The 71690-nt window shown below is 40.0% G+C and overlaps 3 protein-coding genes across 3 annotated transcripts; 1 reads left to right on the top strand and 2 right to left on the bottom strand.

The window, feature by feature from the left end:
* Positions 1-27657: 27657 nt before the first annotated feature.
* Positions 27658-34905, top strand: TOR1B (torsin family 1 member B). The gene is given in 5 exon segments (XM_044661330.1): positions 27658-27985; positions 29114-29379; positions 31948-32123; positions 33578-33705; positions 34662-34905. Coding segments are annotated over 5 exon segments (1140 nt in total). The 3' UTR covers positions 34904-34905.
* A 3751-nt stretch (positions 34906-38656) lies between these two features.
* TOR1A (torsin family 1 member A) lies at positions 38657-46165 on the bottom strand. Its single transcript, XM_044661329.1, has 5 exons — positions 45871-46165; positions 42863-43128; positions 41457-41632; positions 41241-41368; positions 38657-40061 (listed from the first exon to the last, which is right to left on the bottom strand). Exons 1-5 carry the CDS (start codon positions 46049-46051, stop codon positions 39805-39807), a joined length of 1008 nt encoding a protein of 335 aa, XP_044517264.1. The 5' UTR covers positions 46052-46165; the 3' UTR covers positions 38657-39804.
* Positions 46166-53915: 7750 nt separating this feature from the next.
* C2H9orf78 (chromosome 2 C9orf78 homolog) lies at positions 53916-60363 on the bottom strand. Its single transcript, XM_044661328.1, has 9 exons — positions 60219-60363; positions 58717-58776; positions 57856-57907; positions 57414-57484; positions 57101-57178; positions 56629-56826; positions 55624-55760; positions 55349-55447; positions 53916-54207 (listed from the first exon to the last, which is right to left on the bottom strand). Exons 1-9 carry the CDS (start codon positions 60296-60298, stop codon positions 54116-54118), a joined length of 867 nt encoding a protein of 288 aa, XP_044517263.1. The 5' UTR covers positions 60299-60363; the 3' UTR covers positions 53916-54115.
* Between the last annotated feature and the right edge of the window lie 11327 nt (positions 60364-71690).

The raw sequence follows: 71690 nt of genomic DNA, 5'->3' as shown, positions 1-71690 counted from the left end.
ACAACTACAAAACACTTTACTAGATCTAAACAATTGGAAAAACATTGATTGCTCATGGGTATGATGAGCTAACATAATAAAAATGACCATTCTATCCAAATTAATTTACCTATTTAGTGCCATACCTATCAAACTACCAAAAAAAATTTTCACTGAATTAGGAAAAACTATAACAAAGTTCATTTGGAATAACAAAAGATCAAGAATATCAAGGGAAATAATGAAAAAAAATGTGAAGGAAGGGGGCCTAGCAGTACCAGATATTAAACTGTACTATAAAGCAGCAGTCATCAAAATGGTATGGTACTGGCTAAGAGACAGAAGGGAGGATCAGTGGAATAGACTTGGGGTAAATGACATCAGCAAGACAGTATATGATAAACCCAAAGAGCCCAATTTTGGGGACAAAAATCCACTATTTGACAAAAACTGTTGGGAAATTTGGAAAACAATATGGGAGAGATTAGGTTTAGATCAACATCTCACACCCTACACCAAGGTAAATTCAGAGTGGGGGAATGACTTGAATATAAAGAGGGAAACTATAAATAAGTTAAGTGAACACAGAATAGTATACTTGTCAGATCTCTGGGAAAGGAAAGATTTTAAAACCAAGCAAGAGTTAGAGAAAATTACAAAATGTAAATTAAATGGTTTTGATTATATTAAACTAAAAAGTTTTTGTACAAACCAAAACAATGTAGCCAAGATCAGAAGGGAAACAACAAACTGGGAAAAAATCTTTATAACAAAAAACTCTGACAAGGGTCTAATTACTCAAATATATAAGGAGTTAAATCAATTGTATAAAAAATCAAGCCATTCCCCAATTGATAAATGGGCAAGAGACATGAATAGGCAATTTTCAGGTAAAGAAATCAAAAGTATCAAAAAGCACATGAGAAAGTGTTCTAAATCTCTAATAATTAGAAAAATGCAAATCATAACAACTCTGAGGTATCACCTCACACCTAGCAGAATGGCTAAAATGAAAGAAGGGGAGAGTAATGAATGTTGGAGGGGATGTGGCAAAATTGGGACATTAATGCATTGCTGGTGGAGCTGTGAACTGATCCAACCATTCTGGATGGCAATTTGGATCTATGCTCAAAGGGCTATAAAAGAATGCCTACCCTTTGATCCAGCCATACCATTGTTGGGATTGTAACCCAAAGAGATCATAGATAAACAGACTTGTATGAAAATATTTATAGCCGCACTTTTTGTGGTGGCAAAAAACTGGAAAATGAGGGCATGCCCTTCAATTGGGGAATGGCTGAACAAATTGTGGTATATGCTGGTGATGGAATACTATTGTGCTCAAAGGAATAATAAACTGGAGGAATTCCATGTGAATTGGAAAGACCTCCAGGAACTGATGCAGAGTGAAAGGAGCAGAGCCAGAAGAACACTACTCAGAGACTGATATATTGTGGTAAAATCAAATATAATGGACTTCTGTACCAGCAGCAATGCAATGACCCAGGACAATTCTGAGGGATTTATGGAAAAGAACGCTACCCACATTCAGAGGAAGAACAGCAAGAGAGGAAACACAAAAGAAAATCAACTGCTTGAATACATGGGTTGATGAGGACATGAATGGGGATTGAAAGTACCACACCAATGCAACTATCAACAATTTGGAAATAGGTCTTGATTAATGACACATGTTAAAACCAGTGGAAATGCATATCAGCCAGGGGAGGGGGGAGGTCGGGGGGGGTGAACGGGAAAGTAAGAGCATAAATCATGTAACCATGTTAACTTTTCTAAAATATAAATATTAATAAATGTTTAAAATAAAAAAAAAAAGACTGGATTGACCAGACTTGGAGATTGTTTGGATATGACAATAAGGGAGAGCAATATTTGATTTTGATATCTGATTAATTTCACAAGCCCCACCACAGCAATTCTATTTCTCTTCTCATCGAACATAATCCAAGATCCCTCCACTCTGAAGTGACAGCGGAGTTTCCACTTGCTTCTTTTCTGTTTCTTGTCAGTGTAAGAATAAAGAGAGCCAATAACCAATGTTTGATAGAGGGGAGAAGAGAGAGAGAGCCTGTGGTTAGTCTCTCTTCCAGCACTCCCCTTTGGCTGAATATTCACTGGGAGACTTTAAGGGGGTGTCACCCTGAAACTGAGTGACCTTTATGGTCGTGCTGCCCCATGGGAGTTGGGGGCGAGGCTTCCCTATAAGATGAGGTATGTGGTACCCCAATCCGATTCAGAATAAGGTCGGGGTTCACAGAAACCTCCCCCCAATCAGTCTGCCTCACAGCGGGTGGTCTGGCTTCAAGATGGAGGCAGCAAGACCAAGCTATGGTTCCCCTCTCCTTCATTGTCTCACAGGCACTCTGGAACGCTATATGACTGATGAATGGCTTTTTATTATTTGCAATTCAGGGATTGGGGAAAAGGGTGAAGGGCAGAGGGATTTTGGAGTGCCCTCTTTGCTATTGCTATGGGATCCGTCACTTGGGTGAGAAACTCAATGGTTCCCACTTCTAAGCTTCTCCCTCCGCCCCTTCTCCTTCTGTTTCTATTTCTATTTCTCTGTTTCTATCCTTTTCTAGAATTGTAAGTTAGACCAGAAAGGGTCTTTCAGCAAGGTTGGGAATGGGTGAAGGAGAGTAAGAGATCACTCCCAAAATGGAGTACAAACTTAGCTGACTCAACTGATGAAGTCTTGATGGGTGAGATGCAATAGAATGGCTTTGATCAGGGAGTCAAGATTTCAGTTTCCAAAGAAAGATCCTCAGGACTGGATCTGACCTGGGATGTCCTCGTCCTCCCTCTTTCAGTCCTCTGCCAGAAGCCCCCTCCTCTCCTTCTTCTTCCGGAGAATCCTCCCCCGAATCCTCTCTGGTCTCAACTGTCAGTAACTGTCACCAACTGCCTTCTTCTCACTCCTTTTGTCCCATCCCCCTTGCATAAATCCCATCCTTACATCAGCCATGTTAATTTGATTGGCCATTGAGCCTTACTGTCTCTCATCCTGTAGCACATCCCTGTACCTCACATGGACTGTAAAAGGTTCCATTTTGTACTGATAATTTCAGCCTCAACATAGTTCTAGGAATTGTCCACTTTAGGACATGTTAAGTGAGTGAGATTAGCTCCTGAAAGGAAACAGTGTTGAAAAGGAGGAAGCCTATGTGTAAAAGGATTGTCAGGAGGATATAAGTTAAACAGGACAGGACCTGATTTTCTGGGGGCATCAAACCATTGCCGATTGCAAGATCCTGTTGACTCAATATTTAGCTTTGGTTAAAGTCTCTTTTTCCACAGTCAGATTAACTCTCTGTTAATCTGTTTTTGAGGTATGAAGCATATAATATTTAAGGCCTCCCTTGTGTTATAACAATTAAACAAAATAAAGGCAACATCCTGGTCTAAAGCCTTTTTTTTCTAAACAACATGAATCAAAGCCCTAATCAGTCTTTCTTGAATAAAAATCTTACTTTCAAGAAGGGATCTTAATTCCTTCAGACTAAATTTCTACACTTAGACAAGAGTAGAAATATCTTTTGGTTTAACCCAATCCATATAGATATCTCTTTGTTCAACTTTGACCAAATTGAAAGGGAAATCTTAAGAGGGAGCAGTTAATTTCCAGCAGTTATTTTCTTCCACAGTATCACTCTTGTTCTGTTTGATAAGTCAAAAACCCAACTTTCCTTATGTATCTTTGTTTAACTTTATTCTGGAACTTTGTCTTTTGGTTCATGACTACTATAAAATATGTTGAAAGTTGCTTAGGCAAAGAAGGAATTCTGATTATCAGGGTGAATTCTGCCAGTCTAAACCTATCTTCAAGCAAAAATGCTTGTTGACAGACTTTGACTAAATTATAGTGTATAGAATTTTTCTTCTGTAGGAGAGAGTTCACTATTATTTAATCCCTGTGGCAGGGAGGAAGGGGAGAAATCCTGTGTCAAACAAACAACCTCTCTCTAAGCACCACCACACCTTTTACTTAATTTCTGGCTGTTTTTTTGAAACTAAGACTAGGTTTCCTTCTCTCACCCAGGCTGGAAGTATAGCAGCCACTCACAGCCTGACTCTACTCTCAGATCAGCATGGAAGCTTTGCCTTCCTACATTTTTTCTTTCTTTCTTTCTTTCTTTTTTAATTCTTACCTTCTACTTTATACATTCTGAGGTGAAAGAATCGTAAGGGCTAAGCAATCAGGATTAAGTGATTTGGGATTAAGTCATACAACTAGGAAGTGTCTGAGATCAGACTTGAACCCAGGATCTCCCATCTCCTAGCCTGGCTCTCTATCCACTGAGCTAACCAGCTGGCCTTGCTCTACTACATTTCTAATTTAGGCTAGTTTGCTTCTCCTTTGGCAGCCCAACAGTTCCCCAATATCGGGTGCCCATCATATTACTTTTGGACTTAGCATGATACCCAATCAGTTTAGCCTACTGTGACTCAGAATTCCTGAACTCAAGTAATTCACCAGCCTTGGCTGCCCCAGTAGGAAGGATTAGAGGAATGGATCACAAATGTAGTGAACTCATCCCATTTTGGAAATTTTTGTATAAATGGCACCCAGAAAACATCCTAAATGCTGTGAAAGGGATTTAGAATTACCCCTAGACCATGACATATCCTAAATGTTAAAGAAAAATCCATTTCTAGCTACCCATTTGGAAAGAAAAATCTAGGAGGAGGAAAGTAAAGGCAACTACTTTACTAAAAGGAAGGAACTTTTCCCATATTAAATTATTTTTCTGTATTAGATTAGATTTCCTATATTATATAAAATATTAGAGCTGGAAAAAACTTGGCAAGCATCCATTCTGATGCTCTCATGTTACAGAAAGGGGAATTGAGGCCCGAATATTCCTCCTCAGATCACATGCTATCATCCAGTTGATAGCTTTCCCTCCCTGCAAGATTCCACTTGCCAACCAAATGCATCCCTCTAGGTTTGAAGCATATCAATTGGTCTTAGAACTAGACTTTGATATTATATGCCAGCAAACATCAGATTTGAATATTATAATATGCAACTAAAAATTAGAAACCAGGATGGAGCTGTGATTTACTTGATGATCCTTTCTAGAATTTATTTAAAGGTCTAATCAGTTAATCAACAAGCATTTATTAAACGCCTACCATGTGCAGGGTGCTAGGGAAACAAAGAAAAAAACAAACAAAATAAAACATTCTCTGCTCTCAAAGAACTTAAATTATACCTTGAGGAGTCTTCAAAACCTTGACATGATTTTTTATCAACCCTTCTGCATAAATAATTCTGCCTAAATAAATGGATCAGTTCATCAGACTACTAATGCTTACTCTTCTTTCCTTTTTTCTTGCCTTCTCTCCTTTCTTCCTTCTTCCTTCTCTCTTTTCCTCCTCCCTCTTTCTCTTTTTTTTCTTCCTTCCTTCCTACTTTCCTCTCTTTGTCTCTCTCTCTCTGTCTCTATCTCTGTCTATCCCTCTCCCAATCTGGGGATTTTATTCTCTTTAATATTTTAGCAACTTAGAGTAGTGCATACAAGCCAATGGGTCAGAAAAACCTATTCAAATACTGTCTCTGGCACATCCTGTCCATGGAACCCAGGCAAATCACTTCACCTTTTATTCCCCCTGGAAACTCTTAAGTTGCAGAGCAGTTTTCAAACTTACATTGGTAGAAAGCATTTCTTCAACAGGAGGCTCCTTTAAACAGTTCATTGGACTACATGAAGGAGGCAAGAGCTTAAGTTCTCTCTGATCTGTCAGAGCCAATTTTTAAGCAAGGCTGCTCTATCAGGATGGCTGATTTGGGAGAAAGGAAATGCCAGTTTCTCCTCTCTCCTCACTTCTTTTCAAAATGTTGATTGCAGTGATGGCCCCAGGAACTGATTCAAGCTAAGAAAGGCCAGGATCTGGCAATGTGGCCAAGTGAAGACTGAATAAAGGGCCTGGGAGAGTCAGAGCAAGAACCACAAGTCAAGACCTAGACCCTTAGGATCAAAGGCCAGGGTAATAGAAGTTGTAAGAAATTGTGGTGGCAGAGACAGAGATGGCAGCAGTAGCCAAGAAGGGTTCAGATACATGGGATTCATCTTGGCAGCCTTCTGGTTTTCCTCCCCACTTTCCTTCAAGGGCATGGAGAAGGATGGTAGTAAGAGGCAGAGCTGAAGAAAGGAGACCGCATTTGGGAGCAGTAAGACCAAGAGTCTAGGGCCATGGTAGTCAATTGACCAATAACTGTTTACCAATGCCACAAACTGTACTAAGTGTTAGGGATTAAAAAACCAAAAACCAAAGTAGAAGTCAAGATCATAGGACTCTTCCCTCATTGAGCTTTCAGTCTAGCCAGTAGAGAAAACATATATACACATAGGTATATACCAAATGGTTACAAAATAGATTCAAAATAATCATCAGGGAAATGCACTAGCTGCTAGCCAGATCTGGAAAGCTTCATCACATTTTTCTCATTTAAAAAAATTAATAATGGTTTTGGTGAGAATAAAAAAGGTTTTTTATATAAAGTGGTAGGCAGCAGCATGGTATAGTAAACAAGACACCTAGCCTAGGAGTCCAGAAGACCTGAGTTCCAGTCCTATCTCTGATAAATATTGGCTTTGTGACCCTGGGAAAATCACTTAGCTTTTTAGGGCCTCAGGCAACTCTTTGGGAGAGTTGTTGTTTTTATGTTTATTTTATTTTGTTTCTTTTTAATTTTAATAACAAATTTCCACATAAGTTTTCCAAAGTTATATGATCCAAACTATCTCCTTCCTTTCTTCCCTCTCCCCTCCCAGAGCTGACAGAGACTTTTTTTTCTCCAAGACCTTTTTTTAAATTATTTTTTTATTGCTTAAGAAAATTTTTCCATGGTTACATGATTCATGTTCCTTCCCTCCCCTCCTCCTCCCATTGCAGATGTGCAATTCTACTAGGTTTTACATGCGTTACTGATCAAGACCTATTTCCATATTATTGATATTTGCACCAAGGTGATGATCACTTAGAGCAGTGGTTCCCAAATTTTTTTGGCCTACCACCCCCTTTCCAGAAAAAATATTACTTAGTACCCCTGGAAATTAATTTTTTAAATTTTAATAGCAATTAATAGGAAAGATAAATGCACCTGTGGCCATCACCACCCCCTAGATCACTGCAGCACCCACCAGGGGCAGTGGCACCCACTTTGGGAATCACTGGCTTAGAGTCTACATCTTCAATCATATCCTCATCAAACCATGTGATCAAGCAGTTGTCTTTCTTCTATGTTTCTGCTCCCACATTTCTTTCTCTAGATGTGGATAGTGTTCTTTCTCACAAGTCCCTCAGAATTGTCCTGGATCACCACATTGCTGCTAGTAGAGAAACCTTACATTTGATTGCACCACAGTGTATCTGTCTCTGTGTATAATGTTCTCCTGGTTCTGCTCCTTTCACTCTGCATCAGTCCCGGAGGTCATTCCAGTTCACATGGAATTCCTCCAGTTCATTATTCCTTTGAGCACAATAGTATTCCATTACCAACCAATACCACAATTTGTTCAGCCATCCCCCAATTGAAGGGCATCCCCTGGTTTTCCAATTTTTTGCCACCACAAAGAGCATGGCTATAAATATTTTTGTACAAGACTTGTTGTTTTTGACAGTTATATCTGACTCTTTTTGAATCCATTTGGGGTTTTCTTGGCAAAGATATGATTTGCCATTTCCTTCTCTAGCTCATTTTACAGATGAGAAAACTAAGGCAAATGGAGCTAAGTGACTTGCTCAGGGTCACATAGCTAATAAGTGTCTGAGGCTAGATCTGAATTCAGACAGATTCTAGGCCTGGTGCTCTATCCACTGCACCACTGAGCACATTGGTGAGCTAGCTATGAAGTAGGTGTCAGTTTATGTTGGCAAATGGGGTTCCTTACCAGGAGCTTCCTGGATAAAATATTAGATTACAGTTTTAACTATTATTTTTAAAAAGTATTAATAATTCTTTTTCAAAAATTATTTCATCTTTATCATCTCCCTTTATAATTACATTTAAATATGTATTACGATGCACATAATGTATTAAAATAGTATTACATGTATGTTAATTTTTAAGTAAACAAATATGCCTATATTGAGATTACATGCTCACGTTTTTTTTAACTGGTTTATCAAAAAAGTTTGGAAGCTTGAAAATTTGGAAATCACTGCCCTCTAGCAATAAAATCATGAATCCTGGGGAAGAAAAATTAGCTTCATCCTTAAGATATCAGCACCATCTAGTGATAGAAAAGTATATCACATGCTCATGCTAAAAGTTCTTGAAAAGCACAAAAAATTTTCCTTTCAGTAGTTTTCTTGGCAGCTTCCTCAGTATTGAAAGCATTTTTTAAAAAAAAGAATCTTGCCTTCTATCTCAGAATCAAACTATCAGCAAGAAAGAGGTAAGGGTTAGGCAACGAGGGTTAAGTGATTTGCCCAGGGTCACAAAGCTAGACTGAAGATATTTCTAAACCGCAAGATACATTTTTTCAGGGCTCTAGCTGCTTCTGTCTCTAAATTAGATACCTTTGAAAATTGCATTAGATCTTTTTATTAAATGGCTTATTAAAAACAACACTGAATAGCAGTACAACTCTCATTCTAAACTTATTTTGTCTAGTGGTGTACTGGTAAATAATTAACAACTGCTTCTCTCTCAAAAAAAATATATGCATGACATACGTTTAAGTTGAATTTGCATTACTAGCATTTTGTCATTGACTTAAGTTTAGATCAGTGATTCCCAAAGTGGGCGCCACCACCCACTGGTGGGTGCTACAGTGATCCAGAGGAGCGGGAATGGTCGCAGGTACATTTATCTTTCCTATTAATTGCTATTAAAATTTTTTAAAAAATAATTTCCAGGGGCTCTAAGTAATATTTTTTTCTGGAAAGGGGGCAGTAGTCCAAAAAAGTTTGGGAACCACTGGTTTAAATAATTCACCAAACAATAAATCAAATCCTGAGTTGTAGTCTTTACCAGTTTCTGAAATATAAATGCTCATGTTGAAAATGTATTGATCCGCTCTTGAGCTAGTTGTAGCAGACTCTAGTACACCTCTGTTGACAACTATTTAGATTTTAATTCATTTTTAAACCTAATTATCAATCATAACTTTTCCGTTATTCCCTCCAGGCCCCCATCTTGATTTTTTATTGTCTATTCTTTCACTTGTTTTCTTATACAGTCTCAATTAGTATATATATATAAACTCTGTTCTTCTGTCATTATTATTTCATGAAGGTCTTTACAGATTTCTTTTTTATTTCTCAAATTTGTCAGCCTAAATATTATATTCATGTGCTTTAGTTAACCTCTTTCTGGTTGTGAGACATTTATCTTGCTTCCAAATTTTGTTTTGTTTCATTTTTTTGGTCATTTTGTTTTTTGGAATGACACATAATGCTCCTGTGAAAATCTTTGTGTGGGTAGCTATTTTTTGTCTTGTCTTTGATAACACTTTCAGGGCATATTCTCAGCCATGGAATGATCAGATCAGAAGGTCCAGTGATATTTACAACTTTTATGGCCTCCTGCCAGTGGATCTACATTAGCACTTTAATTTCTACTGCAGGATACCAACTTGTGGAATGTCCTTTTAGTAAAAATGCAACGTGGTTACTCACCCATCAAATGGAGCCTCAAGGAAAGGTGGTATATGATTTTGATTCTGGCAAATACGCTTTACAATGGACACAAAAGGGAAAGAAAGGGGCTTCTAGATTCCACTTGGACAGGTCTTTTCCACCTCTAAAACTAAGGTCCTATGATAGGCCCATAATTAGACAGTTTAAGGATCAGAGGAATCAAACAGGCAGAATGTCCCAAACCAGATTAAAATAAAATCAGGAAATATTTCACAAAATAAAAATATAATAAAATGTATTAATATACATATGCCAACGTGGAATCTAGAAGCCCCCAAACTTGTAGCCTAGTAAGATCCAATGAACCCCAGTTTACTTAGCTCGAAGGTGAAGGTCCCTGGTTTGACCTTGTTGTGTGATGGTTCTTCCCTGAGGAAAAGTCCAACTTTAGGAGTCTCAGACTAGCAAAGCCCCTCACTGTTATCCCTGTCTGGGACCCCTCATTTTCCTTTGTTACCATTGTAAAGCCAATCAACTGTCCCTCTCATTCTCAGTACCCTTGTTCCCCTAGAAAGGTATTTAAGCCTCCCAACTTAATGATTCTTTGAAGTCCTCATCTAGCAGGGTGGCACTCCCAGGGGTCAGGGACCAGAGCAACCAGAGTTCATTCCTCAGACTCTGCATAGTGTAGCTGTGCCATGCAGCTCTGTGTAAAGGCCTAACTTAGTCCTGTACCCCTTTCCTTAATTAAAGAGTGACTTTTCTGACAATTTAATAGTTCTGTGTTTTTTCCAAGTCAACACATATGAATATTAAAATATTAAAATCACATTGAAATAACTCATTTTAAAATGAATGTTAAAATTTGCTTTTATGTATAATTGGAAAAAATAAAATATTTTATGTAACTTTTTTAAAAAATGAAGCCAATAGGTGATGCATAAAGGTCCTTATATATCAGTGATTCCCAAACTTTTTTGGCCTACCGCCCCCTTTCCAGAAAAAAATATTACTTAGCGCCCCTGGAAATTAATTTTTTTTTAATTTTAATAGCAATTAATAGGAAAGATAAATGCACCTGTGGCCATCACTGCATTCCTGGATCGCTGCAGCACCCACAAGGGGCGGTGGTGCCCACCTTGGGAATCACTGTTATATATGGTTTAGTCACTAAACCACTAAACTTTAGTGGCTTCATTTTCTGTTTGAGTCTGACACCTCTGGGCTACATTAGGATTTGTTTGTTTGTTTGTTTTTCACTTATGACATCTCAAAAAGAGTATCTACTAAGTCTTCATCAGGGAAAGTAACATCCCCTTTTGGTAAGCTCAGATATCCTTAAAGAGTTCAATGACTGTTAACATTTCCAGGGGCAGCTGGATGGTCTAGTAGATGGAGAAATAGGCCTGGAATCCAGAGGTCCTAGGTTCATATCTGTCCTCAGACATTTCCTAGCTGTGTGACTGAGCAAGTCAATTGGCTAGTGTAGTGCAAAAGGGTGCATATTAACCCTGCAAAGCCTTACTGTAGAATTTCTGACAGTTGAAAAGGATTTAGAACCCTGACTAGTGGCAGTTGATCCTGGAGGCTCGATGAGAGTAGAAGGGTCAACTGAGCTCTATCTTTGGACTGAAACCGGGCCTGTATTCTGCAGCTTTTCTCTTAAGATTTGTTAGTTTAGCTATTCTCTTTGGATCTCCCTAATCTCCTCTATTCCCAATCATCATTTTCCCTTCCTGAATTTCTATGGGTTTTTGAAAGGAGGATGGATCTGGGTGGTAGCTTTCAAACTTTGTAGATTTAGTTTCCTCTTAGTCAAGTAGGGTTTCCCTTGATACAAATTATCTCTTGAATCATTATATGCAACTTTCCTACCCCTTTTGAGCAACAAAACCTCAGGGGCTGAGTTAGGCAGATCCTTTCTCAGTCTCACATTCCTGTGTCCCTCCCCAACCTGAAGCTTTCCCTAGGCAGCTGTTAGAGTTACCTTGTATCCCCCTGTCCTTTACAATCAACCCTGAAACTCAATAAACCCTATTTGTCCCTTAATCAAACCTTTGGCTAAATCAGTAGTTGATTGATAAGAGAGGGAGAAGGGGAGAAAGGAAAAATATTCTCTCTGGGTCCTGAAGGAGTTGGAGGCGTTCATTTTGAGAGGAAGTGGTAATCCCTTTACTTCCTCTGGACTCTTCCTTTGTGAACCGGCCATTTCTGGCTGGCCCTAACCTTTGTCTGTAGAAGTGCCCTTCCTACCTGAAGGGCTCAGTCTGTTTCCCTTCAGTGTTTCTGTCTCAAACCTGTGTACCCAGTCTGTCTCCCTTTGCTCCACTATTGTATCCTCCTTATCCACTTTAATGCCTTAGGGATCCACAAACCCCTATCCACAGTGCCTTATCCCCTATTACAACCTTACCTGCCTTAATTCCTGTTACAATTACCTTATCTCCCTACCTGCCTTTTAGTCCCTTATTACCTTACCTGCCTTTATCCCCTATTATTACCCTACTAGATTTATTCCCATATTATACTAGCCCTTACCACTCTTCTGCCTTGGAACCATTATTTAGTATTGATTATAAGACAGAAGGTAAGGGTTATTTTTTAAAAAGTTACTATTTCCAAAAAAAAAAAAAAAAAAGTTACTATTTCCAGAGGTATCTAATGTACAAGCAAAGCTAGTTAGGTCCTTAATACTTCCCATATCTCTCTAAAATCTCAAGGTATCATTATTGGGATTTGGACATATAATTTCCTTGCTCAGAAACTCTCTCCCTATTGTCTCTAGTATAAAATACAAATGGACATCAGCCTAATTTTCATATGGTGAAGATATTTTTTTTTATCAATTACATATAATAACAAATTAAGTTTTCTGAAGTTGTCTGTCTCCCTCCCTCCCATTGCTACCCCCTCCCAGATCAGCCTAGTTTAAAAAAAATTTTTTTTTAACCCTTACCTTCCATTTTAGAATTAATACTGTGTATTGGTTCCAAGGCTGAAGAGTAGTAAGGGCTAGGCAATGAGGGTTAAGTGACTTGCCCAGGGTCACACAGCTAGGAAGTATCTGAGGCCAGTTTTGAATCCAGGACCTCCTGTCTCTAGGCCTGGCTTTCAATCCACTGAGTCACCTAGCTACTCCCAGCCTAGCTTTTAAGGCAATTGATAGTATGGTTATAGCCCAGTTTTCTATACTAATTTTATATTCTTCTTCTTTATGCACTTTATTTTCTAACCAAATTATACTTCTAGCTATTTCTGAAATTAATATTCCATCTCCCACCTCCATGCATTTGTACTGTAGAACTGTAGTCCCCTGCCTTCAGTTCTATCACTCTCAATCCTTATCTTCCTCTATGTCTCTACGTGTTAAGTGTTATCTTCTCTGTGAAAACCTCCTTGACATCTCTCCTCATTTCACCCTGTGTTTAATGATGCAGTACCTTATAGCACTTAACAACTGACATGATGGAGCCCCTAAATTATATTACTCTTGGTTCAAGGACATTTAATCAGTTTTAGATTTAGGGTTGAAAGATAACTTAAAGACAGCCTAATCCAATCCCCTCATTTTATAAATGAGCAAATTGAGGTCCAAAGAATGTAAATAATTTGCCTAAGGTCAGATATGCAGTAACAAAGTCAGAATTTGAACTCAGGTCCTCTGTGCCTTCATCCCACCAAAACCTCATAAGCCGAGCCACTGACTTTCTTACTTTCACTAGTCAGTCAGAGAACACAATTCAAGACAAATGAAATAGCATCATTTTTTTAAAGTAGCAATAAAATATTTTCCTCACAAACCAGGGTATATTTTCTCCCCTCCCCAAGGGGAAAAAAGCCCCAAACGATCAATGGGAAGACTGAGTGTGAGTAGGTAACCCCTTTGGACAAGGCACCTGAATGAGAAGCGCATGCCTTTAATAGTGCACAGATGCTGTCCTCATCCTGCTCCTGCTAGGCTTGTCCTCCAGGGGTCTTTCAAAGCATCTGGTCTCTGCTGACCTTAGTCCCCTGCTCGCTCATCTCACAGGGCTGCTCCCAACATTGTTCCACTGGTCCTGTGGTTGTTCCTGATAGTTTCCAGGTCCACCTTCAAGGGTATATAGGGTCATGGAGCTTCTCCCTGCTTCCAGCTTTTGGCTTTTGCTAGAGTCCTCAGCAGAAGAGCTACTTTTTTCTTGGAAAAGGAGCAGGTCCTGCTGTCCCTATTTTAAGCCCAGAGGTTTGTCACTATATTACCTTCAAAAAAAGGTAGACTCAGGCTTGCCTGGATCTCCTCCCATAATAAGGTCTGCCTTCTTCTCCAAACCTCAACTGGAATAGGAGTTTCCTTCTTGTTCCCTACATGCCAATCTCCATCCTGTTCTGTTGTTAGAAATGTGACCCTTTGGCAATTTGAAACTTTGCCCAAAGGGCTTTAAAAGACTGTCTGCCTTTTGATCCAGCCATGCCACTGTTGGGTTTGTACCCCAAAGAGATAATAAGAAAAAAGACTTGTACAAAAATATTTATAGCTGCACTTTTTGTAGTGGCAAAAAATTGGAAAATGAGGGGATGCCCTTTGATTGGGGAATGGCTGAACAAATTGTGGTATCTGTTGGTGATGGAATACTATTGTGCTCAAAGGAATAATGAACTGGAGGAATTCCATGTGAACTGGAAAGACCTCCAAAAATTGATGCAGAGTGAAAGGAGCAGAACCAGGAGAACATTGTACACAGAGACAGATATGCTATGGCACAATCAAATGTAATGAACTTCTCTACTAGCAGCAATGCAATGACCCAGGACAATTCAGAGGGACTTATAAGAAAGAACGCTATCCACATCCAGAGAAAGAACTGTGGGAGCAGAAAAACAGAAGAAAGACAATTGCTTGATCACATGGTTTGATGGGGATATGATTGAGAATGTAGATTCTAAATGAGCACCCCAGTACAAATATCAATAATATGGAAATAGGTCTTGATCAATGACACATGTAAAACCCAATGGAATTGCGTGTTGGCTACAGGAGTAGGGTGGGAGGAGGGGAGAGAGAACATGAATCATGTAACCATGGAAAAATATTCTAAATTAATTAATTAAATGAAATTTTAAAAAAATGCAATCCTTAGTTGAGAGACAACATGGTATAATGGAAAGAATGACAGTTTTAAAGTCACCAAGCCCTGACTCTGACTCAAGTCCTGACTCTAACACATACTGGCTGTGTGGTCTTAGGTAAGTCTCTAAGACTATAAGCTGCTGATCAGGGGCTATTCTATATTACATTGTATTCCTTACCTAGAAATTAAGATCCCTGAAGATAGGCATATTTTGTTTTTTGTCATTTTGTCACCAGTGCTTAGCACAGTGATATATACATAGTAGCCATTTAAATACCTGTTAAATTGAATTACCATAACCTCTTAAATCCTTTATATTCATATATCCTGGTGATAACCTATTTCCATTTTCTAGCAGAGCTGGCCATATTTTGATCAATATACTTTTTGTTCAGCAAGGAAACAAAGTGATTTTTTCCAATTCTTGGATAAATTGTCCAAGGACAATTGGACAAATGTCTGCTAGCCTGGAAATCATATTTTCATTCATTAAGTGTCTATTGAGGACTCTGCTTCTTTCCATAAGAATTCTACTCTGATGCTTAATTATGGCAAGGAAGTGATCCTGGGTTTTCAAAAGTTATGTCATAAGAGTTGCAATTTCTGGGCTGGTCCTACCAAAATGGAATGATTTTTAATATAGATATAGTGACAGATTATATGCCTGTCATTTGAAATGTAGCCTAGCCAAGAACAGAGAGGCTCAGTTATCAGAAAGATGACCAGTAGGAGTTGGAATTCTTTGGCCAAACTGGACCGACCATAAACAGCATAAGAAGGAATGAATAGATTGTCATCAGTATTCCAGAAAGGAAAACTCACCATCAGGAAGTCTGAAGATTCATTGAAATGTCAAGTACTTAGAAGGATATTAAATAAATGTGAGGGACCCTCAAGAAACCCAAAATCTAGCTGATTTTAACTTAATGATTCAAGAAGAGCACACATGAAGGAATTAAGCCACAATGGAGAACAAAATGGTAAGAGTGGTCAGGGATGTCTTCATATGGAAAGTGAAATTTACCTGAGCCTTGAATGATCTGTAGGATTTGAATGGGTATTATGCTTTGTACACTGAACTATTTAACTTTTAAAATTATTTATTCAAATAAATAATAAATAAAATAATTATTAAAATAGTTATTTAAAAACAACTATTTGTTGGGACAGTAGGTGATTCAGTGGATAGAGAGCCAAATGCAGCCTCCGATACTTTCTAACTGTGTGACCCTGGGCGAGTCATTTAACCCCATTTGCCTGGAGCTTGCCCTTCTGTCTTAGGGTTTAAAAATAAATAAATGTTTGTTCAATTGAATTTATTGAATTGTTCAATTGAAAGGCAGGAGCCTCCTGGGAGTATTGGTGTGAGTAAAGGGTGAACCTAGACTAAGAATGGCATGATTTGATCAGAGAAGAGACTGCCTGGCTAAAGAGGGGAGTGTGGTTCATATTATGGAACAGTGGAAGATGAAATGGGTATTCATTATATCATGAACACTGAGAAAGTCCCTGTACTGTAGTTTTCTGGATGAGTTAGAAAGTATAGTCATTTCCTATTTAAAGTGATTCTGTCAGAGGGGGAATTGTGACTAGGATAATCTAATCAGATGACCCACTTTCATATTTGGTTTAGGAATGTATGATGTGATGTATTTGGGCATTACATTTCTTAATTACGTTTTGTTTATTAAATTAGTTTCTACTCCCTGAGCAAACACCCCAGCTGAAAGTTAAGTGAAGTGACCCAGATGGTAGGGGGAAGGAGCCAACCTGGCAGGGAAAGTGGATTGTAGGTAATTCATATGTACACAGTTGAGAGTTAATTTTATATTGAAATCTTGTTGCTGTTTCACCAGGAGTCCACATGCTAAAATCTGCCTCTTTTTCTGATTACTAAATAAGACAAAACAGCCTGTTTCTCTCTCTATGTTTATTTACATTCTATATTACAGCCTCTGTTAGAGGCTTGAGGGACATACCTCATATTTCAATTCATTAAGAAATCAAAACTGGGGTTTTTGTTTAAATTAAAATATAAAGTAAATAAGGAAAGTATTTTTAGAGTAACTTTCAATTATGTTCTTTTTCAAAGAAGACTCAATATAATACTTTAGAACAAAACATTCATTCAGGCCAAGGTGTTTGTGATTAGGAAAGATCAAGCACATCTGAAGTAATCTATTGATTCCTTCTTTCTTGGGTAAATCATGATACTTCATAAGAAAAAAAAAACATGGGCAGAGGTCAAAATACCCTTAATGAGATTGTTAAAAATTATTCCCAGGTTAAGGAGAGAGAATCTCTTCAGGCCTTTGAGAACAGGTAGTAGATCCATTCCAGAGAACAAAAAGATAGGGGAGAATTTTCCTCTCCAAACTCAGTAAAATTGAGGCAGCTGAAGATGCTTGACTTGAAACCTCACCATTCCAACTTAAAAGGAAAAAAACACAAAAATATAACTCTTGCAACCCATGAGTGAACCATACAATGGGACAGATCATCTAGTCCTAGAGGTCCTCAACTAAGAATACAAATGACATTATGCTAAACTAGTGATGGTCCAACTGTTGATTGAAGAACAGAAATGATGGAGAACATATTGCCTCCTAAAGCAGCCTTTTCTACTTTTACAAAACTCTAATTGCTTTGAAAATTGAGTCTAATTCTGCCTCTGCATCTCCTACAATTGCTCCGAAATTAATACAGAACAATGAAATGAACAATTTTACACTGTGGTCCTTCAGACATATGAAAGCAACTAGGCCTCCCTTTCATTTTCTCTTCTCTCTAAACTAAGCATCTCTAGTTCCTTCAATTTTTCCTCATATTCTCTGGGCCCTTTGCTACAGTGGCTGCCCACCTCTGGATGCACTCCATGGACCATACTTAGCCCAGATCGAAACTTTTCACATATCAATTCTGCTCTCAGCTCAAAAAAAGCTCACTCCTTTCCCTTTTTCTCCATACCCTAGAGCAGTAATGAGCAACCTTTTGAGCTTGGTGTGTCAAAATTCACCAAAAAAACAAGCATAACTCAGGTGGTGTGTTACTTAGAGAAAAAAACCCATAATTTTTCCATATTCATAGTTTAACAAAAATGTATAATTGTAATATATAACTGTATTTAATAAACCAAAATAGGTAAATTAATATAGGTAGAATTGTCATCTATAATGCACAGAGTGTCTACACTACACTACAGCAAATATTTCATCCTTAGCATGCAGCCCTATAGTTCTCTGTATGTGGCCGTGTGTCATCAAAAATGGCTATGTGTGTCAGCACTGACATGTGTGTCATAGGTTTGCCATCACTGCCCTAGAGCAAGGGGTCCTTTACCTGGAATCTATGAATTTGTGGGTTTTTTAAAATGTTTATATAACTGTATTTTAATATGATGGGTTTCCTTCAAAATAATGTGTATTTTATTTTGTACAATAAAAACCATTATTCTGAAAAGAGGTTAGTCCATAAGTTTTACTAGATTGCTAACGGTGTCTCTGTTAGAGAAAAAAAAAAAAGGTTAAGAACCCCAGTTCCAGAGAGAGAAATATAATCAGCATTTCCCTAAATCATCTTTTAAGACAGATGTTCAAATAAATAATCTATCACTATCACCGAGGTTCAATGATTATTAGATGAAGTCAGTACATAAAATGCCCACAAGGAGCTAAAACAAATCCTTGTGATTTTTCTTACATAATTCAAAACAAGTAGTAGAAAAGTCAAAGTGGAGGGCTCTTTCAAAAATTCATCTCTAGGGGGCGGCTGGGTAGCTCAGTGGATTGAGAGCCAGACCTAGAGATGGGAAGTCCTAGGTTCAAATCCGACCTCAGACACTTCCCAGCTGTGTGACCCTGGGCAAGTCACTTGACTCCCATTGCCTACCCTTACTACTCTTCCACCTATAAGTCAATACACAGAAGTTAAGGGTTTAAAATTAAAAAAGAAAAATTCATCTCTGCTTATATATACAATAGTTGTGAGATACTTCATGGAGATAAGAACCACATGCCATGTGGTTTTCTTTCTTTTTTTTTTCTTTGTAGAAGTATTCATTCTTTCTTTAATTTACCTTTCCTCAGGAAAAAGAAAATGATCCAAACATCCTTTGCCCCAAATTCTATCACGTTAGCACACTCAAAAGAAAAAAATTTTAAGCCCTTGTCTTCTGTCTTAGAATGGAGACTAAGTATCGGGTCCAAGGCAGAAGAGTGGTGAGAGCTAGGCAATAGAGATTAAGTGACTTGCCCAGAGTCACACAGCTAGGAAATGTCTCAGGTCATATTTGAATCTAGGGTCTCCTGTCTCTAGTCCTGGCTCTGTATCAATGAGCCACCTAGCAAATTCACCTTAAAATCAAACTTCACTTCTCCCAAAGTTGTAAAATGGATGAGAGCAGCACAGGTCACTACTCACAACATTCCATACCAGAGCCAAAGCAGAGGAAGCCCTTGTTGCCTTAATGCCTATAGTTGTGAGAATGGAGGAGAATGAAGTTATGAAAGATGCTCCTTCAATGAGACTCAAGAGAGTCGGGGAGCTCTCTGGTTCTGAAAAAAAATATGAACCCTGAAATCAATAACCCCATCCAAAGTGCTGAGAAGCACTTTGTATTTTCTATATCTATGTAGTTACAATAAGTAAAATTGGTGGCTATTATTTTTATACCATATAATTACATAATAACTGATTTGGTAAAACAAAGTCATAACAAAGAGAGTAGAGGAGAGTCTGCCATGGGCCAAAAGTCAGTTCCACAGACTAGCAGTAAATAGCAGTTAGTGAAATTACCTTTAGAACTCTTCAATGCCTAAGACTGTCTGTTTGATTGAAAAGCAGAGTGGTTCAGGAATTAGATAATGAAATCATGACAATTTTCAAAGTAATCCTGGATATGTGTACTTGGCCAATTCCCTTGTGGCCTTTATTTTCACAGTCCAATTGTTTCATTGATCACTTACCCATCACATAAAGCATATATACTCAGTATATTAACCAGAGTTTTGATTGCAGAGGCACTCAGAAGAAATTGCATCATCTTAAAATGTAGTGACTTAATCAAGGAATGAAGTTGAGGTTGAAGTAGAATGTGAGGGAAAACAAAGTGGGTTGTTGGGTTTTTGGGTTTTTTTTTTTTAAGCTATATTGGGAGGAAAGAAGAAAAAGAACCACTACTCAGAGTGAATGGAATGAGATAATGTTCAACAGATAAAAAGCAGAACCATTCAACTCTTGTTTCCCTGCTAAAATAGAATTTTCTTTAGTTTGGGAGAACTAACAAATGGCTAATAAGGAGTCAAAGGCTAGGATATGCAGCCTTAGCTTTTCTTGATGAATTCATGTCATTTGCCCCAGAAGAACTACAACCTAAGAGCTTTGGAAAAACTGGGAGATATGATTGCTGAGCCACTGTCCATGATCTTTGAAAGAATGAAGAGAATGGAAGAAATATTGCAAGTCCAAAGAATACAAATAGTCTGATTTCCCAAAAATAGAAGAGTAAACTAAAAAACTATAGGTTAATACTTTTTACTTTAAGTTCTAGCAAAATATTAGAAATACATTTTTAAAGAGAAGGTTTGTAAGGGGCAACTGGTTGGTCCAGTGGATAGCCAGGTCCTGGGTTCAAATGTGGCCTCAGACACTTCCCAGCTGTGTGACCCTGGACAAGTCACTTAACCCCCATTGCCTAGCCCTTACCACTCTTCTGCCTTGGAACCAATACACAGTATTGATTCTAAGGTGGAAGGTAAGGATTTAAAAAAGAGAAAGAGAGATGGTTAGTAAATATCTAAAATAAAGAATGAATTGGTCAAAGAGAATCTGCATATTTTTTTATTATCAACAGGTCATGTCAGGCTAAATTAATTTACTTTTTGGATAGGATTACTAAACTGTCAGTTTAGGGGATATACTATAGGTATTACAGGTGGATTTCAGCAAAGTATTTAAAGTATCTCATACTATTCTTTTCTTTTTTTTTTTTAACCCTTGCCTTCTATCTTAAAATCAATACAAAGTATAGTTTCCAAGGCAGAAGAGTGGTAAGGACTAGGCAATTGGAGTTGTGACTAGGGAAGTGTCTGAGGCCAAATTTGAACTCAGGACCTCCTATCTCCAAGTCTGGCTCTCTATCCACTGAACTGCCCTCTCTCATACTATTCTTATAGGCAAGATGGAGCTATGGGACTAAATGATAGTATAATTAGGTGGCCACAGAATTAAATAGATGGCTTGGCAAAAAGATTGATCATTAATGGTTCAATTCTTAGAGTTTTTCAGTCTTTAACTCTGAGTTTTTCAAAAAGTTTGTTATGATTTAGATAAAGGTATAGATGACATGTTTATCAAATCTGCATATGCCAGAGATGGAAGGGATAGCTAATTTACTGGATAACAGAATCAGGATCCAAAAAGATTGTGATGGGGCTAGAATATTGGACTGAGATAAAACATAATGGGAAAACGGAGAGTCGCATACATAGATTCCAAAACTTTACTTCACAAGCATGAGCTGGGTAAGGTGGGATTAAGCAACTAGGTGGCACAACGAATAGAGCACAAGGAGTCAGAAGAGTCAGAAAAGGTATGAGTTCAAATATAACCTCAAATATTTATTAGTTGTGTGGCTCTGGGTAATTCATTTAACCTTTGTCTGTCTTGGTTTCCTCATCCGTAAAATGGGGATAATAATAGTATAATACCTAACTCCCAAGGATGTTATGAGGATAGAATAAGATAACATTTGAAAAACACTATGCTAATCTTAAAGTATAAATACTAGCTATCAAGTTTCAGCTTGAGAAAAACCTGGAGATTTTATCAGTCTGACTTTGTGTCTACAATATGAGACTGTTGCAGGAAAAGGTATTGAAATCTTAGACTGCATTAAGATACATAATATCCAAGGGAGGTGATGGACCCACTGTCTTCCACTTTAGCCAGACTAAATCTAGAGTATTCTGTTCAGTTCTAGGTACCATATTTTAAGAACAGTATTCATAAACTGGGGACAGCTAGGTGGCTTAGTGAATAGACAGTCAGCCCTGGAATTGGGAGAACCTGGGTTCAAATTTGACCTCACATTTCCTAACTATGTGACCCTGGGCAAGTCACTTTACTCCAAATGCTGCTATTCTGCCTTGGAAACGATACTTAATATCAATTCTAAGAGAAAAGGTAAAGGTTATTAAAAAAAAAAAAAAAAAAACAAAAAAAAACAGAACTGCATTCATGAATTGGAAAATATCCAGAAGAGGGCAACCAGGGTGATGAAGGGTAAATTGATGAAATCTGAGATATTTAATCTGGAAAAAAGAAGGCATAAGAGAAGTCATAATAGCTTTATTCAAGTATCTGAAGGGCCATCAGGTGGAAGGGTAGTTCAATTAAACACACATTTATTAATATGTGCAATGCAAGTTGTTAGAGGCTTAATCATACAATGAAAATAGCCCCTTGCATTCACATTGTAATTGGTGGAAACAATACAAATATAAGTATATTTACAAAGTAAAATATAATTTTTGGGGAGGGGGCAATAAAGTGCTAACTTTCTACTGATTAGAGTTATTCAAAAGTGGAAAGGGCTGCCTTGAGAGTGTCAGAACAATTTGGTACCAGGTAGGAAACAGAGAGGTTACTTAGTGGAATGGATTAGACTTACAATATACAGAAGAAGCCATTGAACACAGTAACCTAGTGTTTGATAAACTCTACAATCCCAGTTTTGGGAGCAAGAAATTGATATTTAGCCAAAACTCCTGGAAAAACTAGAAAATAGTCTGACAGAAACTAGGTGTTGACAATTATCTCACTCTATTATCAAAATAAGCTTAAAATGGGTACATGATTTATAGACATAAAGGTGACATCATAAATAAATTAGTAGAGTATAGAAGAAATTTTCTGTAGAATCTATGAATGGGGAAAAAAATTCATGACCAAATGAAATGCAGAAGTTCACAGAAGGTAAAATGGATAATTTTGATTTTAAGGAAACATTTTCTTCTTTGAGGCTTTGTACTTTTTTTTTTTTTAAACCCTTACCTTCCATCTTAGAATCCATACTGTGTATTGGTTCCAAGGCAGAAGAGTGGTAAGGGCTAGGCAATAGGAGTTAAGTGACTTGCCCAGGGTCACATAGCTAGGAAGTATCTGAGGCCATATTTGAACCTAGGACATCCTGTCTTTAGGCCTGGCTCTCAATCCACTGAGCCACCCAGCTGCCCCCTGTACTTTCTTTTTAAGAGTTATTTTTCTGTTTGAGATCTTGTATTTCCTTTTTCAAGAATCTTGTTTTCTTCAGTGAGTTTTTGCTCTAATTTGTTGACTCTTTCTATCATTCTTTTCTAATTTTTTCTTCTAATTTTCTTATTCTTTGTTTTTTTTGTTTGTTTTTCTCTTTTGGAGGTCTTCCAGGAGTTCATTTTGGCCTGATATCCTTTATTTGTCTTTGAGGTTCACACATTTCCATTTTGTCATTGCTGTCCTCTTCTGAGCTTGCATTTTGGTCTTCCCTTTTGCTAAAATAGCTTTTTTTGGAATAAGGCCTTTTCTTTGTCTTTTACCCATTTTCAGGAATTTTTTTCGTGATTATACCTATATGTTGAGGCTCAGTTCCACTTCCAAGTTAGAGAGAATATTGTCCTTAGTTTCCCCCAAAGGCCACATGCAGTGGATTTAGCTGGATTCCACTCTTCATATGCTAGCTAGGTGACTGGGAGCACCTAGTATTGTAAGTGCTGGGGTTGTTCCTTCCACTGGGGTTCCCCCAGGTATGCTTGTGTTGACTTTAAAAACACAGAACTATTAAATAGTCATAAAGCCACTCTTTAATCAAGGGAAAGGGGGAACAGGGCTGATTAGGCCTCTTATGCAGAGCTTGGCTCCCTGATCCCCTGGGAGTGACACCAGGCTAGATGACCACTCTGAGGAACAAAAGAAATTGGGGAACATATACCATTTGGGAAGATCCATGGGCTGGGAAAGATGATCGACATTATACTGGTAAGGTTGGGATTTACAATCAAACTTGGGAAAGGAATCATAGCCAGAGGCTAGGATGTAAGGGAAGGGGCTGCTTACACTATGGATACTAAAGGGTGGTTCCTGCCCAGGTGTGTCTTCTGGGAAGGGTCTTTGTAACAACAAAGGGGGAGACTACCTAAGACAAAAGGGTATTTAGCATTTACTCTAAGGTCCATTTTTCAGTCTGCAACTGCTAGCCTGAGATTCCCATCTGGGTGGATTCTCAGGGGAACAGGGAAGCACAAGCTTTGGGTGTCTCCAGCCTACAAGCTTTTTCTAAAACTTGGGGTTCATCAGATCTCACTAAGCCACAAGTTTGGGGTGTCTAGATTCCACATCAACACTTGCACGGGGTCACTACTCAAGTTGCTGATTCCACTGCTCTCAGCTCCTTCCTCAGCAAGAAGGGTCCTTCCTACTGCCCCTCTACAATTTCTTTGGTTGAAACTGTTGTGGGAAAATACACCCAAGTTTATAGCAAGATTTTATCCCAAGAATGGGAGGCTCAAAACTCTATTTAATCCAGAAATATGAAAGAAGTTTATTTAAAGAAAAGGGTTAAAATAGTAACCTACTAAAATAAAATAAAATGGTAACCTACTAAATAGTTCAATAGTAACCTAGACTGATGAAAAAGCCTAATAACCTAAGGCAGTGATGGCTAACCTTTTAGAGGGCAAGTGGTGAGAAATGTCCCCATGCACACATGGAGAGAGGGAGGGGAGTGTAGTAATGAAACTGGTGAACTATATGATGGGGTTTGTGTGCCTTCAGAGAAGGCTCTAAGTGCTCCCTCTGGCACATGTGCTATAGGGTTGCCATCACAGGCCCAAGGGCTGATGGAGTAGCCCCAGGTGTGGATCAGGGGTTTATATATTTACTGAGAGTCTGAGGGTTTGTCACCTCTCATTCCAGGAAAATCTCCACCATTTCTCAAAATAACCTACCCCTGGACATTATGGAGTGTTACAGATTGAAAAACCTAGAAAGTGGGCATAGAGAAGTTGGTTCCAAATTCAGGTGGAGGTATAGTTTGGGGTCTGACATGTCATAGGTCAGTGATGACAAACCATTTAGAGACTGAGTGCTGGGCATGCCCTGCCTTTACCCCACAAAGGAGAGGGAGAAAGCACTCCCATTGGGTTGTTGGGAGGAGGGATGGGTGAAGTGAGGAATGACCTCAGCGAGTGTGTGTGTGGGGGAAGGGAGTGCTCTGCTCCCCTCCAGCTCTTTTGCCTGTGAGCCACCCGCCTTACCCCCTGTGTACTCCCATTGGCTGCTGGGCAGAGGGGCAGGGAATATGAAAAAACATGCAGTGGAAAGGGGGAGGGGAGCAGTTTTGCTGGAATCCCTCTGCCTTTCTAGTAACAAATTCTGAGGGGATGGGGGTGAACTGAGTGCCTACAGAGAGCATTCTGTGTACCATCTTTGGCACCCATGCCATAGGTTCGCCATCACTGTCATAGGTGATCTTGAAGACACCAGAAAGGAAATAAGGAGCATGTACAAGTTTGGGGGATTCCCCTGGATTACTAGAACACTTAGTACATATGTTCCATGTTTCCTTCCATTGTTCTACCTGCCATCATTTTTCAGTGTAGGAGAGGTCTTTCTATCTTTCTGGAATGCCTTCATTAAAAATGGGAACATAAGGAAGATATAATACAGTAGACAATGAGTGTAGGTAATTAATAAGGCCTAATAGTTCAGAACTAAGATAAATACAGAACAATATAAGTGATTAATAACACAGAACAGCACAAAGTTGGTGTACAAAACAGAACAGTACAGAATCATTACAAATGATTAATAATACAGAAGCTTAACTGATTAATAATACAGATTCTGCAATCTATGCTGGACTAAAGCTGAAACTAATGAGAAATACAAGGTTTCAGAACATGAGGATCCTGCTTCTTTCTCTACCTCAATTGCCCACCTTCACCACAAGCCTGCTTCAGGGAACAGCTGGGTAGCTCATTGGTTTGAGAGCCAGGGCTAGAGACAGGATGTCCTAGGTTCAAATACGGCTTCAGACACTTCCTAGCTGTGTGACCCTGGGCAAGTCACTTAACCCCCCATTGCCTAGCCATTACCACTCTTCTGCCTTGGAACCAATACACAGTATTGATTCTAAGGTGGAAGGTAAAGGTTTAAAAAACAAACAAACCCTGTTTCACTCTGTCTTATGTGGATTGTCTCACTCCAAAATTTGTTTTAGGGCATTTTTCCTTTTGTGATTGATTGGAGATGGGTTTGGGCAAGCTCAGAATATTCTTTACTGCTTACTCTGTCATTTTAGCTGCTGGAAACAGAAGTCTGATGGTTGTGAATAGCATTTTTCATCATGACTCCCTTTCACGTGGGCTGAAATGTCCCACAAAACCTGCCAAGTAGCTATAAACAATCAAAAGAACATGGCAACAATAACTAGTTGATTAGCAAGGGGCCACCTTCCAGATAAGACATATGGATTAAGAGAAATCTCCTCACATGCTATCTAGGTTCTTGGTTGGGGGTTCCCTGTAGTTTCCCAGTCACAGAGAGTCCTCAAGGTTCAAGCAATGCTCATTTTCTACAATCACTTCCTTCCTTAGAGACTTGGCAGAATTAGGCAAAAGTAACCTGAAATTCCCTTAGGGCAGTGTTGACAAATGTTTTCCATATCTGTGCCTAAAGTACAATTTCAAGCTGGCTGTGAGCCATCTCTCCCTCTGCCACCCATCCCATTGCCTCAGACAGTAGATGAAGTGCTCTTGGTGGGCAGTTGAATAAAGGGACAGGGGAATGCAAAAAAAAAAATGTCCTCAGGTGCTGTGGAGAGGAGGAATGGAGCTGCCCTCCCTCACCTCCCAGCAGTGCCACAGCTTCTCCACCAAGATTCTAGGGCATTTAATATATCATTAACATCCCATTTGCATTTCGGTTTTCAACTGAGTGAATCTTGAGTAAAGGCACCCAGACCAAAGTGAACTATGGATAATGTGATTTCAGTTCCTTGGGACTGGTAGGGCAACGACTGCCCAAACAAATGATCCTTTCCCTAGTAACTAATCAAGATGAAAAAAAAATCCTTAAAAATTTCTCAGGGCCTGTTCCTTTGCCATGGCCTTTCCATCACCAGGGCTATTCCAATGCCTTCCTCCCTCTCTCAGTAAAGCTTGTTCTCCTGCCATGGAAATTGTCTCTGTTCTTAATTCTTTGAATAGGACCCTGCCCCCCCCCCCCCCCATCACTTTGGAGTGTGGCGTCATTGTGTTGATCAGTAACTAAATCTTTCATGGCTGATTATCTTTACAATATTCTCTAAAAATCACTAAGCCTAGTTTTCGATTTTCTTGTTTCTAGGCTGGTTTTGTTATCAGGGATTGAGAAAAGCTTACATAGTACTTTATGTAACACTCTTCAACTGATTTTACGATTGCCCTGTGAGGGAATGTTAGCAACCCATTTACTACGTCTCTCCATTTTACAGGTGAGGGAAGACAAGTGATTTGTCACATGGTAAGTTCTGTGGTAGAATTAAATTCATGTCTTCTTAATTTCACATCACAGCTTTAGGTCCGGAACAGGACCCTATAGAGAAGATCTAGCCCAACATCTTCATTTGTGGCCCAAAGGAGGGAAGTGTCCCAATTCATGGACGGGAAGCAGAAGAGTTGGGATTGGAAGCCTTTCTGGCATCATAGGGATGCTCCTTTTGCCGCCGAAAGTCTCCCCACCTCTCCAGCCCCGGAGAAGCGATTGTTCAGCTTCCGGGTACGGGAGGCAGGACAGTGGGAAGGTTAGTTACGCTGGGCGAAAGCATCAGGAGGCCACGTGCTCCAAGTTCTGCATTTCATCAAAATGGCCGCCACCTGCCCCTCACAAAAATGGTGGAAGCCAGGCGACAGGTTCTTCGACTCCTCCTCCGCTCCCAACAAAGATGGCTTCGCATGAGGTAGCGGAAGGGGCTCCCGTGCGCCTTAGGCGGTAAGCGGAAGTGACGCTCAAGGCAGAAGCCCGGCCCAGGGAACCCGGGCTGCAGGGCGGTCCGTGTATGGTTGAGATGGGACCGCTCCAGCGGTGGGTACCTCTGCCGCCGCTGCTGCTTCTGCTGCTACTCATGGCTCCTGGGACCGAGCCATTCGAGCCGATCAGCGTGGGCATCGCCATCGGGGCCGCTTCGGTCCTCACCGGTTATTTCTCCTACCCGGACCTCTACTGTCGCTTCGTGGAATGCTGCCGCGAGGAGCAGCCGCTCAACGCCTCCGGTAGCGGGCTGCAGCCGGGCTGAGGGTCGGGAGGGCGTCCGGGGCCGGAGAAGCGGTGCCCAGAGATGCCGAGGAGGGTAGCGTGCACGTGCTGGGGGGATCCCAGGCTATCTGGACCACAGAATTTGAGGGCGGGGACTGCTGCCAGGCACAATCTGGAATTTAGAGTGTTATGGATCGTGCGGCAAATGAGGGACGGGAACGCGACTCCCTTTTGAGGCTGTGTGACTGGGGAGGGCAGAGGAGCGCCAAACGGTTTACGGGTATCACTGTGAAAAGTCAAGTAGAGGAAGGGGTGATGGATCGAAAGAAGTTTCTTAAAACAAGAAGTTATGAAATTGGATTGAAAAAAATTAGGAATGTCGTTTAGTTGAGGTTTTTTTTTCCCCTCCCATGCGGGGTAGGGGTGGGGGAATGAATTGGATTTGTATTAAATAAAAGATGTGAAAGCCTTGGTTGTAGTATTTATTGATTACACCTATTTCAGAATTCCAGACTTATCTGAGATTGACACTTGGCTGTAGGTGGAAGATTACTGAGGTGTTGGCTGGTATCACCCTTATAGATGAGAAATCAGATAAGAACTCTAAATTCTAGACGTCCTAAGAAACTGAAAGGGTAGCATTTGTGAGTGGGAATTGTTATTTGTGCTCTTCCCTTGGCCTCTTCTATAATTGCTAGTCTTAGTAGACTTTTGGAATAAGAACCCTTTTGGAAACTGGTCCACAAAGGAAATGATTGCACTTGGTTTGTTTGCTGGAACTCAGAAGAGGTGTAGACAGGGCAGTCCTTTGCAGAGTACTCTTCAAGAAAAAACCTGGGAAGAAAGTAGCCATAGGTTTGGGTGCATTTTCTTAGGATGAAACTGGCCTATGTGAATGTAGATTTCTGAAAAAACACTACAAAAGGTGGAGATGAAATCATAAAGTGATTATGAATGTGTTTATGGAGTGGTTTCATTTAACAAGTATAGTTGGGTTTTATCTTTGGGGGTTATCAGAAAATCTTTTGCTTTTGATCACCAATCTTGGCCAAGAACCCCAAGTAAAAACTGAGCCAGTTGTGATTATCCTGATGTGTTTCTAAAGTGACCTGTCTTTCTCTTTTATTCTGGGATGCTTCCTTCAGCACTGAAGTTAGACTTAGAAGAGAAGCTGTTTGGACAGCACTTGGCTAGAGAAGTGATTCTCAAAGCATTGACTGGCTTCAGGAACAACAAGAATCCCAAGAAACCATTGACTCTCTCTTTACATGGCTGGGCTGGCACGGGCAAGAACTTTGTCAGTCAGATTGTGGCTAAAAACCTTCATCCAGAAGGACTCAAGAGTAACTTCGTCCACCTCTTTGTTTCTACTCTGCACTTCCCTCATGAACAGAAGATTAAACTGTATCAGGCAAGAGAATCCATTACCTTCAGATCCCCTAAATTCCATGAGGGCAGCGGGTTAACCTTTGCTTCTTCTTTGAACTACTCCTGACTTCCTTTGAGATCTGCATTTTCTAACCTATAGAGTGAATCACATTTCCCCCACCCCCCCAATTTGTAAAGATATTTTATTTTACCAATTACATGTAATAACAATTTCCCACATAAAGTTTTCTCTTCCCTCCTTCCCTTCCCTCTTTCCCTGAGATGGTAAGCAATTTGATCTGGGTTATACATATATTATCATAGTGAATCACTTTTTTAAAAAACAACCAACTTGGGGGCAGCTGGGTAGCTCAGTGGATTGAGAGTCAGGCCTAGAGACAGGAGGTCCTAGGATCAAATATGACCTCAGACACTTCCCAGCTGTGTGACCCTTGGCAAGTCACTTGACCCCCATTGCCCACCCTTACCACTCTTCCACCTAGGAGCCAATACACAGAAGATAAGGGTTTAAAAAAAAACAACCAACTTCCCCCTTCCCTTTGTCTTGCTTTCTTTTCTGTTCTCTATTTGGAACTAATTTGGCTAAAGGTGAACCTTAAAGACTCCATGCTGCCCGCCCCCTCACCCTTGGGACTTTTTTCCCCCATTTTGTTTCTTTGAAATTGTCTATTAGGTTAAACTTTAAATAGTATTAGTGTTCTGGTGTGAACAGAAATTAATGACCTCCCAGTAGAGTTAAGTCTTATGCCCCTGTTGTTAGGTTGCTGCTTCTAAGAAACAGAAACTTAGCTGAACAAGGAAGTATAGTTAGAGTCTGGTTGATACAATATCCTTTAAGAAATAGAAACCAAAATGAAAGGAAAATTTGGAAAAGAAAACTGCTCTTCTTGTAGATCTTTTCCTAGTATTGGTAAATTAGCAAAAATAGGTAAAGGTGCCCTTTTTAAAAACCTGGGAGGGAAGAGTTCTTTTGAAATGTTTTTTCATTTAGGAGCATGAGGGTAGGACTTTTAACTTTGCCTTTTACTTAATGGCCTCAAACTAAGCAAATGTTAACTTAGTTATTTCATAAGATGTTATCTCTGCCTGCCTGTGAATCTGTAAAAAAGGCACTTTTCTGACTTTGGGCAAGTCATTCAATTCTCTGGGCCTCAGCTTCCCCATTTTAAAAACACTAGACAAGATGACATATGGTACTGGAGAACTAAATCAGAGGGTCCTTTGTGGCAGTCATAACTGTTTGTTCATGTTGACTTTTTCTGCTTACTGGAGTTTTTGTTCCTACACAGAGATCTAAAAATTGTAGAATTGTTTTCTCACAAAAGGTGTTTTTTTTTTTTAAATTTTAAACCCTTAACTTCTGTGTATTGGCTCCTAGTTAGAAGAGTGGTAAGGGTAGGCAATGGGGGTCAAGTGACTTACCCAGGGTCACACAGCTGGGAATTGTCTGAGGTCAGATTTGAACCTAGGACCTCCTGTCTCTAGGCCTGACTCTCAATCCACTGAGCTACTCAGCTGCCCCCTATTTTTTGTTTTTAAAGGAGAATTTTTTTAATGTGCTTTTCCTCCTTCCTATATTTCCCTTCTTGACTTCTTGAAAGATACCTTCAGGGAGCTTTGTTAGTGAATAAGTCATCATACAGTTGAACTTCCTATTATATATGCATGGAAGTGGGTAAAACAATATGATTTCTAACTTTTCAAATTGAATAGGTCTGTAGATGAGGCTTGGTAAAGCCATTATAGAGCAGAAAAGCTTGTAAATTTCTCTTCTAGGAAACAAAACATTTGTGTTCAGAGAAACTTGGGTTTATAACTAACCTCTGCTGGTATCTAACCCTGGCACTTTGAACAGCTAGGTGGCTGTGGCTAGGAGTTCAAATGTGGCCTCAGACACTTATTTTCTATATGACCCTTGGACAAGTTACCTAAACCTCTTTGCCTCAGTTTCTTCATCTGTAAAAAATGAGCTGGAAAAGTAAGTGGCAAACCAGTCCAATATCTCTGCCAAGAAAACCCCAAATGGGGTCAACAAAGAATAGGATATGATTGAACAACAGAAAACCTTGAACAAATAACACAGTCTATCCAAATCTTACTGTCCTCATCCATTATAATAGAAATGGGAAGAATAATGTTTATGGTACTTACCTTGGAGAGTCAAATGTGAAAATAATGTATGTAAAGTACTTTGTAACCCTTTCAAACACTGAGAGGCATCCTTTACACTTCCTCTTAGCCAAAAGGCTAATGAGAGGCATCCTTTGTAGAACCAAGTGGGCCCAGCTTGAGTTAGGAAGCCAATAACTGTCTTTGGGCAAGTCACTTAACTTATCTCTGAATGACAATTTTCCATCTGTAAAATGAAATAATACCTTTAGTATTTGCCTCCTAAAGTTGTGAGGCTCACCTGAGATAATCTGTTACAACACTTTCAAAGCTCAAGGCACCATATAAACAAGACATCTTGTTTGTGAGTAAGAGTGGAGAGTTCTCTTCCTTCTCATCCACTTTACCTTCAGCCCATTCCCATTCCCTCTGCCCTCACCTCCCATGCAGGGTTTCATATTGCATTTTTTTCTTGGTACAGGAGCAGCTGCAGAAGTGGATTCGGGGCAATGTGAGTTCATGTGCAAGATCTGTTTTCATATTTGATGAAATGGATAAATTGCACCGCGGGCTCATTGATGCCATCAAGCCATTTTTAGACTACTATGAGCAAGTAGATGGGATCTCTTATCGGAAAGCCATCTTTATCTTCCTCAGGTTAGGATGTGGTAAAAGATTTGCCTGGTTATGCTTTTTAAGGAAAAAGGTTTTAAACCCTTCTTTTTCAAAAACCTTTATCTTAGAATTGATAACTAAGTATCAGTTCAAAGGCAGAAGAGTGGTGAGGACTAGGCAATTAGGGACAAGTGACTTGCCCAGGGTCACACAGCTAGGAAGTGTCTGAAACCAGATTTGAACCTAGGACCTCCCATCTCTAGGCTTGGCTCTCAATCCACGGAGCCACCCAGCTGCCCCTCTGATTATACTTTTGGTGGATAGTATGGTATTATTCAACTATAAGGTGGGCTTCTGAACTTTTTTCTTTTATCCCATAAATGCACAGACAAGGCCTCCACAGAATTCTAGGGCCTCTCTGCCTCAGGCTGGTCTACATTCAATTTGACATTTCCAGTATGTTAGAGAAGACCGAACTGATGAAACTAGAAACCCTTTCTGTGCCAGTGTTATAGTATGGGGCATAGAAAATAGAAAGTCATAGGAGCATGGATTTAGAAGAGCTAGAGGATACCTGAGACATTATCTAGTCCAACAGGTCCAGAAGATTCAGGAGCTTGCCCAAGGTCAGAATGGTGACCAAGCTAGCATTTGAACCCATAGCCTCTTAGTACAGGATCCAGTGCTTTTTCCTCAAAAAAGGGTTCTGTAATATTTTGGTAGGGTTTAGTCCCAATGTGTTAATATCATACTATAACATACATTGCCATTATGATGGAGGTAGGGTTGCCTACATAAAAAAAAAACAAAAACAAAAAAACACCTAATCATGCAGATAGTGATTACTTATATTACTGAGGGATAGGGGTAGGGTTGGAGTTTTTTGGTTTCTTGCTTTACCAAGGGCTTTTCAGTGGACTGACAACACATCCAGATTCATCAGTTCAGTTACAATACAGCTTGACAAATTAGATTTACAGTTTGTCAGTGTACAGCATGAAGTAGATGTGTATTATACAAAAACATGACACTGAAGAGACGGTTTCAACTTTGACACCTGATAGAACCAAGCCTTGAATAAATTTGACATCCTGGGCCTGACAACTTAACTTTCTAATATCCAGACCATAGGACTTTCTAAGTGAAATAAGGTGTGTATGGGGGGGGGGGGGAATAGCCAACTATTAGATATCAAAATTTTGTAAATATGCATTTATCAAATGCCTATTCTGTACAAGTTGTCATTAAGGATTAAAAAATACAAAGTCTTTGCACTTTGGTATTTTACATTGAAATGGAGAGTAATCCTCTAGGGATGGGAAATGAGTCACAGTATCCAACTGAGGACCTTTATATATTAGTTGCTTAGTAAATATTTGTTCAATTTAAAATAAACAATAGAACAGGCCCCATCATTCTAAAAATCCTTGTTTTATCCTGGGTTTTAAAAGATGTTATTTTAAGCCTTTGCTCTCCCTTTCCCCCTCAAAACTCAGCAATGCAGGAGGTGATCTCATAACCAGAATGGCCCTTGATTTTTGGAAGGCAGGGAAAAAAAGAGAAGACATTCAGCTCAAAGACTTGGAGCCTGTGCTATCTCTAGGAGTCTTCAATAATAAAAACAGTAAGTAACCATAAAGAAGAGCCCTTTGACTTGGTCAGAAGTCTTCTTTTCATAGAATTTTAGAGCCTGGAGATTATCTAGTTTGTCCAAACCAGTTTTATAGAGAAGGAAATGAACCTGGAGAGTTGACATGATTTACCTGTCACATCATAAAGTCATTAGCTAGTCAAATCAGGTCACATCTCAGATTCTTGGATGCACAAGCCAGGGCCCATTCCATAACATCACATTCTCAGTTATTTGCAGCTTTTCTTTCTCACTGACCTCTTTAACAACTTGACAAATGGAAACAAAAAACAAACTGCATGTATAAAATCTGTGACTGGGTCTTGTTGCCAAGATTGATATACTCTTACAGAGGTAACTGAAGAAGGCTGATGTCCTACCCAAGTTTCTCATTGTCAGATTGGTTCTGGGTTCTCAAAGATATATTTTTTTAAACCCTTACCTTCTGTCTTAGAAGCAATACCAAGTTTAAGCAGAAGAGTAAAAAGGGCTAGGTCATGGGGGTTAAGTGATTTGCCCAGGGTCAGACAACTAGGAAGTATCTGAGGCCAGATTTGAACCCAGGACCTCTCATCTCCAGGACTTACTGTCTACTGAGCCACCTTATTCCCCTCTCAAAGACTTTTTAGCAGAGGATAAGTTCTGGAAGGCCCTACAAAGATAGGAACACTGAGAAGGGATCAGGACCCAGTTGTGGACTGGGTCTCTTATTTGATGTTCAGCCAATTTGACTGAATTTGAAGTGGCTCATCACCAATTTGGTCATAAGATGATGATTTTTCAGCCTCGGCATCCTTGAAGATTATAATACAAAGTTATTGAGAGAATATTGTTAGATGTTGATGGAGGCAATACCCATACCTATCAAATTACAGAACTTTACAGTATTGAAGCTTAATTGTAATTCCTTTCTTGACTTTCATCTAACCCAATTGTGGTTTGTTTCACAGGTGGCTTGTGGCACAGTGGCCTGATAGACAGAAGCCTTATTGATTACTTTGTTCCATTTCTGCCTTTGGAGTACAAGCATGTGAAAATGTGTGTGAGAGCAGAAATGAAATCAAGGGGTTTTACTATAGATGAAGAAATTGTCACAAGAGTAGCAGATGAAATGACATTTTTCCCAAAAGAAGAGAAAATCTACTCTGATAAGGGCTGCAAGACAGTGCAGACAAGGCTAGATTTTCACTGAGCTCTTACTCCCCGAGGCAACCAGAAGATGCCTTACCTTTCTGAAGTACTTTTGAAGACCCCTTTCAGGAGTTTGCACATTTGCACTTATTGACTTTTAGGACAGGGAGCTTTCGAAGAATGAGTTTTTTAAGCATATCACTAAATTACTTTGCAGCCCAACTGTTAAGTTTCACTTGAAGATGGGACTTGAAAAATTCCACTCAAGCTCATCATCCCTGACATTGCCAACAGTGGCCTTTACAACTATTTGTTTGCAGAGTAACTGGAATTATTGCTGACTCCATAACACCTGCACATCACAATTACTGTCTTAATTGAAGGAGTTTCTTGGGGCTGGCCCTGATGCATCTAGACAACAGATAACGTTAAGTATTCGTCTGAAGAATTTTAGATTGGATTATTCTGTTTACTTTGCTCTTTAAGCATAGAACATTTATTAATTTCAGCAGTGGTCATTTAAAATTTAGAGCACTCCACAAATACAAAGGATACTAGGTGAGAGTATGTGGCCACATGTGCCTAAACTTCCTGAGCTGAGGGAATTGTGTCATTGAGGGGGTCTTGTCTTATTTCATAATCAGCCCATAGTATTAACTTGGAAGTTTTTCCAGGGCAGAGGACAGAACCTCTTTGACCTTTTAGTCTGACCCTTCCCTCTCCTATGGTGACGTGGAACACTGAGGTAAACCTAATGCAAACAAGGCCTATTGATCGAGTGCCCAGGTCATGGCATTCTCACATACTTTTCTGGTTGGAAGATTCCCTGGTTACCTCTAAACTTCAACCTAAAGTCCCTGAAATTTTTCTCTAAACCTTGTTACCAAAGTCAAATCAATTTGGGACTAACATGGTTCTGAAAGTGGGTGACTAGCTATAGCTGTCAAACACTTCTGTCTGTTACAGTTTATCTGAGGGTCAATCTTGAATCTTGTCCCTGCAACTCATAGATTTGCTCGTTAATGGTGGATGTCACATACCTCAGTACAAATATTCAGACCGATTCATTGTTATTGCACGTCATAACTGGTATTTTCAAAGGTATATTTTTGATAGTTCTGAAATACATTTGAGGGGTGAGAGTATTGCTTATTTGATAGAAGGGAAGATAGGGAGTAGAGCTACAGTTTGTCCCTTTCTCCATAAAGATTATTAAACTCTAAGTGTAGTGTGGATTCTTATTACTAACTTTATGGTAATGTGAAGGAAAAAGAAAAGATCTAACTTTAGAGTACTAAAGTAGTAATGGGAGTGAAAACTAAGAGATGTGATGGCTGGTTACCTCTGCATTGCCCTGGGAACCCGATTCCCCTACAATGGACTAAGTTGGTAGCTTCCTTGGGGTCAGCAAGCAAGTTTTTTTAATCCAGTGAATGAATCATTCAGTACATGTGGGTACTATAGTTGCAGTGCAACTGGCTAGTCATGCAGCCTTTTTATACATGGGGAAAGTTAAAAAATGAATATTTTTATAATATGTTAAAGGATGGGAAAAAATTTTAAGGCACTGAGTCTTTTAATAAAATTACCCCCAGGGTGGCACTTTCTACATTTTTAATACATATTCTCATATTGGAACAGTTGGCTACTTTTATTACCTTGTGGGTGGTTGGTCAGGTGGTGACTCGTTTATTCTGATGCAATAAACTGAACACGTTAGTAACCTTAGGCCTTTGGACTGTTATTTCTGATTTACAAGTTTGAAAACCTGCAAGTAATTTTCTTTTCCCCTATCCCTCTGCCCTGGGGTTTTTAAGTGTTCCCTTCAGAGATGTGAATGAGAATTTTAAACTATTGCCATAAATTAATCAAATAAAGCTGAAATTTTATCATTTGATATGTCTTCCTTCTTTCAGTAGTTTGTTATTTAGCAACTTTTAACAAAAAGTACTTGTTTGCTAGTTCTTTAATAACTCACAATTTTGATGAGATGCTTTAGTATGGGCTGCTACTGCCTGGGAAACAATGACTTTGAACTTATTTGGGGCTCCAGAAGTCTAGAAGTTTGGAGGTTAAAGGTTGTGTTTTTTCCTAACAGCCCTATTATACCTAAGATGAGCTTATTTTCACTCACTTGGGGGCCTGGAATTGGCATATACAATGTTTTCATCATATTCATAAAGCTCTTTGCAAACCTGGAAGTGCTATACAAATACTTACTATTGGGAGGAGTAATTATATTTAAGAGCACAGAAAAGAACTAAAAAAACTTAAGGTGAAAAACTTAGAGCAAATTAATTGATATTTCTTGATGCCTTAATAATTCAGTTACATAGCTCTGTGCTTTACAAAGCATTTTTCTCTTATCACCCTAATAATGTAAGTAATGAAGGTATTATCCTTATTTTTACAGAGAAGGAAATACATTTACATGAGTAACAGCATTTGGGCAGTCATATAGCTATTAAGGTGGTACAGTGGAAAGAGCTGGGACTAGTCAGGAAAACTTTCAAATCTGGCCTTAGGTACACCTTCTAGCTGTGTGATCCTGGGCAAGTCACTTAACTCTCTTCGCCTCCGTTTCCTCATCTGGAAAATGAGCTGGAGAAGAAAATGGCAAACCATTTTATATCTTTGCCAAGGAAACCCCAAATGGGGTCATGAAGAGTTAGACGCAACAGAACAACACAACATGGTTATTAAGTACCAAAGTCTAGATTCAAGCCAATCATAAAACTCCAAATCTTGCCACTCTGCCATGCTTCCTCTTAGTCATATACAACTTGGAACCAAGAAATTGTGTTGTTGGACCTTCCCAACCTCCAGCAGGACCTCTGTGCTGACTTAAGATAGGTACTTTTTGCAAATATTTGAAGGGATCTTTAGTGTGGTCTACTGGGAAAAGAACTGGCTTTGGTGTCCAAAGATCCAGGTTTGAATCCCAATTCTGTTAAGTACCTGTATGATTTTGGGCAAGTTATATTCCCTCCCTGAATCTGTTTCCTTATCTTTAAAAAGAGGGAGAGGAAGTGGAGAGGTAGTGAGATGAGCAGTCCCTTCTAGCTAACAATGCCATGGCACTTTGTAGCCAAAGGAATAGGAGTTGCAGAGCTGAGCTCTGTGAACATTAGTTTCCTAACTTGGTAAAGTAATGAATTCCCTGTTACTGTTTGCATCTTCGTTAAATAGTCATGGGTCAGTGGGGTTCTTGAGTCTTGACCTAGGGTTGAGATAAGACCAGATGACCTTCTAAGGTCCCTTCTAAAATTAATCCTAAAATGATATGATTCCTAGATGACTTTACAAACCCTCTTTTAAAAAGCAAACTACTATTGTGATTTAATTTATGCAACTTCCTAGAAACATTACCAAAAGGAAGGTACGTCTCTACAAGACAAAGGATTCTATAAAGGTGTGTAATTAATAATATCTTGGGGGCAGCTGGGTGACTCAGTGGATTGAGAGCCAGGCCTTGAGACAGAAGGACCCAGTTTGAAATCTAGCCTCAGACACTTTGGAGCTGTATGACCCTGGGCAAGTCTCTTAACTCCCATTGCCTAGCCCTTACCATTCTTCTGCCTTGGAACCAGTACACAGTATTGATTCTAAGACAGAAGATAAGGTTTTGTTTTTTTTAATTGTAATATCTCAATAATAATCTCAATCACTTTCAGTTATTCGACAAATGTTCAGGATTTCCCCTCCTCTATTCTAACCAGTAGTTTATATTAATGCATGAACCATAATGATTTGTGCAAAGGGCACTTATAGGGCCTATTTTTCTCTGAAGAAATGTATTCACAAACTAGAAAATCAAATTTTATTGAAAAAAACAGTTATTTGTATTTATAAATAAAAACACTAACCTCAGTATCTTTAATAGATGCATGTGAATTTTCAAAGGGTTTGGGCAGGAGTGGGGAGAGGGTATATTTAACTCCTTGATCATAAAAGCAAACTGGTCATAGTAGAGAAGTGATTAAAAACATAGCAGAACTCAGCTACCACATATAAATAGGGCAGTTGCTCTTCCTTTGGAACAAGGCCATCAAAAGGAGTAAAACTGGGATGGTATGAATTTAACATGTGATTTGTCCTTCCTTTTCCTAAGTCATATACTGGAAACAAATTCAGAATACCACATTACTTTTCATTTTAAGAACAATCTTGTTTTTTACAAACTCATTATTGCAACGCTTATATAAGTTTAGCCCATTAACAATTATTTTAGTACCACCACACTGAATTTATCTTCCTTGAAAGGACATTTTAAGGCTTTTTATGACATACATACAATGCATAGCCTCAAAAAGTTCATCTTCTCATAGATTTTTTTCTTTTCTTTAAAATCTTTCAGCTCCTATAGGCAGGACTGACAAGACAGCTTCAAATATCCTCTTCTGACAGTCTGCTTTCTCCATATTCCTGCCTTGGGCTACACTGATATAAACTTAGGGAATGCTTTCCAGATCACTGATGTTTATGCTTCTCCACTAAAAACATGATCACTCCTTTTCAAGATTTTTTTTTTTTTGGTAAACTCTCAAAATTTAGCCTCTTAAAGTTTCTCATGATGTTAAAAACCATTCTGAGTCAGCTCATCACATCTTAGATAAAACTTACTTGTCTTTTCTTGAAACAGAAACTTGTAATTAAAATGTGATTTAAAAAAAAATCATAGGCACTATTACAAATGTGTTAGGTAATGGGTAATTTCTTTCATTGGTGCTTTTCCCATGGAAGTTAGGAAGGCAGATCCAGGCTTTTGAAATGGTTCGATGGTTACTGCAGATTCCTCTGAATAAAAAAAATGCACAGAGAAATTCCTTTTTTTTTTTTTATAAAAGACTAAAAATTCATTTTCCTCCTCATCTGGGAAAAAGAATAAAAAAAAAAAAAGGCCAAAGTGTTTCCATTTTGAGTACTTTCTATTTCAACACAAATAAATGCATCCTGAAATAATTAGTCGTCATCATCGTAGTAATAATCCAATTTAGTGTATACAGTTTTGCAGCCTTTATCAGAGAAAACCCTCTCCTCTTTGGGGAAGAATGTCATCTCCTCTGCCACTCTATTTACAATGTCCTCATCAACTTCATAGCCACGAGATTTCATTTCAACTTTGATGCACATTTTTAGGTGTTTGTATTCCAGTGGAAGAAATGGAACAAAATAATCAATGAGGTTTCGGTCAATTAGGCTACTGTGCCAGAAGCCACCTAGAAAGAAGAAAAAAAAAAAAGTCAGTACTACTGAAAAGTCAGCAATGATTCAGGGAAGAGAGAGCACTGGATTTGCTGTCAGGACTTGGGTACAAATTCTGACCTCACATACTATAGACCTGGGTGACTTTGGGCAAATCATTTAATTAAATGAGGAAGCTAGGCCTGTTTTCCTCATCTGTAAAATAAAGAGGTTGAACTAGATGACCCATAAAGTTGTTTCTAACTCTGAATCTAGATCCTCTGAAGTCAGGGATAGTCACCAATCTTCTCTGGCCCATCACTTGGCCTATACCTCAAAGATATGAAAGAGAAAAAGGACTTATAAGGAATGACTTGAAGAAATGATGGTATATGAATATAATGCAATACTACTGTGCCATAAGAAAGTGGTGAAGTTTCATAAAAATCTGGCAAGTTTTATACAAACTGATGCTAAGTGAATTGAGTGGGCCAGGGAAATAATCTATACTAGTGATGGGCAAACTTTTTAAAGAGGAGGTCAAAGGAAAGGAAATGCTCATCTGTCAGTCTGTTTCTAAGGTAACCCTTTCAAAGTTTCACTGTATTGTATCCTCCTCATTGTATTCATTGGATTAGGAATAATGTCACATGGCCGGATAGAACATTTCAGGGGGCTGTATCTGGCCATCGGTAGTTTGTCCATCACTGAGCTATACCATAACTATAGTACTTAAAGACAAACAACTTTAAAAGACTTAATAAATTGGGACATCTAGGTAGCTCAGTGGATAGAGCACCAGTCCTGGAGTCAGGAGGTCCTGGGTCCAAATATGGTCTCAGACATTTCCTGTCAGGGCACTCAATCCCCATTGCCTAGGCCTTGCCACTCTTCAGTCTTAGAACTGATATTATGACAGAAGCTAAGGGTTTGAAAGAAAAGGGGGAAAAAAAGAATATGGAAAATAGTTCTAGATTTTTCATATTTATTTATTTAATTTTTATATTTTGTTTTATATTATTTATATTTCCCAAATGGAAACAAAAGATTTAAAGCAAGAAAATAGAAAAACTATGAAAATTTCCAAATGCACAATGTCTAGAATATTTCAGACATGGAAGCAAGGAGGACTGGGAGATAACCCGGCCCCCTCCTCACCCCATATATAAAACACAGAGTTACAGATGGACACACACATACATAGTACCACTTACTATTCTTGTTATTGAAGACTGATACAGATAAGGCTTGTTCCACGTCTCTCAGCTTGATTTCTTCCCTCTGCTTTCCACTCCTCCAGAAATCTAAAGCTACATCTGTTATTCTTTCTGCTCCTGCATTGCTGTGAAACACATACAAACAGAAGGACTTGCTTTAGTTGCTTTTAAGACACCAAAGAATTCTTCACTCCTTTCCAAGTCCCATCTTACCTGAGAAAGATGAAGATGGCTTTCTGATAGGAGATCCCATCTACCAAGTCATAGTAGTCTAGGAACGGCTTGATAGCATCTATAAGCCCTGCATGCATCTTATCCATTTCATCAAATATGAAGATGGACCTTGCACAGGCACTCACATTCCCCCGAATCCACAGCTGTAACTGGTCCTGGATTACAACAAGCCACAAATACCCAGAGGAGACTTCAGTCAGTAAAAACAACATATCCAAATGGTACCCTGGAAGTAGCTACAATGCTTAGGAATCTTTCTTTTAATGACATCGTTTCAGTGCCATGACAATAGTTGGGTTTTTGTTTTTTTTGTCTTTCATCATCATTAGTGAATAGGGAAAAAACTTAACCTTTACATTCTAATGAGGAAGATTTGGGCTAGTGATATACGGTATGTTAATCTATTGATTATTTGGAAGGAAATCATTTTAGGTTCTAATTGAATACTATTGAATACATTAGAAAATAAAGCATGCTTAAGAATAACCAAATGAACTAAAAACAGCAGGAAAAGCTTCTACTGCTTATGACCTCAGAACACTAATACTAATATAGCTACACCAATAAATGAAATAATGAAGTCAATTTTAAGTATTCTTTCCCATTCTCAAAAAAATGAGAAAGAGAAATAATTTTTCTTTCCATTGGTCTTTCATTTCCCTTCCAAAATACTTTTGCTAAGGTAGAGTGAAATCAAACAGATACATTACAGAAATGGTATGACATGAGGGGGCAGCTGGGTAGCTCAGTGGATTGAGAGCCAGGCCTAGAGACAGGAGGTCCTAGGTTCAAATCCAGCCTCAGACACTTCCCAGCTGTGTGACCCTGGGCAAGTCACTTGACCCCCACTGCCCACCTTACCACTCTTCCACCTAGGAGCCAATACACAGAAGTTAAGGGTTTAAAAATGGGGAAAGAAAAAAGAAAAGAAATGGTATGACATGAAGGAAGGCTGCACTGGCAGAAAACAAGAGTTCTAGTTTACTAACTAGAACATCTTGAACAAATCATTTCCCCCTGTAGGTCTTGATTTCCTCATATGGAAAATAAGCGACTTCTCTCCCAGATAATGCTTAAAGTTTCCTTCCAATATCACATTCTATTCCTCACCTGAACCTCAATCTTACCAATCAACATGATGGATATTTCTTCGGGAGGAATTACAAAGTTCTAATAATTTAACTACTCCAGGGCATCCAACATACCCACCTCCAAAATGCTATAACCTTTAGGAATGTGCAAAGAACAATATAAAACTGACATCTAGAAAGAAATCCTCAGAGATCATTTATTTTAGCATATTATCTCATAAATTTCATAGCCACCCACACAAAAAATCAAGGAAAGCCCAACTTGTCAGGAAGAATTCCAAATTATCTCCTTGCCTTATATTGGGTGATGTTCGCAGCATGTGGGAAGTGCAGCGTGGCCACAAATAAGTGTACGTAATCACTGTTAAGTCCACCTTCATAAATATGTTCAGCTATGATTTTGCTGACAAAGTTTTTGCCCGTGCCAGTCCATCCATGCAGAGAAAGGGTAAGAGGTTTTTTGGGCTTTGGGTTACTTATGAACCCAGACACAGCATTTAAAATCACTTTCTTTGCAAGGTGCTGTCCAAAGAGCTTGTTGTCAAGGTCCTTCTGCAATGCTGAGGAAAAAAATATAAATTGTTATGTGCAAGGAACCAACTGGTTTGCAGACTAGATAAAATACACTAGCAGCTAAGGGCTGGTGAGGATCTTCTGGGATGCTAACTGACTATGACTGGCAGGTGACTGAAATGAGCTGACTGTCAGCGCCAAAGTAATATTGTGGAGAACTCTTCTCCTAAACCCCTCACTATTTCTTCCCTGTTGCAAACTTCTTGAACTCCATCTATGCCAAGGTCACATCATCTTCTAGATTTTTAAAACAGGAACAAAACCTGTCATGAGTTTGGTAGACAGGATGCTGCCTCTTCAATGTCTACATCATATTTGAAAATTAAGGGCCCAAATTTAACCCTACTTTATTGTCTCTCTGTTTAGGATGGAAGGAAAATGGGGCCCCAATATAGATTTAACCACTACTTGTATAAGTAAAGGAGGCAAGACTTCCTCTTTCAATATCTCTCCTCTTCTCAATTAATTTACTCTCTGTCTTCTCTTGCAAAGAAGGCTGAAGCAGGATCTACTCTTCCTCCAAACACAGGACTTCCCTCCCCATTTTTTTGTTGGAGGCGGCAAGCAATCCCTTACCTCTCCTGCCAGATCTCTGTTCTTAACCAAGGAGGCTCTCTCACTCTTTACAGGACACCCAAAATGTTCTCCCCCTTGGCCTTACCAGGTACCACCACTCTCCACGCCCTCTTCACCCAATCTCCAAGTTTTACTTCTCTGTGATCTCTGACCTTCAATTCCTATGTATTGAGGAAGTATAATACAATGCAAAGACCACTGACCTTGGGAGTCAGGAATCTTGGGTTTTAATTCTAACTTTGCTACTTTAATAATAGCTCAAATTTCCAGATTACAAAGTGACTTGCTGACAATGCTATGAAATAAGATGGGGCAGAGGTTTTCCTTCTGATGCAGACCAGTTTATTTTATCTGCATGAGGGAACTTTTGGTGTGGAAACTCCCTTTGTTGATTACAGGTAGGCAACTCTGGTTATCTATAGGCAAAAGATTTTCTGGGGCACTAAGTTAAATAACTTGTTCATGGTCAAATAGGACTTGAACCTAATTCTTTCTGATTCCTAGGCTAGTTTTCTATCACCTATACTATTCTTGTCTTTCCAAGGGGTGATCTCTGAATTCCCCATTCTGCCCTAGGGAAGAAACATGGCCAGGTCTTGGGAGCATGATGGCCCCAGGTCTGTCAAATTGGATAAGTCATGGAATCTCACTCAAGCTTTTTCCTCTTTCAAACAAGGATAATGTTACTCCTTACTAAACCTAACCCAGTAACTCCCTCACCTGCCTTTCCACTTCTTCCTTTGGCAACTATAATCAAATCAATACTACCTTTTTTTTTTCCCCTGGAAAGGACTTGCCAAGCAAGCAATTATGTATTAAATATTGTGTCAGGCCCTATGCTAGGAAGTGGGCATACAAATACAAAGAATAAAACAATGCCCTTTCACATGTAGTAGATATTTTAACTGGGGAGATAAAAAGGTCATTTATGTATATACACAATAACTATGAAGAGAATAAATACAAAGTAGTTAAATAACAATAGTCTGAGAGGGAGGGCACTAGAATTTGCAAAGCTTCACTTGCCTCTATTAGGAAGAAAAGAGCCTTTTGAGACAGACTGAGTGTTCCAGGCATGGGGAATTGCCTGGGCAAAAGAACTTTCTACTCACCACCTTCCTAAACTCTTCCATGGCCACCACTCTTCAGAGGGCAAAGATCATCTCAATTTTATGTTTTTGAATCTCTAGGCTTTGTATGGTGCCTGTTTCTTTCTGAACTAGGTGGCATCCTGAACTTTCTAAGTTCAGGGCTTGGAGTCAGGATCAATTAAGGTAATACATGCAAAGCACTTACATGAGATAGCATACTTTTAAAGTGCTAGATAAATGCTAGCTGTTTCCATCCATCCATCCATTCATTCATTCATTCATTCATTCACTCATTCATTCATTAGTTGTAGTCAGAATTCTAACCCAAGTCTCTTGACTCTATCCAAATCCAGAGTTCTTGCTTTTCTTTTTCTTACCTTCTGTCATAGAATCCAAACTAAAGTATTGATTCCAAGGCAGAAGAGTAGTAATGGGTAGGCAATGCGGTTTAAGTGACTTGCCTTGAGTCACAAAGCTAGGAAGCCTCTGAGGCTACATTTGAACCCAGAACCTCCCATCTCCTATTTACATTCACTGAGCCACCTAGCTGCCGGCGAGTTCATTCTAGTATAACATAATGCCTTTCCTACCATTTGTGTAATCTCAGACAAATTATTCATACTCTTTGGGCCTCGGTTTCCCGGTCCAGCCAAACGAAGGAGTTGAACTAAATGATCTTCAAAGTCCCTTCCAGCCTCTCTAAGGGAACCTTCCCCCACTTCTCCACACCTCAGAGACCAGTGGGGGGTGGGGGTGGGGGTGGAGTCTCTCGCAAAGGGAATCCAGCCCGGGTTGCTTCCTGACATCCCTACCTATATCCCATTATACCACAGGCCTCCGGCCTCCAGGGAGCACTAAAGGTTTTGGAGCCGCGGTTTGGTCTCCATCGCCCCACTGCACAGACTAAGAAACTGAGACTCAAGAGCCGCAAGGCGACAAGTCCAGCAGAGGCAGGCTTCTGCGCCCCTACAACTGCCACCTCCCACCCCTCTGGACGTTCGCACCCACCCACTCCACCCCATCCCATCCCACATCAGGTCGCGCTGTCCGGGCCAGCCTTACCCTCCCGGCTGAGGCTCCGCTTCTGTCCGCAGCACTCGGTGAAGAAGCAGTAGAGACGCGGGTAGGAGATATAGCCGGTAAGCACACCGGCCAAGGCCAGCCCCAGGCTGATAGGCTCCACCGTTTGCACCAGGGGTGGCGCCAGCAGCAGCAGGCCCAAGGCGGCCCGGACCAGCTTCATGCCCGGACCCGCAATGAGCCCAGCCGAACCGAGCCCGCCTTTCAGGCCAGGGCCTCAGCCGGTGGCGATGACAGGCCGCCGCTTCCGGCTCCGCCCCGCCTCTACCGCCCGCTGCCATCTTTGTGAGGGGAAAAGCACTTCCGGCGCCTTCTCGAAACACTGGCAGGAAAGCCGCCGCCCGCCATCTTGGAGTCTGGCAACCTCCTCACTTCCTTCCTCCCTCTCCCCGCACTGTTCCATGTAGTTCTCAAACTTTTTGGTCTCGGGACCCTATTATTGAGGACCTCAAAGAATTTTTGATTATATGTGTTATATATATCGATGTAGTTGCGACAGTGAATAAAACTGCTAGGCCTGGAGTCAGGAAAATCCAAGTTCAAATTCTGCTAACTAGATTACCTTGTGCTAGTCATTTAACCTTTCTGCCAAAGTTCTTTCAACTTTAAATTTATAATAATAGCACCTACCTCCCAAGATTGTGAGGATCAAATGAGAAAACATTTGCAAAGTGCTTAGCACAGTGCCTGGCATTAAGTGTTTAATATTATTCTCTTCCTCTTAGAAATTAAAACATACCATTTAAAAATATTCATTTACTAATTCATTTAAAAATAACTGTGCATTAGGGGCAGCTGGGTAGCTCAGTGGAGTGAGTCAGGCCTAGAGACAGGAGGTCCTAGGTTCAAACCCAGCCTCAGCCACTTCCCAGCTGTGTGACCCTGGGCAAGTCACTTGACCCCCATTGCCCACCCTTACCAATCTTCCACCTATGAGACAATACACCGAAGTACAAAGGCTCAAAAAAATAAATAAATAAATAACTGTGCATTACAAGTTACCATGAATGGGTTTTATGAAAAATATTTCCCAAGACAAAGAAAATTTAGTGATATGACATTGTTTTACATACTTTGCAAATCTCTTTAAATTCTGGCTTAAGAGAAGACAGCTGGATTTTCATTATCTGCTTTTGCATTGCTTACTGTGATATATTGGTTGCTAAAGTATATATAGGAAGAAAATATGCCTCACACAGACATGTAGTTGAAAAGGAAAGAGAATTTTAGTAGACAAGTAACATCTTAGTATAATTAGGGAAATAGTTTTGATCTCAGGGACCCCCTGAAAAGGACTCAGATCCCCAAGAATCTAAGGAGCTCCTGCCTTCCCAGGACACCTTGAGGTGTCAAGGTTCTGAGGTACCTGAGATCATCTATTCCACTCTTCACATTTTATACATGAGGAAATTGAGGCCCAGGGAGAGTAAATGACTTGCCTAAGGTCATAGAGGGAGTAAATGATGAAGGTTGGATTTTACCCAAGCCAGAGCCAGTGAGCTTTCAACAATTTACAGATTAGTCAGTCCCAGGGAAGGTAAATGCCCAAGAGAATATGGATAATCAGCAGAGTCAGGATTCCAAGTTCTTCTTTCATTCTCTTCCCAGTCATCTAAGCACAGGTTCACACAGTGCTGCCAGAACTGAATCCATAACCACCTTTAAAGGTTTTCAGGGCAGGTGTGGCTACAAGCTCTAAATTACAGACTCCCTTAAATTTTCTAACAAGCCAGAAAAAGGGTTTCTCAAAATTTTCCTATAGAAGACAATGGATTGTCTTTACTTTTTTGTCCTTATATCCATGGATAACCACACAACAGAAAGGGATATTTTCTCATACTCACTGGGCCCATTCTTCTTCTTCTTTTTTTTTTTAAATTTTAAACCCTTAACTTCTGTGTATTGACTCATAGGTGGAAGAGTGGTAAGGGCAGGCAATGGGGGTCAAGTGACTTGCCCAGGGTCACACAGCTGGGAAGTGTCTGAGGCCTCATTTGAACCTAGGACCTCCCGTCTCTAGGCCTGGCTCTCAATCCACTGAGCTACCCAGCTGCCCCTAGGCCCTTTCTTCTAATGTTACATCAAACATTAAAATGGCACACTGAGCTTGGATAGAATAACCATTCTCCCACCACCAAATATCATCTTGGCCAGATGTATCCCCTTTGAATTTAACAGGAGTCATTAATTTGGAAAACAAGGGGCACCTCAACACCCAAGGGGGACACATACTTCTCAATGCTTTACAAATGTGGTTTGTTTTTTTTCCTGGCACCATTATGGCCAACTAATACAAATTTAAATTAAATTTAGGGGTTTTCCTTGACAGCTTTGGTGATGGTTCTTCCCAAAGCATCTGTCTTTGCCTGACTGAACTCTGTGACTCCACGTCAAGTCCTTTCCTCACTACACATGGCCTTAACTTCTACAGGATTATTTTCTCTTTTATAAAATGGAGTTCCCTTACAGGCCTGAAGTTCTGATTAAAAGACTAGAAGCAGTCTAGAAGTATTTCTGTTGCTTGCTGGTGACTGTACTCTGCCCCAAACACATTCCCTGCCTTGTTGCTAGAAGGTACTTCTCCCTTATGAGACAATAAAAGGGAGTCTGTTCGTTTTTTCAATTCTTTCACCAGAAATCACTAGCCATTTGGCAAAGCACAAGATTCTAAAATTTTAAATCTAAATCTAAAAAAACAAACCTGGGCTAAGTTACTACATTAAAAAAAAAAAAAAAAACAAACCCTTACCTTCCATCTTGGACTCAATAGTGTTTACTGGTTCCAAGGCAGAAGAGTAGTAAGGGCTAATGGGAGTTAAGTGACTTGCCCAGGGTCTCACAGCTACAAAGTGTCTGAGTAAGGGACCTTAATTCTATTTTATAGCTGAGGAAGTTGTGATTTTCTCATAAATTACATGGCTGTGGTCTGACAGGTCACCTAGCTGAATTCAATTCAATAAGCATTTAATGCCTACACTGTGCTAGGTTAAGTGCCAGGGATACAAAGATAAAAAGGAAAGTCTCTGCAATATATTGAGGAGAAACCACATGTACACAGGTAAGTATATACAAAATATTTTTTTGGGGGGGGTCAGATCTGTAATTTCATTGGTATACAGAACTCCCCACATCAATGTTAATTGGCATACTTGTCCATGAGTAGGCAGTCAATAACATTTATTAGGCGTCTACCATAGCCAGGCACTGTGCAAAGTGCTGGAGATAAAAAGTGATGGGATTAATCTTACCCTGCCCATTTTTAGATTTAATCACTAAAGGTGTAAAAATCCCACTTACACTTGAGGAGGGGAAGTCTGTTAACCCACTTGTGCAAGAGTAGGTGACAAATCAAAATTGACTGACTGTCCCCTGGGCAGTCCTAAGCAAAACCTTTGTGGTGATTGGTACACGTAAAGTAGAGGCAGGCACAGGAAGTAACAAAAAAGCAGCATCTTTTAAAGGGAGTGACAACTTCCTGTAAGTCAGTTCTTATTTGTTCTTTGGAATTGGAGACCTAAGTCCTTGGTGAGACTGTTCTTAAATCTCTCCCTTTGTACTACCAAGTGGTGAGTGTAAACACTGCCTCTTCCTGGATTTTTTCTGAAGGGGCTCTTTCAAGAAAGGCTTTGTGACTAAAGCTTTTGCTTCATTCATCCCCAGCCCTTGGCTCAAGGCTGAGGCTTCTCTGGCTGAGGACTAATTAGCCCTGCCTAGGTTAAGCCAGGGACTGGAGCAAATTACTTAAGTGTGTTAAGCTAGATCTCTTACTCTACCCTCTTCTCATCTCTCTACTTTCACTCTCTCCTATATTTTATAAGTAAAATGCTAAAAAATCATTTTGCAATTGATATTTATTAAACTCCTGGCAACCAACCCTTTTTAATATAAAGTTCAACCAAATCATAATTTTTCCCTTTACAAAAGGCAAAAGTCTCGCTTTGCACTCAAGGAACTTGTGGTCTAAACATTTATGTATAAACAAGACACAAAGAAGATTGTAAATAATTCTAGAACTGAGAGACTGGAGAAGGCTTCCTATAGAAGGTGGAGCTTGAAGCCAGAAGGGAATGAGGGAGGCAGCCAGAGAAAAAGCCAGAATGTCTCATTTGAAGAAGAAAAAGGAATCCAATGCCCCTGGACAGTTTATCCGGGGGGGGGGGGGGGGGGACGACCCTATGGGGCCATGTTATAAGTTTGCCACTTAGGAATGATATAGCTGGCTTATGAATGCCAGGCTAAGGCTCACACATACAAAAACAGACAACTGTTAACTTCAAGGAGCTTATAGGTTCTAAAAATAGTTTTCTCTCTTTTGTTCTTATGTCATCTCCATTTCCCCCATGTTCTCCTTTTTTGCCTCTCAGAACCTTCTCTTATCACTGGAACAGGAGACTGTCCAATGAGGGCTCTGTCTTCCTGAGGTCCAGCGAGTCCGGCTGAGGAGGAATGGCAGGGATGGCTCTGCTTCTCAGCATGTCTGTTCTGCTTTACCCATCAGTGGAGTGGCTGGCTGCTGAGCCACTGCATTATGTGGCCAGACACATCTGACTTTCCTGGGGGTGAGCCAGGTGTCAGCTGCTTAGTGTTCAGGTAGAAGAGGGACTGGTGCCAAGGCCAACGAACTGCTCCTACATGCGGCCGTGGACACATGGCATCTTTTCCGGATTTCTTCTTCGGAGTTTGTCCTTTCCTACTCTTAGATGCGGGTCAGAAATGAATCAGGGTGCCCTTGTGCTCTTTGAGAGATCAGGAGGGTCCCCAGAGGCCCAGGATTTGAAGTCCATACCAGAGTCTATCATCCCTAGCACAGCTGTGACCCAGGCTCCTGCAGGTAGACTCCTAAAGGAGCAACACCTCTAGGAGCGAGGCCACACTGCTAAGCAGAGGTGCTGAGGCAAAGGCTTCTTGGCAGCAGCTTTAAGCCGAAGCCCCCCAACTTGAGGACTAAGGTGGCATGGGCCTCGATTAGGGAGGGGCATGTGGTTGTATTTCTGAACCATCTATCTTCTCAGCAAATATCTTTTTGTAAAAACTAATGGAAGTTAACTGGCTAAATGATACTGAGGTGCTCATCACTGGGGCAATAAATGATTCAGGGGAGATACTAACTAGAGAACATGTTGGAATGAGGGGACTGGGGTAATAATATCAAAGACAGTCCCAATTCCTAGGTGGGTATCCCAAGAATCCTGAGGGGGAGAAGGAGCCGCCCACCCTCTGGGGCTTGCCTCCCTTGGGAGAGTGGGAATTAGAACAAGGATACTGAGTGTATAAGAACTATATAACAATGAAGGGGGTGGGGAAGAGTTCAGCAAAAATAAGCAACATGGTGAAAATATCTGAAGTAAAAAAAAAAAAAAGAAAATCTTTGCCAACTCTACAGGGTTCACACCAACAGTCCTCCACATCTTTAAAGGTGGTCCCTTCTTCTATCTCTTCCTTGGGTTCAAGGTTGGTCACATAACTTCACAGCATCCGGTTTTCATTGTTTCATTGTTCTTTCCGTTGACATTATTCAAGTTATTATGTATATTGTTTTCCTGGTCTTTCATAATATCATCCCTGTATCCTCTCTAACCCACCACCTCCTTTTCCATTTTATCTTCTGGAAACTCCAATCAAATCAGCACTGCTATTGCTTCTAGAAAGGGCAAATCAATTAAATATTGTGCCCGTCACCAACCTTGAGGACTTCCCAGATCAAAACAAGCTTCCTAAGCCACCACTCCTCTAAGTGTATTATCTCTCCTTTAGAATGTCAGCTTCTTTATAACCCAGATCAAATTGCTTACCATTTCAGGGAAGGAGGAAGGAAGATAATTTGGATCATATGATTTGGGGAAATGTATATTAAAATTGTAATTATATGTAATTGGGAGAATTTTTTTTTTAAGAATGTTAGCTCCCTGAGGCAGGGGTCATTTTTGCTTTTTTGTATTTATATTTCCCATGCTTGTAAGTGCTTTATAAGTGATTTTTAAAAAATTCATTTATTCATCCATTCAACCTTACACTGGTCCTTGGAGAACAGTTCATCACTGTGACCACACTTGAAGCCATTACAGCATAACAGATTCTGTCAGAGCCCTCAAAAACCCAGGGTTCCCTCCATGACACAACAAAGCATCAGAAGAGGCCTCAGTGGAAGCCAGGTCTTATGATATTATCAGATCATGGACTTCCCAATCCCATGCCTGAGCTAATTCTACACCTACAATGTTCTCTCTGAAGACAAAAGCTTGATCGTAAAAGTTCACAGTCAATAAAGAAACAGGACTAGATTTATATGAAGACGACCTGAGTTCAAATTCTAGCACTGCCACTTATTACCTGTGACCTAGGGTGAATTATTTAACCTTCTTGAACCTCAGTTTCCTCATCTGTAAAATGAGAGGGATTAGGTAACCTGTAAAATTCCTTTAAGCTCCAAACAGATGGTCCTAAAATTACTAATACAACTCACAAACCTATAGCACTTTACAACTAACAAAAAGCACTTTCTTCACGAGCCTCTGAGGTAGGTAGTGTTAAGTATTATTAGCTTAATGAATGAATGAAAAGCATTCATCAGATGCTTACTATGTGTTAATCTCAAAAGGCAAGGTTAATATCCTCTCATATCTGTAGAGGACTCAATATTCATTCTCCTGACAGGCCTACAAATATCACATTTTGGATCTGACTTTCCCTAAACCAGAGTTTTTGGCCGATAGCACAATCTTCTGGGGGTGTTTCAGTTTTCTGTCCTCTAATGAGTCATCCCAGGATGATCAATATCAACTCCTTTCTGAATGAAGCCTGGTTTGAGAGAAGCCTTAAGGAAACTCAGCTATCCAAGTGACAATATTTTTAATGGGAAATAATTTTATGAAATGTGTTGATCAACGCCTTATAAAATAGGTTTTTTATGCCTTTTAAGATGGACATGAATGTCCATTTCAATCACTCAGGTTTACACTGGGAATATGGAACCTCAGCAACTTAGGCACCTGAAACTCAGCAACTTAGGCGCCAGCCACCAGCAGATCTGGCAGAAAGTAAATATCACCCAAAGAGAGATGAAGTGTCTGATTTTAACTTTGCTGTAAAAAATTACGATTTCTTGAAATGGAAATAAATTGCATGGAAAAACCATTATGAATTAGGGAAAGTCAGAAACACCACCATAAGATTCTTAGTCCTCTCTTGGATTTCTCTTTTTTTTTTTTCAAACAAGCACTATAGAGTACTCACTGGATCCTCATGACAACCTTGCGAGGTAAATAATGTAGTTATTAATGGCCCCATTTTATGGATGAGGAAGGAAATAGATGGCTTAAGGGAAAGGGAAAGGATTTGCTCAAGGTCACACAGCAAGTAGCAAACCTTAGTCTTCTGAATGATACTTAAAAAAAAAAACAATAAAAACAAAAAACCCAAACCCTTACCTTCTACCTTAGAATCAATTCTAAGCATCAGTTCTAAGGCACAAGAACAGTAAGGGCTAGACAAATGAGGTGAAATGACCTGCTCAGGTCATACAGCTAGGAAGTATCTAAAGCCAGATTTAAACCTAGGGCCACCTGTCTTCAGGCCTGGTTCTCTATCCATTGACCCTTCTAGTATCAATTCTAAGACATAAAAAAGAGTGGCAAGGGCTAGGCAATTGGGAATAAGTGACTTGCTCAAGGTCACACAAACTAGGACATGTCTAAGGCCAGATTTGAACCCAGGTCCTCCTGACTCCAGGCCTAGATCTCTATCTAGTGTACTATGTAGCTGCCCCTGAATGATACTTCTTTAACAAGGCTTCCTAAATGAGCTGTGGATCAATTTCTGGGTATAACAAAATAGTTTAAAGAACAAGATCACAAAATCCTCACAATCTACACTACCCAAATAGCAAGAGAAAGCGAACTTATTTACAAAGGAGATTTGGAAATAGCAAGAATACTATTTGTCAAAAAGGGGAAACTGTACAGCTTAATGAGGATATTGATCCACTGCTTAAGAAAATCTGGTAAATAACATGCAAGATTATTACAGTCTATTTTCATATGGTCACGTTTATAAACAGCCATACCTATTTGCAAAAGGAAAAAAATCCACAAATAGGTTGTAGACAACTGCACAGCCTAAAGAAATCTAAAAGAAACAAATTTTTCTTTCTGTGATATTTACATTTTGTCCTTGACAAAAAATAAAATCTCGGCAAAAACTTTCCCCACCTTCTCCCACTGAACTGATATTAATAGCGTCTGTTCATTTTCTTAAACTTCTCATAATGATAATCATCAGTTGCCTTTTCGTTGGGAGGGCGCTTGCGATTTGGAGGAGACCCTTAAAGAAAAAAAGAAAAAAGTCAGCATATTTAAAACTGGACATCTTGCGCAACAAACACCAGCAACAACAAGCAGAAGCTACCAGGTGTGTAGAGGGAGTTTCATTCCCTCCCCGCCCCCCTACTTGGACTGCTGACCTGGTTCGTCCCATTTTTTTAATGCCAGTCCACATGAGGCATGAATGTAAATAAAAGGGTGTGGGTGGATCCTACCTGTCTCTACTTCCCTGAAGTCCTCTGGGAGAGGACAGAGAATCTTGCAGGATGAGCTACAGGTGGTCAGACTTAGAGTAGGAAAGAGACTTTAAATCTATGCTTATCTACTTTCTCTATTATTAATAAAATTTATGGAAAATAAGAACTTGGAGATATTAATTTTAATTTTACAGAGGATAGACTCCTTTGGGGAACTGTAATTCTGCTGGTGGCCAAGTGAAGTCACATCTCTTACATTAAGCACTAGAGAGGAGAATCATAGGAGACAAGAAATTCATCGTCCTGTAGCCGATCTGATCGTGTGTCTTAGAACTCAGCTAAGTAGGCCCCCCATAGGCAAAAGACTCAAGTCTATCCCAAGGCTTGATAGGAACTGCCCAAGCATGTACTACATTGGCTTCATCAACACGAACTTGAGAGCCAACCCCGTCTCCAGACAGATGTCAAGAATTTTATTGGGAGTCCAGGGCAGAAAAACAGAGATTGATTAAATAACTCCTGAGGCCAAAAATATGAGGAGCCCAGATGTTAATAAGTCAAAGACTTTCCTATTTAGAATTAGATTAAATTAAATTACACTGATACTGCTGGGTTTGGGGAAGGTAGGAGGCCAGGGCAGAGTTCCTGAGCACCCTCCTCTGGGGGAGCATGTTTAAGAGCAGCTGTCAAGGAGGCCTTACATCTAATATCATGCACAGTGACCCAAAGCATAGAGCCACAAATCTGTTGGGTATTCAGGAGGAACATGCGAACTTTAAAAGGGTCATGGCAGAACCGGCCTTGGATAAAATACTTAGAACACAAATTTTTTTTTTAAATGTGTTGCCAATAAATGCCCTTTTCTTTTCTTTTTTGTCCTTCACATTTACAAGGACTCTCTCCACCACCCAATGCCAAGGAAGAACAAAAGACAAATGCTCTTACTCTCTGGTTCTGGCTTCTCAGTATCTCCAACCCTGAGGGGCCGGGTTTTTGGTTCCTCCTTGTGCCTCCGAACTGGGGCATTGAGCTCTTCATGATAAACTAAAAGAGAACAATTTGACAACAAAGTCAACAAACAATGAGAAGCATCTACTGTTTGTGGAAGGAAGCTAGGTTTTTTCCTGTCTACTATTGTGGAAGAGAAATAACAGAAAAGGCTCAAAGGAAGGGAAGAGGGAAGGGAAGAGAGGTGAGGGGGGTCCCTGAGATACACTCACATCGGTTGTGCTGCACATAGTTCACAGCCATGTTGGTTGGAACAAAAGAGGTTTCACTGTCTTTCTTTTTGTTCTGTTGCTCAGCCAGTAGGCGTGCTTTGGCGTCCTCTGTTGAAATGATATTTTTTATTTTTGCACTGTGGGAAGAGAAGGAAAACCACTTATCCTTAAAACATGGGAGAATTCAAAGGCAGGGGGCTTCTAAGACTGCCATCCTGCCCCAACCCTCACCAAGTACCCAATGAGAGACAGAAGAAAGAAGCTGGTGAGAGAAGAGTTGAATCCTTTACTGGTGCTGAGATCTTGGCCAACTCCACATGCAAAGGAGGTCTTAAAGGGAAATTATACACACATATAGGTCATCTTTGGTTATTATATTTATTTACATTATTTTTTCCCTTTTAAAAATTTGTCCCTTCTCTCCTCTGAGTCCAGAGGCCCTAAGAGGTTCAGTAATTTGCTCAGAGTAGAACAGTTAGTATGGACCAGGGGTAGGACTACTCCAAAGCCAGCTCTCTATCCACTTCCACCACACTACTTCTCACAGTAGGGAAAAATGGGGAGAGAGAAAGTAACTAAGCAGATTGGGTATTTTTCTGAAAGTGTTGACCGGCCCCCCACGGCTATTTTTGCTATCCTAGAAGAAGCATGGGCTCACCTGAGACATGAAGTTCATTTTGATTTTTGCCTTAGTGCAAAAAGTTCAGTAACATTGCCCTTCAGTTCTACCTCATATAAGCTAGCCAACCAGAGAGTGTAGGGTATAGAATACTAGCCTTGGAGTCAAGACCTGAATTCAAATCACACCTCAGATACTTATTAGCTATGTGATATTAGGCAAGTCATTTAATCTCTATGTCAGTTCCCTCATCTTTAAAATGAGAAAAAAAATAGCACCTACTTTCTAAGGCTATTGTAAGGACAAAATGAAATAATATATGCTGGCTATCATAATTATTATTTTTATTTGTGACTGAATGAATCAAGTAAGAGAATGAAACATACTCAATGCCCAAATCCACCTCAGGGATGCCACTCAGCATCTGGTTGGACAGCATCTCTTCTGTTTTCTTAGCTGAGGAGACTCGGATGTTCTCAGGGAGCTCATAGAGACAGTCTTCAGCATTCTTCAACTTTACCTTCTGCTCCTCATTTTCCACAATTCCTTTCCTCTTCTTTAATTCAGTCTCAATGTACTTCATCCTAGAACATAACAAGGGAGAGCAAGTGGCATATAAGCTCTGTTCTGCTCTGAGCCACCACCCTTTGGCTGATCCAGAAGAGAGAAATGTATTGAGGGGACCACTGGGAACAAGAAGGTAGGTTTCAAGAAACGGAAGGTAGAAGACAGAAAGGAAAACAAGTCTGAAGTCTTCTATAATATCCAAAAATTTCCCTTGGTTCAGTTGAGAAACAGGATTTAGAACCAACAATGAAAGTGTTATCTGTTCACACCCTAGAAAATAAAACCACTTACATGTCTGCATCCTCATCCCTTCGATTGGTTTCTGCTGAAAATGATGTTCCTAAATTGAGGTCCTCCTCTTCATTAATCCTAAACAGAGACAGGTATAGTATTTTTAATGTTGCCTTGGAAACAAATCTGCTAAGTCCATTTAAAAAAAAGCCCTTAAAGAATATTTTGTGAGTTATTCTTTCACAGCTGCTATTTCCCCCAAGCTCTCTAAGGATACAAGTGAATCTTCCCAGGATTATGGGCAATCAAAATTGAGTGTAATCATAGGGAGAGAAAAGTTCACAATAGTTTCTAAAAATGATTTTCCACCAACCTGTCCTTATTTCTTTCCTTAAGTTTCTTCATGTCCACCATCCCACCAGCCTTGATCTTAAAGGGATCATCCTGCCAAATAAAAATGATGATGTTGAAAAAGCAAATATGGTTTATAAACTCTGTGAAGGGCAAGGATCATGTCTTATTCATGTTTTTATTATCCACAGTTCAATTACCAAAGTTATTGAATACTTCCCATGTGCCAGGAACAATATTGGGAGCTACCCTAGCACTCAGGACTCAGAATAGATTAGGTACCAATAAAAATTGCTTAATATAGGATAAATAGTCTTTCTGGAGATCAACAAACTTAAGTTCTGCTCTTTATACAACGAGACTTTACAAAGCTATAAAACACACTTTTAAAACTTGCTAAACTTTCAGGGTTTCCCCCCTTGTCAAAGATTATGGCAGTTACCAGAAATGTCTATAAAACTTACCACTAGAGTTGTCTCTTCTTGTACTTTCTCACCAACCAAGAGGGCTACAGCACTGAGGGGAAAAATGGTGGGTACACAACTCAGAGACAGGAAAATATAAAGCAGTCAGTTCAGAAATTCATTACCCAAGCTGAAAAGAAAAACCCATGTGAATAATGGGAACCAAAAAAGCATGTTAGGAAAGATCACATTAAAAAATCCCCAACTAGAATAAAACTGATGCTAAACTCTCAACTATACAAGTATTTTCTTAGGTCTTTGAGCTAGAATAGAATTTAGTGGCAACCCAGTCCAAAACTCCATTCCGCATCCCACTCCCTGCCCCCCAAGATCACAAAGGTAAGAAGAGTCAGCACTTGAAGCCAGGTCTTGGGATTCCAAATCCAGTCCTCTCTGCACTGCTTCCATTTTCCATGATCTTTCCAAATATTATTGACAGTGGCTCAGGACTTTTGCCTGTTACCAAAGATATATTACTGATCTAAGTAAGCATGGTGGTTTGAATTCAAAGACAACCAATCTTCTTACTATTCCTTACTTCTCTGCAGAGCAACCACTCCTCTATAAGTCATTTTCAAAGCTAAAATCATTTTCCTTGGCAGAGAAAAGAGAAGCAAAATAAGCACTAAACCATTTCTAGTATTCTATCTACTATCTATCTACTCCATCTACACTCTGAATTGTTGACAAGCATCTGGAGAAGTAGGGGAAGCCAGAAGGAATGCCCTACCATACAGTATGACAAGGAAGGAGGACTATTTCAAGTAGTTCTGCACTTTTTACGGCATTATATAAGGAGTGACCTTTCCAAGACATACTTCTGGTTGACTGTGGTCCCCAATCTAAGGTGGCTAGACTTACCTCACCCCATTAGGACGTCTTCTCAAGCTCTGAACTTCTTTGGTTTCTTCCAGTTTCAACCTGAATATAGAACAAAGAATTGACTGTCAGTTCAAATTCAAAGCAAAATGGGGTTATTGAGAGCTCTGTCCATTGGCTCTGAGACTCTATCCCCAAAAGGACCTGTTTTCCCAACCCGTGACAGGTTAAGGAATTTGATCAATTTCCTTACCTTCTGGGAGACAATAGGCCCCCAAATGTAGCAGTGTTTGGCCACTTACTGTGTATTCTTAGAGGATTAGGGGAAACTTTAAAATGCAGATCAAGAGTTAATTTTTTTAAATTGACAGTATCTCTTGAGCCTCTCACCTTTCATTCTCCCCATTCCATTCTCTTCCTATATGAAATACTATACTGTTTTGGTTCAGAAGAAAGAGTTTTGTGAAGAGTTGTAAAGTTTTATAAATGATTTAGTATGGGGTAGGGCATAACATATATATCTATCTATATGTGTAAGAATGAAAATAATCTTTCTTTACTGCCTATCTCAGAGAGTATGTATGTGAGAATCAAATGAGATGACTTCTATAAAGTACTCTGGAAATTTTAAGATGGTACATAAATGTTAAGCTATGATAATACACCCTCAAAAGAATGGTTATACTATTTAATAAATTGTTTTCATAGGAAGAGAATACACATAATATATTTTAAGAATAAACTTTTCTTTCAATAGATGGGAGAGCTAGGTAGCCCAGTGAATGTCAAGCTTGGAGTCAGAAGAACTTGGGTTCAAAACATTCAGATACTTCCTAGCTGTGTGGCCCTTAATCAAGTTTTACTTAAACCTGTTGGCCTCGGTTTCCTCATCTAGAAAATGAGCTGGAGTGGTCAGAAAGCTTTAAACAAACAAACAACAAAAAAAGATAGTTCAGGACAGTTAATAAGCACTAGCCAACGAGTGGAGGATACAAAGAAAAGTGAGACCAGTCCCTGTCCTCAAGGAACTCCCATCCTAAGACGGACAGTCAGTAAATTGGTGTCTCTGATACCGACGCTGGGTAAACGTCCCAGAGCCTCAGAGGGAAAGCACCGGTACTGGGGGGTTGGGTGAGGGTGAGAAAGGTCTCTAGCAGCTTCCGCATCCCCTACTGGGCGTTCGCCCTCCGGGGGTGATGGAGACAAATACACCCACGAGGCGGTCCAAGATCACTGCGCAGCATCAGGGTTAAGTTCAAAGTAGGCTGACCTCACCGCCAAGAGGTGGCCTGCTCCAACTCAAGGCGCCCCCGCCGAACGCACAGCTCAGCCGTAGCAGGGGTTCCTCATTTGGCCTGGCCTTCTCTGCATGATAAAAAAGCGTCCACTGGATCAGAAAATGGGGAACCATCCCAGTGTCCTTGCCAAGAAGACCCCCATACAAAGTTCTGGACCGCAGAGTCACCAAGAGTCCGATTCGACTGAGAGACAGAACGACCACAACAACCTCTGCCCGGTTGGCCCCCATCCCGCAGTCCACTCACCGGACCTCCTCGCTGTCTTGCTCATCGGACTCTGACTCCGAGTCGTCGCGCCGCTTGCGGAAAGTCTTGCCCGCCCGCATGGTCTCCCGTGCCTGGGATTCCCCCACGGTGGGCCGCGGGTAGCCCCGACGCTGCTTCCCAGTCCCGGCCCCGCGCAGTTACTCTAGGTTGGTTCCGGCGCAGGGGAGTGTGGTCAGAGTTGCGTGCAAAAGCAGCAGGCCCGCCCCCGACTCCGACGGCCGACACAAAGCGCTCTCCATTGGGCTGCGCACTCCGGAGCCCGCCCAGCCTGGCATGCTCCGCCCCCGCCTGCGCTGCAGCAGTAGCCGCCGCCGCCCGGGCCGCGGGGGACGGGGAGGGAGCAGCCGCGAGAGTGGCAACTCCAGAGCCCAGCCCGCCCAGGTGAGTGTGGGCGCGCGGGGCTCCAGCCGTTATCCTTCCTGAGCCCTAGGGGCGGGGTGGACGGAGAGGAAGACTGCGATCTTCTTCCAGGGACTGCAAGAAAGGGGGCCCCTCCTCTTTAGCTTCCTTCTCCCCTCTCCTTTCATCACTTTCCCCTCCTCTATCATTCTCCTCCACTCTCTTTTCATCTCCCTCCCTTCCGTTCCCCTCCCCTTTCATTCTCCTCCCCTTCCCTTCTTTTTGATTTCCCTCCCTTCCACTCCTCTCCCCTGGCATTCTCTTCCTCTCCCTTTTCATCCTACTCCCTTCCCTTTTCATTTCCCTCACCTCACTTCCCTTTTCTTCCTCCCTTCCCTTTAACTCCTCTCTCCTTCCCTCCTCCTCCGATTCCATTACCCTTTCACTACCTTAAATTCACTTTTCACCCCCCTCTTTCATTTCCCCTGCCCTCTTTCACTCTAATTTTACTCCCCTCCGTCTTTCTTCCCCTTTTCTTTCTTCCCCTCTTTCCTTCTCTCTTCCCTCGAAAATCTGTCCCTCTTCACTGACCTCCTTTCTTCCTCCTCTCATTACTCTCCCCTCCCATCCAAAAGTGTGAGTTGTGGTCAAAATTATTCCAGTGTTCCAAATGCGCATCCTCCCCACAACTGTGCAGATTTTGGAAAATAAATATCCCAGAGATCTTCTTACTGCTCAGAACCAGGCATCTCTAATTTGTATCATTGTCTCTGGTACATTTCAGCAGTTTTGATTGTGGAGAGTTGGCTTTAAAAGAAAAATGAATGAGCTATTCTAAAATAATAATTTTAAAAATAAGTTAATTTTGGGGGGACTTAAAGGGACATGTTCTCAACATTCCACAGTCCTGAGATGAATTTTTTTAAAGGAAAAAAAATCCTCTCCTGTTATTATTTTAAACCTTAACAAGTAGCATCAGGCTCTAGACCTGTTGTTACCCCTAACCAATCAGAAGGGAGCCTCATATATTTTTAGTTAACTTTAGTACTGTATAGTAGTAACCTAGTGACCACTGGATTCTAGAGGCAGAAGTTCTTGACTTTAATCTTTACTTGCAAGTGACCTTGCTAAGTCTTTTAATCATTCTGTAACTTGCTTTCCTTATGGGTAAATGAAAGAGAAGTAAACTTCCTCTCCTTACAAGTTCATCTTTTAAAAGTGGATTTCCAGAATACTAAAGCTTTGTTTTGGTACATAGTAATTGTTTGTTTTTTAAACTAGAGAGCAGGTCCTTTCTTCTGGTAGTTCATTCCCCCAATAGCAAGTTGTCCCAGTTTTAACTGAGTCACAAAATCTTTCCCATTACCCTTCCTAGTTATCCTTTTCAGTTGTTTGTAAATGTATGCACCAGTACTGATTAGTTTTTGTCAGATCTCATACCTTGACTGCCAATATTAACTGTAACTGGAAAATGGGATGGGTTTTTTTTTTCCTTTGGAAAGGTAAAACTTGATCTCCCCTGGGCTACATAGCATATTAGTGTATATTATAACCAGCCTTCAAAGTAGATAATACCAGGTAGGCCCACTTACAATTCTTTAAATACAACTACCTGAATAGTAGGTATCTAGGACTGGACATCTTGTCCAAAGACCATTGTTTTGGTCTTTGCTTAGCCAAATACTCACAAAGGTTCTGAACTCTGACTCTGGCTATGACCTAGAGCCTCCTAACATTGATTAGGCCCATTTGTGGAAGAATTGGGTAGATAACCTATCTCATAAACTGGTGCCATAGACTGAATGAAATATTGGCATCTTTGGTGTAGTAGAGTGAGCATTGGACTTGAAATCGGAAGAGTTGAGTTTGAATCTGGCTTCCTTACTTTTTGCCATTAGAGAACTCATTTAAACCCAGTACCTCTATTTCCTCATCTGTAAAATGGGGCTGATATCTGCATTACCTGCCTCACAGGCTTGTCATGAGAATTGAATGAGATAATGGATATAGAAAGCATTTTATAAGCCATAAAGCATTATTTTAGTGTCAGCTTTCATTACTAGTAATTTAGATTCGTTAAATGTCGGATTGAGTTGTAAAAATAGTTTGATGTTTTTTTTTCTTGTTTTTTTTTTTTTTTTTTTTTTTTTAAGTTTTAGGAGAGCCTACTTGGTTTCAGTTTGAACTGGTTGGCTAACTGCTTAAAAAAACTTTGGTTCAGGTTTGAGGTCAGTAAAACTAATATTTGTGTTCAGAAAATTAGTATTTGTGCTTCAGCAAATTGGTACCTTTTGTTCTAATTCCTCCTTTAATCACTAGTGAATTGAAAAGAACACTGGACCAGAGTACTTGCCCCTGACTTTTAGTGCGACTTTGCTTATGCCACTTTACCACCCTAGCCCTCAGTTTCCCCTGTAAGATGAACAGTTAGACAAGATGATGTATCATTTTGGTCTTTCCAGCTCTAAAAGTCTCAGTATCTAAGTTCCTGTTTAAAAGTCACTTAATTAAAATTTCTTTAGTGCAGAGGGGTCTAACACAGCACACATTGGCAGTGTGTGTGTCCCACAATATTCCCTGGTACAGTGGAGCAAGATGAAAATGTATTTGGAAAATATTTAACAAAATGTATAAAAATATAATGAAATGATGTTAATTGGTTTAGTGGCTGGGTTCCTATTTCAATTTGACATTGCTGCTTTACTGTATATAATAATATTTAAGCTAGCATTTATATAGATCTTTAAGGTTTGTAAAATGTTTTTTGTATATTTCTTTTGATGTTACAGCCCATGTAACAGTAAGGGTCAGAGAAGGGTTCTAAACTTTGCAGAGAGACATCAAGCATGAAATATGGAATTTAAGAAAGGAAAAAAAGATTAGGTTCAGACAGAATCTTCCTTGCCTCTAGTCTACCCGGAGAGGCTTTTTGCTAGTGCTTTTATTAGCATATCAACACTCACTGATTATTTGATTGCTATAGTAGACATCCTGAACAAACAATGCAGTGGATTACATCAGAGTAATCAATCCTGTTATAACTTGGTTAATAGCAAATTTCTATTATAGTCAAAGTACACATTTTTCATGTCTCTGTAATATTTGCTAAGGAAATAGAAAAGATGAAAAAAAGATTTTTTTTATTGAGAAGTTATCTGGAATACTAGAGAACTGGCAAATCCTTCTACCTGTCTAGATGAGAGTTTTTGAAATGTAAATTCCGAAGTAGGTGGTAAGGATAATCAGAAGACCAGAATGATCACTGTTTGAAGTTGTAGAAGTTTCCTAGATAGTCTGTTGAGTAATGCCAGATTAACCTAGTTAATTTGGAAGAGACCTCACTAATTATTTTTTCTATTGAAAGTTCCAGCACTTATTGACCCTGTGAGTTTCTGATATGGCCACAACAAGAAAATTGCCTTTCCAATTATGTCTTGTTTTATACTGAACCTTGACCTTTGCCATGAGGCCTCAGTGTGGGCATATCACAAATCCCAGCATTGGGCAGTGCTTATATTCTAATCATGATTCTCATAACAACTTTGGAAAGATAGGTGCCACTATTATATCCATTTTACAAATGAGGAAACTTGAAGCAGTCAGGTTAAGTGACTTGCCCTGGGTCAGTTAGGAAGTGTTTTAGATGAAAATTAAATTGGGGTCTTCCCAGACTTGAGTTCAAAGCTTTATCTGCTGCACCACCTAGTTGCCTAGGAATGTGTAGTGTATCTGTTGTTTGTGATCAGGCTTTGTGGATTTCCTCTACTGCCATCCAGATCTCTCGAATAACATTGGAAAACCCTGTCCTATCAAATCAGTGTTTCTTTTGCATCCGGAGCTGTAAGGTTTTAGAAGTATATGGTCCCTGCCCTCAAGAAGCTTGCAGTTTAGTTGATGAATCTTGGTCAACACACGTTAAAAGTTAAGTGATTCAATTTACTAGTATTGAGTGCATAATGAACAAAGTATAGTCCCTAACCCCAAGGACTTTACACTTTAGAGAGGGAGATAAGATATAAGGAGTAGAAATAGCATCAATAACATTAGCTGGCATTATTATGGTGCTTTAAGTTTTATGAAATACTTTCCTCATTATAATACGTATATTATATGTATTATGTGTAATATATAATAATACAATGCAATGCAATGCAAATTAAAATATCCCCTGCCTTTATTAAATTGTCTTTTCTATATTTGTGTTCCCAGAATCCTTGCCAGTGCTTTGAGCAATAGATATTTGTAACCCTCCTGCAGCTACAAGATATTCTTGTGTGGGTTAAGCACTTGAAAGGGAAGCTGGGGACTGAGGGAATATGAGTGGAAGGGTTAAAGATTAAGGTAGTAAGGACATAAAGAGAGAAAATAGACAAAGACACAGGAGTCAGCAGGTTCACATTGTTGTCAGCAGCTGACTCTAATGAGTAAAGTGCTCATGGACCAGACTTATGGATATGTTTCTAATATTTCACATGATTCTTTATAACTGACACCATTCAATATTTAATAAATGTTTGCTGAGTTGAATGTGTAAAAATAGAACTATTCCTATTGAATGTAACAGTAAAAATATTTAAATAACATTTCAAAACAATACAAGATGTCATAAGGTCATAGCTGACTGTGCAGGCAGCTGTATAGCCAATAAGTGCCATGGAGGCCAGCCTTGAAGGCTTGTGGAGGAAAAAGAGTTGGAACCAAGTCTAGAAGATTAGGTAAAATGTAGTGGAGGAGAAGGAGATGGGAGTTTTGTTTTCTTTTCCCATTGTGGCCCTATGTTCCTACCCCAGTTCTCCCTAGAGTTCTAAGGCTTATCGGACAAACCTAGTTGTTTGTGCATAACCAAACCCACCCCATACACATATACACAACACCAACACCACCTTTATCACCTTTTGCAAGTCCCTTGGTGCTAAATACTAGGATTAAATTTGACTGCTGGCACAGGCTTGCTCTCTGGGAGATTGCGATCAGTAGGAGGAAGGACAGGAAAGATATTTGATGGTAAACCTATGGTCCCTTTTCTTTAAAAAAAAAAAAAAAAGGTCTTACTAATGCTTTTTTTTGTCACTGTCACTTTCCAGTAAGCCCAATCACCCATTGCAGCCCCTTGTAACAAGTAAAACCTGCATGCAAAACGCATTCACACATTTGCCAGGTCTAAAGATGTATGTATTGTTCCGCCCCTGGAGTCTCCCAGCTCTTCAGAAAGGCTGAACACGTCCCCTTTTTCCCAGGAGGAGGTAACCAGGGCACTGGGGGAGAGGGCGGCCCAAGTAAATCCCTAGAGTCCCCGCCTCCCAGGCTCTCGGCTGGCTTGCCTGCGGCCCCGCCTCCGCTCCTGGCCTAGGAGCGGTTTGACTTCTCCGGTCCAAGCCGCAGGCTCACTTGCTCGTGTGCTTGCTCTATCGGCGAGAGGCTCTTCCCCGGCGCCCCCTGCCCTGCCCTCTTTCGTGGACCAGCCCGGCTCGGCGCCCCTCCCCCCCTCCCCAGTTCTTGGCCCTGTCCAGGCTCGGGTGGAAGCCCCCTCCCCTCTCTGGGCGAAGGTCCGCTCTCCCACCCCCTTTCCTCCCCCCCACTCCCAGCGCAGTGTCGGACCCTCGGGTCGTAGCAGGAAGGCGGGCGGAGCCCCCAGGTCCAGAGGTGCTGGAACCGCAGCAGCAGCCCTAGCCCCGAAGAGGCGAGGCGGAGCCCGAGGAGGGCGAGGGCCGGAGGAGGGGGCTGGTGAGCCGCCAGGGCCAGGGGCCCGTTTCTGTGGTTGGGAGGGTTTGGGGGGCCCCGGCTCTTGGGCTTCCCTCGCTGTGGTTTACAGAATTGGCTGGAAATGGGCAGGGGCAAGTGGAGGGGGAGTGTTTAAAGCGGGGGAGGATTGACAGAGGGGGAACCAGATCTATGGCTTAAGGAGGGAGAGTTAAGATAAAGGGGGCAGATTGAGGGGTCAGAAGTGGAAGGATGGGAGGAGGGTTAAAGGGTTTGGAAGGAGAGGGAGTAGAGGAGGGCTGAGAGAGAGAAAAGAGGGAATAGGGGAGGGTGGTGAAATTAAGGGCTGATTAGAGAGGCCTGGAGTGAGGTTTGGGGAGCAGCAAGAGAGGGCTAAAGTAATGGGGGATTGTGGCAGGATTGAGGACTGTTAGGACCCCACTCCCACCCCCAGAAGGGGAGGAGAAGTTTGAGATGGAAGCTGTTTTGATTGGAGATGGCAAGAAAGCTTAGGAGGAAAGTGAGAGGTGGTGTTTTTTTTTTGGGGGGGGTGATTAGGTTAGTAGGAACCCGAATATTTGGGAATAAATGTGGGGCAAACCAGGCAGTTTGCATTTGAGTTGGGTGGTGGTGATTTTGGAGGAAGCCTGGAGCTGGGTGGGAAAGGGGATGGAGCTCATTGTTAACTTGGGTAAAGGGTTAGATGGAGAGAACTGAAAGGGGATCAGGGTCCAGAAATGTGTAGTGTATGCAGAAATTAGGCAGAAAAACTGAAAGTCCTGGTGCCTGACTCCTGGCAGGATTAGTTAAGATTGTGGCTTGGGATGTGTCCTTCCTCAGGGGCTGCTTCCTCAAGCCTCTGTTTAGTTTTTACATCATGCCATTTCAATGAGCACCAGCCAAGGTGGGCCCTTGGACAGTTAACTCTGCTTGTACCCCCTTTACTTCAAGGAGGGAAGTGATTCTAGATTCCCAGAGGCTGCAGTCACAGTAGTCAAGGCCAGATCACACAACCTGTGTGGTCAAAGATGATGCAGCAAAAGCTCCTCAGGAAAATGATGAGTAACACTGAAGCGTCTGGGCAACAGGCAGCCTAGGTTCGAGTTCTCCTGTTGGAATTTGATGCTTGCTCAAGGGCTTACCTCCTCCATACTCTTCCCTTGTCAGGCTCTGAAGGATGACAGCTCTATTCGGCAGTTTCTAAAGAAGCATTTATCATCACTTTCAACCGCTCTTTAGAAATCTCAGTTGTGTAACCTGGCAGCCTCCAAAGGAAGGCTGATTTTGCACTGAAAACTCGGGGAAGCTTTGTACATGTGTGTGCACACGTGTGGGTGTGCGTGCACTCCATTGTTGCATTATGTTTCTTTTTTTTTGTTTGGGTAGAAGCACCTTGAATTCTGCTTTAGAAAAAAAAGATGAGACTAAGGCCCCTTCTCTCTTTACTCCTCTCCACTCTCTCCCACCAGGTCTTACTGAGGTGGTTTCTGTTTCTTTCTTTCTTTATCTTAAAGGGAGAAAGTGACATATGGATAGCCTGGAGAGAGAATGGATTTGTATACAGAGTGAAATTGGAGCCTGTAGAAATGTGGAAGGTAATATTATAGGGAGATTTGGTGGAAGGCTGGATGTCCTCATTAACTTAAGTTTTAACAGTGGCTGCTAGAGGAAGAAGAAAGATGTAGGAGTTCTGCTTTTTGTAATTTGTAACTTTTTTTCCATTAGGCTCTAAACAGTGCCTAATGTGTGCATATCTCCATTTCTTTGATCTTTTTAAAGTGTTTTTTAACTGCTCCCACTTTTAAAATAAAAATAAGAAATCCAAATGTTGCAAATTTCTGGTAAAAGCTTGATAGGATTATGGAGCACAAGTTGTCCACTGACAATTGGCTGTTCTTGACCTGTGCTGTATTTTTAGGGTTTGCTCATCAGTTCTTATTAAATGGGGATTATTTGCTTGGCTTCAGAAGCAATTAACCTCAAGCTTAGTTAGTACTTACTTTGCAGTCTTGCTTTTCTTTGTCTGCTTATAGCTATTTCTTTTTAGGTTCCATAGGTCCAGATAGGCTTTGGAGGATTTGGCTCTTATTTCTGCCTAAGTATTGGGGTCTTTGCAGGGACTTCGATGGAGTTCAATGTGTATGTGTCAAAAGAAGAAAGGATATTGTTATTGGGTTGAAAAGGTCTTAGTGTGTAGAATACTGCTCCTCAACTCAAGGAATCATTTCTTATCAGGTCCGAACCCACAATTCAAGGACTTTGTGGACATGTGCTTCTAGTGTTATCCTCTTCCTCAGTGAACTAGTCAAAAGGAAAACCAGTAGAAGCCATGCTGAAGGTAATTTTTTTTTAAACAGACACATTGTAATTTTAATAAATGACTTTTAGGAGGGAAGAGATACAAATTTATTTATGTGATTATCATGTCTTGTTTTAATGAAAGAAAACCCTGGTAAAATAGATGAGAATAAAAATCCTTTCAGTAGTCAAAGGAAAGAACTTACATTTAAGTCTACTTTGATTATGAATATGGCTTGATCCAAGAAAAGATTTTTTTTTTCACAAACCACAGTATAATTAAATGAAAGACATTGAATGTTTTCTTTCAAATGTTTGATATATCTGGAATTTATATGTGGTACCTTTCCCAGGAAAATTAGGAAGTAATTCTGCAAGCTTGAATTAAAGCAAATTTAAATCAATTAAAGCAAAAATATATTATAAAAATTTTTTATCTGACCTCTTATTTCAGTCTTTAGATTCTAAATTCAGTATCATTACCTACAAGCTTTTTTTTTTCCTATCCAGATCAACATTACCTTCCACACTGAATCAAAAAGTATTCAATCTCTCTTTTTTTTAGAATAGCTAGAAGGAGGTATCAATTCCAAGTGAAAAGTAAACAAAGCAACAACAAAAAAGGATTTATTAAATTCATGCTAGGAATGAATTCTTTTCTAGATTAGATGACTTCTAATCTTGTGTTAAGTTAGAATGTGTTGGAATGAACACAAGGTAAATATCAGAGCCATCTGAGAAGAATTGAAGACAGTGGCCTACTATTAATATTAAGACTGCTTAAAGTTAGAAATAGGTATGATCATGGCACTGAAAGGGGAGTCAAAGTTCTTTTACCCTCCAAGTGCTTATGAATACAAAACATGAACACTGTAGATTAATAATGGTATTGATAACATAGAATTTACATAGCACTTTATGGTTTGCAAAATGCTTTACAAATATTGCTTTATCGAAATTCAGAATGGGTAAATGACTTAAATATAAAGAGGGAAATTATAAGTAAATTAGGTGAATATAGAATAGTATACCTGTCAGATTTATGGGAAAGGAAAGAATTTAAGACCAAGCAAGAAATAGAGAACATTACAAAATAGATAATGAATAATTTTGATTACATTAAATTAAAAAAGTTTTGTACAAACAAAACCAATGCAACCAAAATTATTAGAAGGGAAGTAACAAACTGGGAAAAAAATTTTATAACAAAAATCTCTGACTGAGGTCTAATTTCTCAAACTTATAAGGAACTAAGTCAAATGTACAAGAAATCAAACCATTCTCTAATTGATAAATGGTCAAGGGACATGAATAGGCAATTTTCAGATGAAGAAATCAAAACTGTCAATAATCACATGAAAAAGTGTTCTAAACCCCTCCTAGAGAAATGCCAATCAAAAAAAAATGCTGAGGTACCACCTCACACCTAGTAGATTGGCCAATATAACAGTAAAGGAAAATAATAAATGCTGGAGGGGATGTGGCAAAATTTGGACACTGTATGCTGTGAATTGGATCAAATCAACCATTCTGAAAGGCAGTTTGTAACTATGCCCAAAGGGCTTTAAAATAATGCATACCCTTTGATCCAGCAACACCACTAATACCCTAAAGAGATAATAAAAATTGTTTGTTCAAAAATACTCATAGCTGTGCTTTTTGTGGTGACAAAAACTTGGAAAATGAGGGGGTCTCCCTGGATTGGGCAGTGGCTAAACAAATTGTGGTATCTGATGGTGATGGAATACTATTGTGCTGTAAGGAATGATGAACTGGAGGATTTCTATATGAACTGGAAGAACCTCCAGGAACTGATGCAGAGTGAAATGAGCAGAACCAAGAGAACATCATACAGAGAAAGTGAACCATTGTGGAATAATCCAATGTAATAGATTTTGCTACTACAAGACAATCCCAGGGGGTTTATGAGAAAGAATACTGTCCACATTGAGAGAAAGAACTGTGGGAGTAGAAACACAGAAGAAAAACAAATGACTTACCTGTTTATATGGGTATATGATTGGGGTTTTGGTTTTAAAAGATTGCTCTGTTGTAAAAATGAATAATAAGGAAATAGTTTTAAGTGATAACATTTGTATAACTCAGTGGAAGTGCTTGTTGGATCCGGGAGGGGGGGAGGGAAGAGGTGAGGGAAAGAAAATGAAATATGTAAACATGGAAAAATATTTTAAAAATACAAATAAATAAATGAATGAATAAACAAACGAATGAATGAACAAACAAACAGATAAATAAATAAATAAGTGGGTGAGTGAGTGAGTGAATGGACAAATAAATAGATAGATAAATAAGTAAATAAAAACAAATATTGCTTTATCCTCACAACAAGCTATTTCTACCTCCATTTTACAAGTGGGAAAACTGAGGCTGACAGGCGTTAAGTCACTTAAAACTGAATCACACAGCTATTAAATGGTTGAGGCCACATTCGAACTGAACTCGGGTCTTCTTGACTGTGGGTACAGTACTTTATTCACTGAGTCATCTAACTGCCTCTAAGGATTTATTAACCATTTATTGGCTCAAGTCAGAAATTAATGAGAGTAACTCCAATTCAGTTTTTTGAGGATGGAGGAATTTAGCAAAGATGTACACACTTGGCTATCCTTACTGTGTCTCCTAATTTATTTGCCCCACTATCATATAGCTTAAGTGTACCAGTGTTTAAATATAACTGCTAACAAGCATAGCTCAAGTGCTTCCACCCATATGAAAACTTTTGTCTTCTCCCCAGTTATAGTACTGCTTTCTCTTAAAATTGAAATTACTTTGTATAAATTTTGTTTTTTTGCTTACTAGTACTAATATATATTATATCGCTCCGAAAATGTAAGCTCTTTGAAGGGGAGAGACTGTTTCATTTTTTATCTTTGCATATCCAGCATTATTCCTGGCACTCAGCCATTTAATAATTGCTGGTCAAATGGGCTTATTCTAAAGTAGTTAAGAGCTTTAGTTGGGGAGAGAGGATTTTTGCAAAGGTAAATAGCCATTTGGTAATGCATAAATGCTAAAAGCTTATGGTGGCCTCTGGGGAAAGGCTTCAAAAAATATTGCTTACTCTTCCAGGGTGGAAAGATCTGGAATTTAGAA

The sequence above is a fragment of the Gracilinanus agilis genome, chromosome 2, assembly GCF_016433145.1.
Source record: "Gracilinanus agilis isolate LMUSP501 chromosome 2, AgileGrace, whole genome shotgun sequence".
Lineage (NCBI taxonomy): Eukaryota > Metazoa > Chordata > Mammalia > Didelphimorphia > Didelphidae > Gracilinanus > Gracilinanus agilis.
This window is presented reverse-complemented; position numbering and strand designations above follow the sequence as displayed.

What these genes read in the sequence shown, in the direction of transcription:
- TOR1A (XM_044661329.1), bottom strand. Translation starts at nt 46,051, where the DNA reads ATGAAGCTGGTCCGGGCCGCCTTGGGCCTGCTGCTGCTGGCGCCACCC. An exon ending in CGAACATCACCCAATATAAG is followed by an intron (nt 41,633 to 42,862) that starts GCAAGGAGATAA and finishes GTTGTAATCCAG; the next exon opens with GACCAGTTACAGCTGTGGAT. An exon ending in AGTCTTCAATAACAAGAATA is followed by an intron (nt 40,062 to 41,240) that starts GTAAGTGGTACT and finishes TCTTCTTTCTAG; the next exon opens with GTGGCTTCTGGCACAGTAGC.
- C2H9orf78 (XM_044661328.1), bottom strand. Translation starts at nt 60,298, where the DNA reads ATGCGGGCGGGCAAGACTTTCCGCAAGCGGCGCGACGACTCGGAGTCA. An exon ending in AGACGTCCTAATGGGGTGAG is followed by an intron (nt 57,908 to 58,716) that starts GTAAGTCTAGCC and finishes TTTTCCCCTCAG; the next exon opens with TGCTGTAGCCCTCTTGGTTG. An exon ending in AGGGATGAGGATGCAGACAT is followed by an intron (nt 56,827 to 57,100) that starts GTAAGTGGTTTT and finishes GTTATGTTCTAG; the next exon opens with GATGAAGTACATTGAGACTG.